This window comes from Cyrtonyx montezumae, unplaced genomic scaffold (assembly GCF_038088225.1).
Source record: "Cyrtonyx montezumae isolate F1298 unplaced genomic scaffold, pur_monq_1.0 scaffold_0, whole genome shotgun sequence".
Taxonomy (NCBI): domain Eukaryota; kingdom Metazoa; phylum Chordata; class Aves; order Galliformes; family Odontophoridae; genus Cyrtonyx; species Cyrtonyx montezumae.
The window spans coordinates 55,701,950-55,774,038 of record NW_027071824.1 but is presented as its reverse complement, the minus strand read 5'-3'; the positions used below and the strand labels follow the sequence as shown (position 1 = coordinate 55,774,038).

At 41.8% G+C, this 72,089-nt stretch overlaps 1 protein-coding gene across 1 annotated transcript; it reads right to left on the bottom strand.

Moving 5' to 3' along the window:
• Positions 1-16,013: 16,013 nt before the first annotated feature.
• On the bottom strand, positions 16,014-56,733 carry SIM1 (SIM bHLH transcription factor 1). Its single transcript, XM_065735679.1, has 11 exons — positions 56,341-56,733; positions 48,590-48,672; positions 47,818-47,907; positions 47,608-47,716; positions 47,441-47,526; positions 46,493-46,692; positions 46,285-46,391; positions 45,527-45,674; positions 26,737-26,902; positions 18,968-19,373; positions 16,014-18,144 (listed from the first exon to the last, which is right to left on the bottom strand). The coding sequence occupies exons 1-11, from the start codon at positions 56,513-56,515 to the stop codon at positions 17,414-17,416; spliced, it is 2,301 nt and encodes a 766-aa protein (XP_065591751.1). The 5' UTR covers positions 56,516-56,733; the 3' UTR covers positions 16,014-17,413.
• Positions 56,734-72,089: the final 15,356 nt, after the last annotated feature.

Here is a 72,089-nt window from a genome sequence, read left to right as displayed (position 1 = left end):
CATATCCCAGAGTCTCAACACCTTCAGAGCAAAGAACTTCTTTCTAATACCTAGTTTAAGGCTACCTTCTTCTAGTTTAAAGCCAGTTCCCCTAATCCTCTTGCTACCTGCCCTAATAAAAGTCCCTCCCCAGCTTTCCTATAGGATCTCTTCAGGTACTGAAAGACTGCTAGGAGGTTCCTCTGGATCCTTCTATTCCCCAGCCAGAAAAGCCCCAGCTCTCTCAGCTTGTCCTTGTAGAGGAGGTACATCATTCCTCTGATCATAACCTTGGCCCTTCTCTGAGCCTTCTCCAACAGCACAGTGTCTTCCTTGTGTCAGGGGGCCCAAGTAACTGGACGCCGTACTCTAGGTGGAGTCTCACAAGAGGAGAATAGAGGGACCTACTGGCTGATATAACAAGCCTTCTGGGCTGCAAGCTCACACTGCTGGCTAACACTGAGTCTTTCATCAATCAGCATTCCCAAATCCTCTTCAGGGCTGTTCTCAAGCCATTCTTTGCACAGTCTGTATTTGTACTTGGGATTGACCCAACCCAGGTGCAGGACCTTGCACTTGGTCTACTTGGTCTTGTTGAACTTCATGAACTTGGTATGAGCCCAACTATGAAGCTTGTTCAGGTCCCTCTGGATAGCATCACTTCCCTCTAGCATGTCAGCTGCAGCACCCCGCTTGATGTCATCTGTGAACTTGCTGAGGGTGCACTGAATCCTGCTGTTCTTGTTGCCTGAAAAGATGTTAACACCAGTCCTAGCACCAATCCCTGAAGAAACCTGTTTGTCACCACTCTCCACTGGTGACATTGATTGTCACCTTCTGAGTGTGGTCATCCAGCCAATTCATTATTCAGCAAGTGATTCTTCCATTAAATTCATTTTTCTCAATTTTGACAACCAGGATATCATGCAGGAGTATCAAATACATTGCACAAGTCTAGGTAGATGATGTCAGTTGTCCTTCCTTTATCCACTGACAGTGTATCTCCATTATAAAAGGCCACCAATTTTCAGGCATGATTTGCCCTTGGTGAAGCTACATTGGTTACCACCAATCATCTCATCATTATTTTCCATGTGCCTCAGTAGGGCTTCCAGGAGGACCTGCTTCATGATCTTGCCAGGCAGATAGGTGAGACTTACTAGCCTTTAGTTCCCTGAATCTTCTTTTTTTTCCTTCTTGAAAATGGGGGTGTTTTTTCCCCTTTTTCTGTCAGTGGGATCTTCACCAAACTGCCATGACCTTTCAGATATGATGGATCACATCTCAGCAATTTCATGTACCAGTTCCTTCAGAGCCTATGGATGGATTTTGTTTGATTCCATGGACTTGTGTACCTTCATGTTCTTTATATGGTCTCAACCCTGATAATCACTTACAGAGGTCATATCCTCCTCTCTGTTTTTATGTTTGCTTTCTGCTACTTGGACAGTGTGGCTGGAACCCTTGTCATTGAAGACTGAGGCAAAGAAGCCACTCAGTATCTCAGCTTTCTCTGTATCCTTCATGGTCACATCTCCAGTTTCCTTCCAGAGAGGACCCATATCTTTCCGAGCCTTTTTTTTAATCACTGATGTACCTGAAGAACTTTTTTTGTTCCCATTTACATCCCTTGCTAGATTGAATTCTATGAGTTTTAGCTTACCCAGTGTGATCCCTGGCTACTCAGACAACTTCATTGTAGTCCACCTAGGTAACCTGTTCCTGCCACTCCCTATAGAGTTTTGTTGTTGTTTTTTTTGTATCAAATTAAGTCCAGGAGCTTCTTGATGATCCACAGAGGTCACTTGGCATTCATTCCAGCCTTTCTCTTTCTTGAGATGCACTGCTTCTGGACTTGGAAGAGATGGTCCTCAAATACTGACCAAGAATACTTTCTTGGGTCCTTCTTCCCTCCAGTGCTTTATCTCTTGTTACCCTGCTAAGCAGTTCCATGAAGAGGTTGAAATCTGCTCTCCTGAAGCCTGGAGTAGCAAGCTTACTACACACCATCTTTGACACCCTAAGGACTCCACTATTTTGTGGTCACTGCAGCCAAGGCTGCTGCCCTTCAGCATCAAGCACTCACCAGTCCCTCCATACTGGTGAGGGCAAAGTCCAATGTAGCACCTTTTCTTGTGGGTTCCCATACCTCTTGAAAGATGAAGTTATCATCAGATCATTCCAGAAACCTCTTTGACCTCCAGTGCCCTGCTCTGTTGTTCTTCCAACAGATATCAGGGTGGTTGAGGTCCCCCATAAGGATCATGTTTTGTGAATGAGAAGATCCTCTCCTCTGTTTATAGAGGACCTCATCCAGTCAGTCTTACTGATTAGATCACCTGTAGCAGACCCTCAATATGATGGCTCCCTTCCCTGTCTTCCCTTTAAACCAACCCAAAAGCTTTCTGTCAGTTCCTCATTCATCTCCAAGTGGAGCTCTATGGACTTGCTGGTTGTTGGTGAAGAGGGCAGCACCCCCTCCCCTTCTCCCCTGCTTCTTTCCTAGAGTTTATAACCATCTATTCCTACATTTCAGTAGTGAGAGCCATCCCACCATGTCTCAATAATCCAGAGGCATCTATACCTCTGAATTATTTGAGGATAACCTTTTATTAATAAAGATATCAACAATATGGTTTAACATAACCTGCAGCATATGCTCTGACTGAAAGAAAAAATATTTTTTCTCTTCTCTTTATTTCATAAGTAATCAGACTTGAATGTTGCTCTTCTTTTGCTACTTCCCAGTCATAAAACAAAGATTATTTTAAAATGCTGAATCTGTTATTTCTTCCTCTCTGAAGACCTGGTGTTTCACTGGCTGCTCAGAGAAACATGATTGCTGGAGTCAGTGAAATATTCTGGGAGTGAAGTGTGAAGTGGTGGACACAGATGTTAAAATACTAAAATTATTTATCTTATACAAGAGATAACCAATCAGCCAATACAAATGAACAAAATCATACTAGGTACCAGCAAGCCTACTAAATCTTTCTTTTTAAAGTTAAAGGAAGACAGGCATCTGCCTTGCTTTCAACTTCACTTCATGATCTTGTGTCCATACTACATACATCCATCAGTCTTCAGCCAGAATTATACTTATTTTGTCATTCTTAGTGCTACACTTCTATTGCCAGCACCATTTTTTTTTTCCTCTGACTTCTCAAATTTTATGGTCTGAATTTATATACGTGGTCAGAAGCAAAATAAATTACAAATTAAAATTATGCAGTCCATGGCAGAATGATCAAGCTGCTGCTTCAGACTGGTCAATGATGTGACAAATAGAGCAGCCAAACAATCCATACACCCTTTGCAAAGGGTGGAGGTGCAAAACTGGCAGAGCAGGAAGCCCTTAAGAAAAAGGACAGGTGACTATATGTAGAACACAGTGCAGTGGGTTAAACACTGAAGATCGTAACTTGGACATTCTCCCATAATCATTGCAAAATTTCAGGTCACCTCAGGTGCTTATTATTATTTTAATATTATTGCCTCTGACTGACAGTAGAAGTGAAGACAAAACATTTGAAAAACCACATTTATAATGTACATACATTTTAATGTAGCTGAACCTGTGTGCTTGTAAAGATCTGCTCATCGCTAGTCTGGGACTGATTTCTGGACACTATTTTTTATACTCTTTCATTTAAGCTAGATACTGGTAAAGATCTCTTTTCTCTAGTGTACTCAGTGAAGTGTAATGTATAGTATCATGCAGATGTTGGATCATTTGAATCTCCATTCTGTTTCACATAATTTATATTATCTGTAGCAAATAAAATCATAAGTACAAACCATATTGGATTCATCATTGTGAATTTGCATGGTTTCTCCTTGCTCTTATTTACCTCATGGTATTTATGCTTGGTTTTGTTTGTTGTTCTTTTTCTTCATTTGAAATAATCTGCTGAACTGAAAGATTATAATAAATGTAAGGGGACTGCTAAGTAACCCACATAAAATATTTTCTCTTTTTCACAATCTTGACACAGATAATTTTTTTTAATTTGGATCAGTTTACAATTCAGTATTAGGCCTTTTTTTTTTTTCCTTATCTCTGATGCTTTTATACGAATCTTTGAAAACATTTCCACGTGAACTTTGGTACCATGGAGGACAGCTTAGCTTATGCACAGAGCCAGATTCTCATCTTTTGGGGTTCTTAGATGTCAAAAGATCCTCAAGATATTTCACCATATTGACAAATTATTCCCTGACATGAGGCTCAGACACATAAAGTGATATTCCAAGTATATTTGAATGTATAATACCAAAATAATTTTAGAAATAAAATATGCAATTCTGTAAGAAGACAACATACTGAACATGTCCATAGGAGGTGGTGTCAATGGTTGAGTTTCCATGTACTAATGGTACATGAGAGGAAAACTCATACTTCACTCTCCCCTACACAACATCATGGGAGATCTCTTTCCTCTCATAACATCTGTGAGAATCTAGACTGACACTTCTGAAAATTTAGTTGAGCTAGGCTGAAATGTGACAAAAATATTGAGGATGGACTGATTGATAGATGAACACAGAGACAGTGTATGTTCACCTCATTCTCGCAAGAAACTAAGACAACTAAAAAGAGATTTGGAGATCTTTAATTGAAGCAAATAATTTCATCTTCACTTACCTCTGAGAGTTGGAATGATCTGCTGTGAATTTTAAAATCTAAAATAGATACTAGTTAGCATGGAAACATGAGTAGAGCTCTCCTTGTAATGCAAATACAATCTAAAGTATTTTGAATTATATATATATATATATATATATATATATATAAAGTAGCATGTTTTTAAGTGAGCATCAACAACCACCTTTAAAAAAAACACTTTTAAAAGAACCCTGTAACCCAAGTATATTCCTTCTGATATGAATGAAAAGTGAATTTCTTAATCTTGATGGCTTTCTTTTATTATTAATTATTTTTATAACACTGCAATTTTGGTGCAGGTAGAAGTAATTGTTTAAAAATAGAAATGCAATGTAGATATTTATTTATTTATTTCCTGCTATTTTTTTCATTTTCTTTCTGGTCAAACAGCAGGAAATGTTTAAAGTCCTTTTTAATGTTATATGAATATATGCATTTTGCACATATGAAGCCGTTATCTAATAAAGTACAGTATAATAGAAAAAATAAGCAACTACCAGAACAAGAGTCAGTGTTACTGTTTGAAAAATGAAAATATTAATAAAGCCTTATTGGAAAGCTTATTTTGGTAGATTGCAACTTGTCAAAAAGTTATGTGAAGAAACGTGTCTAAAGAACAGAAGAAAACAGAGCCTCAAACCTTTTAATATTCTCTCCAGAGAAAAAATAAAATCATTTGATACAGTACGCTATTAAAACATTCTTGATTAATATCCAGGATCTGTGATGCACTAACGTGGGAGCCAAGAGAGCTGTTCAAGCTATACAAGTCTCTACAAAGCTTCCTTTACAGCAAGATGAGGCCAGGTGGAAGAGTTAAATGTGTGCTCAGCCACCAGCTCCAAGAAGTCTCTAAAGCAAACACCAGAACTCCTTGGTGAAGGCAATTGCAGCCTCAATACTATCAACTGACACTTGTGTGCAGTGACCCCCTCAGGTCTCAGAAATGGTATTTTCAGATTCCAGATCCTGTGGTATTGATTTCAATCAACAGCTTTTCCTAAGAGCCTCATTTCAAAACAGCCCTGTCAGAATTTCTGTCTATGCCAAGTTTTATCTCAAGGTTTTTATTCATATTTGACATCACTCAGTTATTTAACAGGAGAGGATTTTGCATCTGCACATTTTTTTTAATTGTTTGTTTTGGGAGTAAACCTCTCTGTTTACTTACACTTTCTCATACCTATTGATGGAGGAGCCTCTTTGAGTGTTCCTTTCAAAATGGTTTTACGTTTTTGTACACACTTCAGTGAGACGAAAGTATTGTCTTCATTAGAGCCAGCATTTTAGCCCTTGCCATTGAACACTGGAGGTAGCACTCAGGAGGCTCTCTCACTGTTCCAAGCCCTCTGCTCCCCTTGCATCTACCCCAGCATAGGCAACTGCAGGAGCTCATGGGGCAAAAAGACAGCAAGCAGCTGTGCAGCAGGTCACACCTCTCTGGGGCACAGCACAAAGCCTGTGCAGAGGGAGGCAACGGGCCAAGTCACCTCAGGCGTCTGCATGGCCTAATCCCCATAGCTCTTGGCATAAATGAGAGCAGTCAAAAGGGCTTTTTGATGGCTAAGAAGGGGAAAAGGGTGGTAAAATGTTTCAAAGTTTTTCTTTTTCTGTTGTGTTTTGTTGTTTCTTTTTTTAAATGAAGAAAGCTATCAGGAAATCCTCAGCAGAAACTGAGAATGGGTTCCTGATGGCTGGATGGATTTTGCCAAAATCCATTTTAAGGTTTACTTTGAGTAAGCTCAAATCAGGTTGCCATATGGAATTACTCCATGCAGCAGCCTGACCCAGAGCAAGACTGAACAAAGCTTAGATTATTTACTAGACTCCTAAACCACTGGCTGTTTTGCATCTCTCCCACACTGAATCTAATTCCATAAGTAAATAAGCATGCATTAAGTTTAAAACCCACATTAACGAATAGGCCAAATAGTCCTGTGCAAGGTGGGCTATTGATGATACACAAAGCACAGCAAAGCACAACCGTGGGTCAGCATTCATGCCTCAGACTGTCTCAAAGCTTGCTGGCACCTGCACTTTAGCATGTTTACTGCTGTAGCCAGGAAGATTGATCACAGGAAGCCAAAGCTGTTCAGTTAAAAAAATAAGAATCAGCTGTTTTCTATGAGCAGTCTGTCAGATAACCAGCCTAATGAAACCATGGGCATTTCTCTTGAGCTCAAAAAATATTCATGCTGAAGAGGATACTGGAGCCATTCTAATACTTTGCAGTTGTTCTGGAGGTTAAATAGAAAGCGGCACAGAAGAAAGGATCTGCCTTTGTGATTAAAGAAAAGGCAGAAACCTAACATCAAAATGCACAGCTTTGCCCTCGACTAAAATAGTTGTAACACTAAAGCTGTATTTTTCACCTTGCTGATGCACTCCAAATTAAAAACACAAAGGATACCTCTCACTGGTATTCATAAAAAAATAAAAAATGCCACAACTGTCCCACAGAGAACCCAGACAGACAAGACATGGTCCTGCTTTTGTAAAAATAATTCATAACCTGATGAAATGTCTTGTGTCAGAATCAAATATAGAAAGCTTCAAATGAAAAATAGATTTGATTCGTGTTATGACTACATAAGATGTTTGCAGGCTCAGCACTCCCTGCCCTTGGCACCAAATGAATGTGAAGGTAAAAGGAAAACAGCAAAAGGCTCACACACAGAAATACCAGTGTCCTTCAATAGGATATATCACCAACCAGTGAAACGCTGACCTTCATAGACAGGCTTGTGCACCCAAACATGGTGCCACCAGCCACCCCACTGCCCAAGCACATTTTGGTACAACTCACCTTGTCTAGCTGTTCACAGGCAGGACTCCACTGGACAGGCATTCACTCTGCTGTGATGAAAATAGTCCGCTGGACCTTCACTCCATTTTCCAGACAAAAAGTTTTGAAGTGCTTTTGTGGGAAACAAAGCATAGCATCACATCTTCTGCTGCTTCCTTTTTATTTCTAACCATTTGTAAAGGTAAAAGCACAGGAGAAAGGTGGCAACCTAACCTGCTGTACCCTGCTGCACCTCACAAAATCAACCATACTAACATAAATACGTGGTTTTGAATGGTGGTGAGATGCTCCCCTCTATTTCAGACCCTTTGCACTGCTCTCTGCATGGCAGGAAGATGACTGGTTCACAACCACCTCAAGCTTCAAAGGAGATAAAAGAAGTCACAGAAACATTCCAGTCTGCCCTTTGAAACTGAATTAAATGATCTCTGGTACTGCCCCTCAATGGGAAAGAGGAAGTGTAGAGCTTAAAAAAGACCCTTCAGCTTGCTTTGACATTTTGTCATGTTTCTCATTTTTAGAAATGAAACAAAGCTATACTAAACTAAAAATAAGCAAATGTAACACATTTAATAACATACAAGTTTATTTGGTATAATTTCCAGGTTTGGTATCATTTCTAAGTATGTCATTCTAGGACTATTGCTGGGAGAGAAAGATGTGTTATATAATGCCTGACACACTGGGTATCAAATAATGGGGTTACCCTGTTGAAAGCTCAGAGTAGGCTGATCCTTTTTGGTTTTATTTCCAGATCCAAGTTTCTGATATCCCTTTTATATTAATACTATTTCAATATAGATTTTTTTTTGTATAGATGAAAAAGAGTAGTAAATGTTGATAACATGATAAAAAGAACAAAGCTGATGGTGTCTCATTATAAGAAACAAATGAATAATAATGAGATAAAGAGTAAGAATGAATATTTAAGTATTTGTATCTAATTTAGTACATGTAAAAATGAGATTTTTAAGTTTTTGTTGTTATTTTTCAATTCAGACATACCTCTTCTTGTTTCAGTTTTCATCTTTATTTTCTATCTGTAACCCTAGATACATTTTGCAGTGCAGCTAAGTAACATGTACTTTATATGCTGAAGGCATCTATCATCTTTTGTCTGTTTCTTTTCTGAAAAGTTCATCACCTCTATTACCCCAACCAATAGCATTCTTGTAGCAGAACTAATGCCTGTGAGAAAGAGCTTGCAGAGTCCTTAGTGTTGTGTTTACACCAGCTGCATAAAGAAGGGAAAGGAAAGGGAGAGCACCAGTGATGGAAACTGTTGCCAAATAGCCATTTTCCTCATGAAAAGGAAACTTGATTTTCAAGATCAACAGAGGACACTCACTGGGCAAGCTAGATCACAGGATTTGAGAAGTCACACATCAACCAGGGCTTGGCAGAAAAGCGGAGAGAGAAATGGGAGGGATAATGCCTGAGGGAGACAAAATGAGTGGACAGTCAGAGAAAGACCATGACAGACTACAGGCAGAATGAAAGAGTGTGAGGGAAAGCGCTACTTGATGCAGCTGTTTTCATGTATGCATACAATTGCACCTGGCTTCTGACACAATGGCACACACTTGTCCTTAAGACCACACTTCTCTTGGGTAGCCAAGCTCACTTGCTGCAGTGGCTAGAAGCTAGGATTCAGACAGACCTGAATTTCTCATTCTGCTCTACTCCTGATTAAATGGATTTCCATCATATCTTTTTGAGACAGTGATCATGTTGATTGCTGCAATAGGGCACATGCTGTTCTGGGCACTCTCCTTTAGTTCCAGCTGAAGGTCCATGTTGCCTCAGGAAAGCAGTACTAGTCTTTCCCTGTGAAATAAGGCAAACTATTAGAAGATGGAAATGTTCTGTGCATGCCTAGTGAAATTCCTGCTAACATCCATGAAGAGAGAATGTAGTCTGGCAGGCTTCATGCTGCGGTGGATAGCCCTTTTTAATTCACATAGTCACAGACACACTGGGCTGAAGAGCAGCAGGCTATCTGTGACCTCCTGAAAGTCAAAGATGTTTCAAATGAAACTGCTGATGCTGAAGCCACTGATGGCCACCATATGGGGATAGAGGAAGTTCCTGATGGTATCACACACTTTTATTACGATGGCTATGACAGCAGATTTCCTCAATGCAGAGCAATTTGGCAATGAGTATAGGAGCTGAGACTGAATAAAGGCTAGTGGGCTATGAGCAGTTTTTGTGCCCTAGAAGAGAAACTGAAGAGCAACCATGGATGTTGATGGACTTTGAACACACAAGCATCCAACAGGAAATCCAATTTTGTGTGCTGAGCTGTGCATAGAGAAACCAGGACTACAGCCAAAGTAAGGAGGACAGTACTGACCCATGATCTCAGTGTGACTTTTTCAGCATGGGTTTCAAAGTCAGAGGAACATTAATAATGGGCATTTCTGAAAACTCTCAACCACACTAGGAAAAAAATGATGAGAGGAGAGGAGAGGAGAGGAGAGGAGAGGAGAGGAGAGGAGAGGAGAGGAGAGGAGAGGAGAGGAGAGGAGAGGAGAGGAGAGGAGAGGAGAGGAGAGGAGAGGAGAGGAGAGGAGAGGAGAGGAGAGGAGAGGAGAGGAGAGGAGAGGAGAGGAGAGGAGAGGAGAGGAGAGGAGAGGAGAGGAGAGGAGAGGAGAGGAGAGGAGAGGAGAGGAGAGGAGAGGAGAGGAGAGGAGAGGAGAGGAGAGGAGAGGAGAGGAGAGGAGAGGAGAGGAGAGGAGAGGAGAGGAGAGGAGAGGAGAGGAGAGGAGAGGAGAGGAGAGGAGAGGAGAGGAGAGGAGAGGAGAGGAGAGGAGAGGAGAGGAGAGGAGAGGAGAGGAGAGGAGAGGAGAGGAGAGGAGAGGAGAGGAGAGGAGAGGAGAGGAGAGGAGAGGAGAGGAGAGGAGAGGAGAGGAGAGGAGAGGAGAGGAGAGGAGAGGAGAGGAGAGGAGAGGAGAGGAGAGGAGAGGAGAGGAGAGGAGAGGAGAGGAGAGGAGAGGAGAGGAGAGGAGAGGAGAGGAGAGGAGAGGAGAGGAGAGGAGAGGAGAGGAGAGGAGAGGAGAGGAGAGGAGAGGAGAGGAGAGGAGAGGAAGAAGAAGAAGAAGAAGAAGAAGAAGAAGAAGAAGAAGAAGAAAAAACGCATTTTGCACAGTATTATTTGGGAAAAGATGACACCATTTCCTGCCTGCACAGAGGATCAGGGCCAATTTCAGGCCAAAGAGAGGGGAGCTGCCTGAACTATCCAATAGGAAATACCTTAAGTATGAAAGCAGCTAAACATCTAACACTACACTGCAAAATACAACCAAATTCGAGAAGCATCTTTGAGAAATGAGTGCTTGTGTACTTGGAGTAACACAACTGCATCTTCTGTTTTTGAAATTAATTTACCTTAGACTCAAAACTGATTCTTCTTTGTGTCTCATTCATATCCCCACTGCTTTTAGTTGACAACCTGAGTCTTGGGAATAGAAAATATTTGATCAAGTAATTCCACACCAGAGAAAGCTGCTTTCTTAGTTGCAGAACTGGGGTTTCACCACCTCCTGACACCATCAATCTCACATTTGTTCACCTTCAGGAATGAGCTTCAGTGAGAGAGAAAGAAGGGATAGGACATGATGGCTCAGAGACTGATCTAGAAAGTGAACAGCAGCTCACATTATTGTGACTTGTTTGCGACATATAGGTATGTGAAGACAAGTAATAGTTTTGAATGCAACTCAGGTTTAAATGCAATTTTGCATTAATTCTCACCCATTCCTTCGTCACAACACAGCAAGCTGAGGCATGGTGGTGGCACAGCACTTGAAGAAGCAAGGTGGAGTGTTCAAGGAGGAGACAGTTAATCTTGATTTAGCCCTTGTGAATCAGCTCTTCCTGGCAGAGTAATACCTTAGCAGATTCAGACATCTTTCCTAAATAGGGTAGCAGTATATTATCTGTGTCCATTCATACCTAGATAAACTACATTCAACATTCAAAGAGTACATTTGGACTGACAAGTATCAAAATAAATGACTTTTCTCACGTACCCTCCCAAGTCTGAGAAATAGCCTCATTAATTAATTCCTGATTATGTATCCTCCATGAGATAATTCTTAACTTAAAATTAGAAAAACAGACAAAAATTGCATATTTGTAGCTATATTTTAAACCAAAAAAATCTTCACATAATAAATACATCTTATGCACATTAACTTCAAATTTACTTCAGAAAGCTATTTACAATATAAATAATTATAAATGGGAACACTTTGCAAGATATTGTTGACAAAGCTAATGTTGTGTTTCCTACATTACATTTCAAAGGAAATCTTCCAATTACAGATGTTATGCTACAATGTCACTAGACCCTACACACTGCAAGGCATGTTATTTAAAATGCTGGCAATCTGTTGTTTTTTTTTTTCGAAAGTATAACTCATTGGTTTAAAGCAAACATGAAATATTTCAGTATGTCTCGAGTGTGTTGTTTTTTATTTTTATTTTTTTCTAGATTAGCAAATGTTATGCATTGAAATATTTACCTTGGGAATAAGTTTCAATTTTTTAAAAGAAACTTTCTTAATAGATTTTATTTCCTTTAAATCCAAAGGTACCTATGTTTTATATTGTGTAAGCAAGACTATTTCTTGCATTTCCAGATTTCCCATTGAATTGACATCTGGAAAAAAAAATCTCAGTTCAAATTGCAATAAATAAACATCTTTAAAAGCTGCATTTTGAATCCCAGAACAACAGGAAATCTTGATAATTCCATATGAGAAAGGAGTTAAATAGTGAATCTGATCAGAGAAGAGCTTTGTTTCTGCCTGTATTTGATCTTTCTTTTCAAATACAGTTTCATAGATGGAGCCATAAATTACCTCTTTTCAGAAAAGGATGCATTCCTAGCAACATAAAGCCAGATTTATCCACAAGACTCATACAAATATGCTAAATGCCACAGTGAAGTTTAACGTCACATAATTTTTTCATTAATAAATGCTCAAAGGAAATGTGAAATGGAGTCAAACTAATGCTCTCATTGGTCCAAACAGAAGACCATTTCAGTTTTTAGTCTTCAGAATAACAACTTGGTAAAAACACTTTGCTAAACACTCAGCTATTCCTCTAGGAGGCCATATCAACACCACACCACTGGGTTACAGAAAAAAAAAGATGTGGTTTTTTTTTTGCTTTAGGTTTGGTTTGGCTTTTTGTTGTTCTGCTTTGTTTTTGCTTCTCAGTGCACATAGGCAGTATTTAACCATCAATGTTATCTGCAAATAAAATAGGTTCTGTTTCACACTGTTAAGGTGTCTGGAGCTAATGCAGTATAGCTACGGAAAAGGTGTTCATCCACCACTGTTCCTGACAACAATGCCTGCATTGCCTTTAGACCCTTAGGTGTTTCAAGTGAATTTGCAACTCGTGGAAATACCAAAACCTGAATTCATTTGTTGACATTAACTGCAGCCGCCTTAGAACAGACATAGCTAGGTCTCATCACAAGACTACATGACATGATTTTACAGAGCATCTAAAATCCAAGCATATATCTCAGATTTGTCCCTTGACAAAAAGGCTAACTGGCCTTCACAACAGCTGGTCTGGTTTTTTGGAGTGGCTGCTCCTTCTCCAAAAATACATTTTTTTCCCCAGTTCATCCAGGATGTTCACCTAATTGAAAATATGGTAGCTAATAAATTTGGGAACAATTATGAATAAATGCTGCAAGTTCAGAAATAAAAACAAGATTCAAATAAAAGTGATTAAAAGTGTTTGAAAGAGCAGAATTTCAGTGTGTAGTCTATGGAGGTACTGTGGATACATAAGCAAAGCCTTATGAATATTAAGGGAATACATTTGAGCCTTTTCAACGCAGAGATGCACTCATTTTCTAAGCACATATGAATAAACTCTATTATAGAACCATGGCCATTACAGCTATCACGTGTCATAATTTCCATACTCATATTTTGAGATTCAAAACAAACAAACAAAAAAACCAAACCTGTTGTCACCTCACAAGAAGTCAGTGTTTTTTGGCCCTTGCACATATTAAGTCGTACCTTACTCCACTGATATTCCCATTAGAGTCAATGGGACAAGTTGCTGAGTAAGGTTCTTTTTCTAACTAAAGAATCACTGTGCAAATCTGTTCACAATCAAATTCTGGGGTGCAATTTTGTATAAAAATTAGGGAGGTTTGTTTTTCACTTTAATAGAGACATGCCAAAATCATAATGCAACATCCACTGATGTCAATGAGAAATGAGTTGAGAGAACTGTCATCACTCTATTGTTGGAGTAGCTACAAAGTATTAATTTGCTGTAAATAGCAAAGAACTATTATTTTAGAGAAATGACACAGCACATCAATTTTTATTTTTCCTGTACCAATTCACAACCTACATACCTGCTTTAAAGTGACAACCTTTAGCTAATTTGATACATTTGATATATATTTGGTACAAATGCCTTGCATTTTTCAATTTTCCAAAATACTTCATTTGATTTAGAAAAAGAAGGGGTGGGGAACAATATATCCTTGAAGGATACTGAACGAAAATTCAAATTAAATAAATATGCAATGGAAAAGGTAAGCTTTATACCGTATTTAAAAGTAAATGTTATATGAACTGCAATTATATTATATGCTATAATTAAGTTTGCAAATTTGCACATGTAGCATGTAGCATGCAGAGTCTATGTTTACAACATTCAATGCTTTCTGTCAATTCAGAAGAAATTCCTGGCTATCTAAAGCAGCAGAACAACAAATTAACTAACAAAAGGCATCTACTGAAGTGCTGAGGAGCAACAGTTGCTGAAACTCCAAGAGGAAACTGAGCATCAGCCTATGCTTGTAGCAGAACATAGCTGCAGGAACAGACCCTTCTACCTCTCTAATGATATATCAGGTATCCTATTTATTACAGTGCATTCTGTTGCATTTGTCACTGTAATGGACAGGTACTGTTGAAAATAGGATAAGTAACAATAGTTTAGAAAGTTTTATTTTGGACTTAAAGTAATAACAATGAGGATTTTTTATTGCATAGCGCACTGGCTTTTTCCTAGATGAAAATGTACAGATACAAACATCCTATATTGTGCCTGTCTGCTTTTTAAGTCTTCTCTTTCTCCAAAGTGCCTTTCAGAATGCCCATAGTGTCTTCTGACTACTTATGGCCATTAGACCACAGCCAAGGTCCTGCATCTGATTTGCAGAACCCTCTTGCCTTCTAATTTAAGGTTTGATAACAAGGGTGCATTATGACCCCAAAAAACTTTAGTGCTGACAAAATCTCACTCGTCCAAACAGTTTAGGAAACTCCTCAGTAATATAAAATAATATTGACACTTAGACCTCTTTTTATATGTACTAGTAAGGATAATACAATACCATGTACCTCTACCCTATTTCACTTTGCAAATTGGGTTTTAATACTGTACAATGAGACTCCAAATACAAATTCATCCGTATTATTCTTATGAATAAGTGAAATAAATATTTATCCAAAACTGGATTTATCAAAAATACTTTGTTGTTCCTATGCTTTAGGAAGATATACAATTGTTGGGCTGAAAGAAGTCCGTTTTGGTCCATTCCTTTTTCTGAGTTAAGGGTTGTCAATGTTTTTCTTCCCTTCAATTATTTGCTTTGTTTTTAATCTTAAAACAAACAAACAAAAAAATCTCTAGATCTTTGTTATTCATTTGGCAGTTAGTCAAATATGTTTCTTGCCAAATCATTTTGTTCTCATTTTACTTTGGCTAACATTCAATGCCCTGTCTCTCATTTCTGTCACTAGTTCAAATAGTTTTAGACCATTATTTATCTATCTTCTGTGCAGAGCTTGGTACACACCAGTGACATTCCCCCCATACTTTTTTCCATTACAAAGATGACAGACCCAGTTTATTTAAAGTTTTTATTAGATCTTTCAGTCTCTTTATCTTTTTGCTGAGCTCTGCTCCACCTTTTCTATTATGGGCTTTAGATAATAAAGAACAGACTGTGTTGCTCTTCCTTGTGTTCAATGCACATTTCGCCAGGAGTGATCACACTGCAGTCAACAGAGATTGCTTATGGAGTAAGGTACCACTCATTTCAAGATTCACAATCTGCCTTGGAGTGATCAGAACTATACACAATAGTCCACATTCAGAGAGTTAATTTCCTCTACTTTCAAGTACATCTATACTTACATGGCTTACAATGTTGTTATTTACCTTTTGCTTCTCATTAGTTTTATTTGAAAATAGATATTTTTAACCGATCCATAGCATGGTGGTTTATATTTAGTCATCAGAGGACTGATGACTCAATCCCATATGCTGAAATTCTTAATGTTACAAATGAAGCTTGGCTTAGTACTAATATCATTTTAGCAACCACCTCAAGAACTCTTACCTTAATTTTGGTATAACTGGGAGTGGTGTTTCTGTTGCAGTCAACATTAAGACATTATATAAATGCAATAAAAAGAAGGACAGGTCTAATAATCCTGCCTACAAATACCATATTTTACTTTTTTAGCATATACTTTTAATTAACTCTTTTCTAATCAATTAGTGACTCTTTGTTTATGAGATTATTAAAAAATTACAGAAAATTTTTCTGCCTCTTTTGATATCTTCTATAACTCCAGAAGAGGCCATGAAAATGTCAACATTTGTAATGCAGTTGAATTTTTTGGAACCCTAATTTCCCTCAGTAATTTCTTCTGTATATGTGTCTGATTTTGATATTCCTAATATGTTCTGACATTTTTAATTTTCTGCTGTAACAAGAAAAGAATGTACATCCCTTTTTCAAAGTCATACTAATTATTTTTCTTGATGTCAGAGTACTTTCAACCTTCTCTACTTTCTTAATTTGCTACAAAGCTTCATCAAGTTTAGGACAAACTTCCATACTGCTTTTATATATCCCTGCCATATCCTTATAGTTATGCAGTAACTTTTCTATTTTACAGAAAATTTTCTGGTTCAATTGAGTTTCTTTTGTGTTTCAATTTAGTTCTTTGTTATTTGGCTATTTATAACTACTGTTTCCTATTCTGTAATTATTACTGAATACATAGCCATAGTGTTAAATGTGTATATTTTTGACCACTCCTAGCTTCAGTCTATTCTCTCTGTTTCTTCCAAGGATTTTCTTCTACTTCACTCTGCTTCCCCCTTTTTGCAACCTTTCAAAAATAAGGGCATCTCCCATCTCTGCATCAACACAAATGAGACCTATGCATTTCTCAAAACCACACTGAGAAAGACCCTCTTTTATTCTTTTAAGTACAGGCGGGGTATTAGATTATTCTAATTATGAGGATGCTGCTCATTTGACTCCTTTCAGATCAAGTGTATGTAAATAACTATGCATGTGAGTACACAAGAAAATGAGAAATCTGAGGAGTTCTTTCTCCCCTTTTTGATTTTGTATTGATTGGCCATGGATGCTTTATACCATGGAGCAGCATAACACACTTTGCCTTTAGAGAATAAAAAAGCACCAGAAATACACATTTTAATGTGTATTTTGGAGGAAAACATTCCAACTTTCTGTGATAGTGCATAGCAGTTTTGTTATCTGGGATGTGTGGGACACACACAGTTCAAAAGGTCTGCCCTGGACACCATTCCCAAATAAACACCTCTTACACAAATGTGCATAAATGGCTCTGCTAGCCTGCCCAGGTGCTCCCTACCTAGACGTCTTCCATCTTTTGCACCTCAAATGGCACCAACTTTGAGTTTAGCTCCATTCCCTCTAACCCTGCATGCCAGTGCATTTTTATGTTTTGAAAGTAACATTTGTTAACTAGCTCATCTTCCCGAACATTAGCTTAGACTCTCTAGTGCACTGTGGTATATCAAATGCTGGTAATGACAAGGGCATGAAAACATATTATATCTTCCAATTAGATCTCTAAGGTTACTTTTTAAAGCACAAAAGTTTTTAGAAAAAAGTGTCAGCTTCCATTGGTTATTATAACAGATGTCCCTTTGTGTCCTTGTGCTGGATCTTGCTGCATCCTTAAGTGAGAAGTCACATCAAAGTGTGATCCATTGCAGCCTAGTGAATAGTTTCTAATGGTTTCAGTGTCATATAGATGTTCCAGGGCATACCCAGTTAATGTGTAAGCGTGCTTATCGAAGTACTGCCTGTGAGAGTTGTAATAATTTGGAGAAGCTGCTGGGTGATCACCTGGAGTTTGATGAGGGGACATGTCTGTATTCAGATAGTCTTTAGCTAGTACCAAGCTAGATTTTGATATTCGGTCAGAACTGGGACTGCTTATCCTAGACAGTGTTGTGGGGCTGTTGTCATAGTCATTTTCATGCGGGCTCATAATCTTTCCATCCCGTTGCTGGATGTGTTCACAGGGAGAAGTGTTGGCAACTGTTGGGACACGGCAGATATCCCCTGCCAACTGCTGCTGAGGATAGTTTGCAAAACAGATAGTGTGTTTCTTCCCTGTGCCGTTAATAGAGATCAGTGGATCAGGGGTTGTTTTCCGTAGCTGTAGCCTGTTTTCTTCCTCTTTGATCATTTGCTGGGTGGCTCTTATTAGAGTTTCAATTTTGCTGGGCTCATGTGGGCTGCTCTGATACTGTTCAGCACGATATCGATCACCAGATTCACTGGCAGAGCCAGGATCAGGTGAGCTAACAACACTGTCCTCATCCCAGTGTCCTCTCCCTAGGAAAGAGAGAAAGGCAACAAAACATTGAGATTGAAGGAAGCAAGTGATCTTAAAGAACGTGCACTCTGAACATTATTTTGCAGACAGAAAATCATACAGAAGCAAGTGAATAGTGACAAAGTCACCAGAAATGTCCATGGTAGACTCTTTGCTTATCTGGATAACTTTCCTCAGATTACAGTAAAATAAAATCTCCAGCAAGTCAATGGAACTGTGCTAATTAATTCTTACAAATTCTTTACATACATTCTGTGTTTGACAGATTATTTTAATAGAAAAGCAGCACTCTATGTTATATCTGCCCTTACAACCTTAAGCTCTGATTTTGGTGTCAGCAGCAGTCTTTCATCTCTCAGACTACCTTTTAAACCTAAGGGCTTTTGGAGTTATCTGAACACAAGATTAGCCTTTTCCTGTGAAGTTTTGGTCAGTTTCAGCTTCTGAAGCTGTGCTAATGCAGTAACTGTGCAACATGCCAGATTCCTAATGGTGATGACTATGTTGAAAAATAGTGTTCTGTAGCTGAGAATTTACTCTATCAAATATGGTTATTGTGATACTTCTATATGCTGCAGATTGAATGGAAATAAATAGGAGGCATTACTTTTGGAGCAACCTATGCAGATTTTGCAGCACTTAAAGCAGGCTGTTTAACAACTTGAATTATAAGGATTTCTCATGTCTATACTCGTGACCTCTGAGTTAGGAACATGCATTATTTCCTCTTGTCTCACGGAGAGCTGCATGCTTATATCGTGAGTTTGAAACTGCTGCTTCATTTGAGACAGTGCCACTTCTGAAAATCCCATTATCTCTTACCATGAATCCTGTGCACTGAAGTTATGTGGGGCATACTGTTTTCATACGCTTCTCTGCTTTCGGGGGACGACTTAGTCAGGGGCAAGGCTGACCGGGAGCCCCACCAGCCTTCCCTCCCTGGCTGCGGTGTGCCAAGGAAATATCTGCCAGCTTCACATCTGCCTCCCTCACAGGACTGAGTATGGAAATGTCTGTCATCGCCCAGCCTGGAGTGGTCGAGTGCAAAACCATAGCAGAGAGCACTGCGATCTGAGTACTGTCTGTAGGCACAGGAGACATCGTGATGCTGGGAGCTTGGCCTGTCCGCAGGCTCCAGCAGCTGGGGAGAGGCTGTGTCGGTGAGGGGGCTCCCACCCCACTGGCTCTCATGGTCAGATTCAGATCTCTCGGTGTGAAATCCAGAATACTGGAAAACAAGAGAAACAGCAGGGAATTTGCTGAGTCTGGATGAAATCTGCAAGTATCGACACTGAAAATGTAGAGAGTATGAACAGCGTTTTCCATGAGCATGCCCACATGTCTGCACCTTCTGATGGGACTCCTCATCCTTTTGTTTAAAACACTCTGTAATGATCTCATAGATGACAAGACAGACCTCATGAACAGCTAAAACATCCCATGCTGGCCCCTAATAGTCATCTCTTTTATGATGTGTGATATTAGGATCACCAACATCAGTGTGGCAAGTCAATATTTTTTTAATACGTCCAGGTTTTTCTCATTGCTTTGAAAGCTGCTTATGTGCAGCAATGGTGCTCCAAGGCTCTTCTGCAAAAATACTTTTAAAATAACATCACTCTTCCAGCATGCTCTCCTGTCAAATAGAAACTGAATGTGTTTCTGTGTTCCTTTTCCCAAAGTCCCTTCTCTTTTCCACATTTTTTTTCCTTATCTGGGATATTCTGAAACTTATTTCCTGCTATTATCTGGGACAAGAAAGTTTCCGGCAGGTACTGGGACTCCCTCAACTACTAAGGGGTAAAGCTCAAAAGTAATGGCAGGTTAGTAGGAAACTAGAAATCACAGATCTGCTGCAATGTGGAAATAAGGAAAATCTAGCAATTATTTGCAGAAAAGCAAAAACAACCCCCCACCTAAAAAAAAAGCATAAAAAAAAACCTGATAGCTAAAGCAGACAGGGAGAGCATTTTGTCACCCCATTTTAGAAGAGTCATCCCAAGACAGAAAAAAAAAACAACTAGCAGGCAGTTGGAAAAGAAGGCAGTATAGGAGCATGAATATTGTTATGACAGAAATAAGGGTTAAGTAAAATTTCATAAATTTTTAGATATTCTTAGGAAGTGTTTGAAACTTTTGGATACTTTCTAGGGAGAAAAAAAAAAAGAGTTTGTATTTAACCTCCTAGGATTTAGCTATCTCATTTTTTAATCTTTTTATTTATTGGAAATGTCAAACTGCATGGAACATCTTTAAATCAATTTCACCCATGATTAAGGTCTGGGATGAGACCAAAGCCATACATGCTCACCTCTTCAGTACTGCATAGTCGTGTCACAAATCAATGTATTACAGCATGAAACCTTGGAATTCTCCCATTCCATCATTCACCTTCCAGATGCCCACTCTGCTTTTTCTTTTAATAGGCATTAGGCCTCTCTCCTGAAAACATAAACTTACCTTCCTTTTCATTAGATTGAGTTGCTATGAAACTCCTCATTATCAGCCAGGATCAAGGTTTTATGCACTTACCAATTGAAAGTATTGACCAGATGTTTGACTTATAGAAACTTAAACCATCTGTACAACATCAGTAGTGGAACTACTTCAGTTTTGGCATTTAATTGGGTATTGCTTCAGTATTCCAGTTCATTCATGAGAATACTGTTTGTCAACAAGATAGGCTATTTAAAGGCAAGAAAGAAAGGGTCATGGCTTTGAAGAGGTAAACTGTGTTTTGATATTATTTGATAGAATATCTGCAGGCAGAAAGCTTACTGGTAGACAAGGAGGAGGCCAACCAGCTAGTATCACCATATTAATTGCTAGGTTTTAGTAATGAAAAAATACATCAAGCTTTAAACAAAAGTAATATAGTTAGATAGCCACAAAAGGACTCTTAAATTTCAGCAACTCAAGATAACTAGTTCTACTCAGCCATAAGTGATCAACTGGAACACTGAACTTTTCTACTATCCTTTCAAATCTAACATTTTCAAACTGCTTAGTCACAAATATAACGTTATAAATACTGACTGACTGAACTTCTGTAAATATTTTAACAAAATATATGGACAAAATGAAATTTACAATAAAAAAAATTGATGAAATTTTAACTATACAGTTTTAGCTAGAATAGACATTCAAAAATCAAAAAACTGCTTTTGTATCTGTTCTTAATTTTGTTATTATGTATAGGATTATTTTTATTTGGAGTTGTTTTTTAAACTAGATTTTTTTAATTAAAAAGTTTCCAACAGAAATTTAAGACATTATAAATATAAATCTAACTGTAAAAATGTTGCAAGTTGATTTATTTTCTTATTAATATAGAATCTAGTAGTATGAACTCCTTTCTTGAGAAGGAAAAGAAAAAATGTTTTCCAGTAACTTTTTTCATGAATTTTCATATTTTTTGACCATTTATGACTGTAATTAATGAGTACTAAATGCCAAAGATTCTTTCAAATTGAAAATTTTGATTTTCATTTGGCTCTACTGTATATTCTTCTACCAGTTCTCTATTTCTGAGGACAGATCAGGGCTAAGATTAGCTTCTTATGAGGGGAATTTTCTCATTTAACTGAAAAGATAACACTTCTTTTAATTTTTTTTTATCTTGGTCCTAACTGAAAAAGATTCAGTTGCACAGGCTTTTCCAAGAATGTGAAACCTTATCAAAGGGTATATGTTCAGCTTGTCAGAAATGCACCATGTAATGTCATATAACCATATCGTCAAGACCAACAATGCTTCATGCATTTTCTTTTGTACTTGATGTAAATGATGATTATTTGAGATCTGACCCTTGGCAGCTGCTAGGCCATGGACAGAATTATTAACACTGTGAACTGCTCTCAGCCAGTGTTTACCAATGTTTTGTACGCCTGCTTGTATTCTTAAGGTAGAACATAGGTACTCAAAGGCCAAAAATATGTCTAATTACTTTCAAAGTTAATTGCATCTCAATTTGGCATCATCTGACTGCTGCAGTCCTACGACTGCCTCTTCTAGGAATCTGATGTTGATAGACAGAGATTCCAAATAAAGGCATGCATGACAAGTTGATGGGGGGGAGAAATGAAATAATGATCAAAGATACTGCTTTACTGAGATGGTAGTGGAAACACTATCTCTCATATCAGAATTAGGCTCCCATATGCTAAGTGATGAAAGAACATAGAAAACAGAATTAGATTTAATGAAAATTCTGGCCAAATAAAAGTAGTGAAAATACTTTCTTTTCTTAAGCCCAGTCCTGCCTCACCAAAAATGTTTTCCTTTCTGCCATTTCTGTCCTTTGTCTTCTCTCAGCTGAATTTTTGGCTTCATTCTTTGGCAAAGTTTAACCAGCATTTTAACCATCAGACAGAACTTAAACATGGTGAGGAACTTCTTCAGGCAACATCTGAAATAACTTCAGATATTTTCCAAATTGTCTTCTAGCATAAAGAACAACAATAAATAAATCAAATGCTGCAGCTGCTGCAGATACTAGAAATCACAGAATAATAAATCTCCTAAGGTTGGAAAAGACCTCCAAGATCATCCAGTTCAAACCTGTAACTATCACCAATATTTCCCCACTAAACCATGACTCTTAGCACAACATTTATACATTTCTTGAACAGCTCCAGGACAGTGTACAACCACCTCCCTGGGCAACCTGTTCTAGCACCTAACCTCTCTTTTGGAGAAGAAATTTTTCCTAACATCCAATCTGAATCTCCCCTGGTGAAACCTGAGGCCATTCCCTCTACTCCTGTCACTAGTTATATTGGAGAGGAGGCCAACTTTCCCCTCTCCACTACCAACAGTGAGAGCATACCAGCAGGATTAGCACTGACACAGAAATGAGCTTTTGGCTCTCACAAATTCTCCTTTTACTCCAAGAAAACCTTCAGAAGGGCTGAAGGGGCAAGGAAATAGAAAAATACCAATTTCATGTCCAAGACAAGCTTACTTTAAGGGAAGCCATGGAAGTGAATTAGATCAGTATATGATTTTATTATTTCTTGAGTGATATTCTTTTGCCTGACCTCTCATTCTTATAGGTGTTTGACTGGGTTAAGCACTTATCCTGTCATATGCAGCAACATCAGCCTTGTCCACACACCCTGTCAAATGTTCAAACAATAGATGTTATATTTGTCTAATTTTCTGTCAGCCTGCTCAGATTTTTATTGTTATGAACACTAAATATACAGACTCTCTCAGAGTCTGTTCTTCCATGAAAAACTTTCACTATATTAGCAGCTTTCCTCTTGATTTGTGTCTTAACCATAAGAAAAAAATCACAGATGCGGGCAGCAATGTACTAAGAACATATGCATGCTTTTAAATCACTTTTATCTTACTTTTTACTAATGTAATCCTGAAATGTTAAGTATGTTCTTTTTGCATTCACTATTATAGGCAGAACAGATGGTGAAAGGCTTAGATTAAAGTAATACAGCATGTCCATTAAAATAACCCCCACTGCTGGTGACTCTTCACCAGATCAGGAGTAATGTTTACTATAAAAAGACGGTTTTGCTTTGCTTTTGAATATGCTAGAAGTTACCACAGCCTTAGACTACAGAAAGAAATGATAAACAAAAGGCTGACTAGAATTCAACCTGATTCTGATGTCTTTACCTGGTTCTTCAAAAGACAAGCAGATATCTCTGGGTAGTCATGGATTGCAAAATTAATCTAGATTATTTGTTTAGAGTAGCCATAAAATCAACCTGCTTCCACAGTCAGTTGTGGGGTATGTTAGCAATAATTAATATACACTATTGGAGAAAACCATTACTTCCAAAAATTTGTGAATGCTGTAACACAGATGAAAGTCCCCATTCAACAGTGAACGGGAACACCTCCATGCGTGCATTTTCATTATGTTTATACTAAATATATATATATATGATCTTCATCCAAGAACTGAGATAAGAGATGAAGCAATAAAAGTTTATCCAGATTGACCATAAAACGTTTTCATTAGAGGCAGACAGTAGACAATTTTAAATATTTTCTTCAAATAATCATTATTAATGGGAGACTAAACTCTAAAGCAGCTGTTCAGATGATCACAATTAAAATGTTTTTCCTCTCTTGTTGCTACTTCCTGTTTACAGAATAAATGAGGTCCAGGACTAGCTTTTAATAACACAAAATAAATGAGGTCCAGGACCTGATTTTGGGAGCCCCTAGCTATTATTGTTACTATGGTGAAGACTGTAGATATCTTTTAACCAACTCACAATTTCCTTTTCCTGCATACCTCTTTCAAGCCTTCATCTCTCCAGTTTTTCCACCTTCTCTCAGCTCCCTTACATTCAAGTTAGACAGAACTGTTCATAGTCTGTTGGCAAATCCTTTAGCTGTGCCATGAATTTTTAGTTAGTTTCTTCTCTGCTCACCCTTTCCCTGCCTGGGACAGGTTTCACAGTGTCTGCAAGACCACTAAGTTAGTATCAAGCAGTATTAACCAGATGATGACCAGTGCCTTCAATTTAAAGAACTCAGTGAAAAGTCTACAAACACCATATTACATTATGCCTGTTTTTGCATTAGGTTTGGGGGGATAAAAAAATCACACATTAAAATTTTGTTAGGTGACCAAAACAATCCCTTTTTTTTCAGCTGAAACTTATTAACATGGTTTTCTTATGGTTCATATCTCATGTAACTGTCCTAGGGGCATACAGCTGGCAAGGGAGTGGATTCTTAGTCATCACCCAATAAAGCATGTGATTCCCTTTCCTCATCAGGAGTGAAGTGGCAAACTAAATGCTATGAAGAAAGGAAAAAATACCCAGCAACATATACTTAAAATCTCTTTATATGACCTTAACTTTGGGAGATTACTTTCCTCACTGTTGTAATTTTACTAATAAATTGATTGCTTCCTTCCTCCACACACACAAAAAAAAAAGGCAGGCTCCTTTGTACAACAAAACCCATGCTCTCATTTTCCAGCCATGGCTTTTGAATCACATTTTAATTCTCCACAACTGACTGGTAAATTATGTGGGCTGGAGATCTAGGGACACAGACGATACCACCTGCTGCATGTTCTTTGCAACAGCTTTTCTTAATCTTTCAACAGTTTATTCAGTGGTTGAGAAGGACAAGAGGGATGCAAAACCAAGCTTCCAGTGTTGCTTGTGGTAATGTGCTGCAGTGAATGCTATGACCACTTTTCGAGATACTGGAAACTATTGCTGCTGCTTACTTATGAATAACCAAATCTGTGACTTTACTACTGGTCAGCTGGTAATAAGGATGCAAAATGAAACTAGAGACAAAATACCCTCAACTTTCAGACAGCAGTCCCTGATAAGTCAACAGTCTCAATATTGCACTGCTAGTTCAATAATTTTTCTGGAGGAAGAGAGAATGAAGTGGCGATGAAAGTCACACTGCAAAAAGCAAACTTTGCTGGGAGGATGATAGTTCTTCAGTTGCGACTGTCCTGCTAGAAAAGGAGGAGTCTTAAAAATTATATCTTAAAAAATATAATTTAGGATTAATCATAGGTATTTTACTTCTATTACAACTGTTTGCTGTAGAGCACTCAAGTAAGAACGTTACTCTTAAATAACTCATAGAAACGTGTGAAAAAATGTTTGAATAACAGTCACAACAGCCTCTGGCAAATTTAGACTCTTAAAATTAAGCTTCCAATTTCCTATAATTCCTCTGAAACTCTTACCCTTGGTACTTCTGAGGAGAAAAGGAAAGAAAGCAAGAAAATTATCTAGACACATGGGCTGACATTGTACACTGATCGAAGTAAGTTTAGAACAGAGTAACTACAGTCCTCAGTGTCCTTATTGAACAAATATTGACCTGAACATTTTGCAAATATATTGCTCCCCAGTGTTATATCATGAATGTATACATTCTATCAATTGTGTAGTGGAATTAGAGCTGAAGTTGTGCAGCATTTTTTAGGAAATATAATGGTTAGTTCAACAAACCAGATTTATTTGAGATAAATGACAGGCAATGTAATAGTGCAAATGCTGTTGCATTGTCTGCAGAATAGTTGCATAGATCTGTTAGACAATCAGTTAGTCTGTTGATAGCAACGGCCACCTACCAGTGCTTTCTCCCTTCCAAAGATGTCTTGTTCCAATTCAACTAGCTAGCTTGTTTCTTTCCCTCCTCAAAACTCAAACCTTTTGACTAATATTTCAGGGCTAAACTGTTGCTAAACATCTGGCAACTTTCTAGATATGCTGGAATTATCAAAAAGTAAGGCAAAGCAACTTTTCTCAAACTGCAATACTCCCAGTCCTCTCAAACCAAGTGTTTCGAAAGCAACGTTTTCACTCATCATTCTGTCCAGTCCTTATTATCTCAGAGCCCTGTGCTGTTATTGTTGTTGATTATGATTTACTATGCATGCTGAAACATAACTGCTTCCAGCTTTTTAGAAACGGTTTGAAGAACTGTATTCCTGCCTCAACATCTTATAACTTTTTGTCTTTTATTCCCTTTGAGTAACACGCTCTTTGGCCCATACTAATCGTGTGGGTTAAAAAAGCAGTCAAAATCAAGATATTCAAAAAGGTTTAATTTTTTTTCCCAAAGACAACTACCTGTGGGTACGGTGATGTCCTTGATTTTGACTTTGTGCTCGAGAGGCGAGATTTGCTTCCCTTTCTATTATCCGTTATGGTCGGAGTTGAATTTGCGTATGAGAATGCCGGCTTGGTAGCTGTGACCTGATCCAGGGAGAGCTGAAGTCCTTTATATTCAGTATCCCTATATAAAAGGCAAAAGTGAAAAACAAATTCACTTCATATCAATGGGAAACATACCTTCCTTCTTAGCGGGAGTGGAAAAGAAAGATATTTTTAAGGAAAAAGAATAAAACCACACAGTATACCACCCTAATGTATTTATGTACTATAGCTTACTAAACAATAGCACTATTTTCACACTGAAAATATGATTGCATTTTGCATCCAACTGTTATCAACCTGATCTACTTTTTCAGTAACAAAAAATTGAATGGGATGGGAATTTCTGAGATTTTGACTTCAGTTCTGCATTGGTCACAGAGCTGAGTACTAAGACACATTTTACTCAAACTTTTAACTATACAGCTACAAACTTACCACATGTGTATATATGTGGACACTAGTGCATGCAGGGGTACAAGTAACAGCCTTCATACACAGATGGTTAAATAATTTTTTTTTTCTAATGGAAAACAGTTATAAATTAAGTTTATGCTTTTCATTATTTACAAGGTTTCAGGCAATTTACAAGGTTTCAGGCAATCGTTGCAAATTTGTGAATCTTCATTCTGTGCATCCTGTGAGCTTTTATTCCTCTATTTGAGGAGTCTTTTTACACTGGACATGCTTTTTAGGAAGATGAAATGGCTAGTTAAACAAAAATCCTGTAATTTAAATGGTATGCCACACACTCACAAAGTACCAGAGGTTTTCTATGAGGAGCTAGGTATAATGGCAACTCCTGACATTCAGTATTGGTTTATTCAAATTTTCTAATGAACACATAAAATAAAAGAAAATGGGCACTATTCATGTTGTCTTCCTAACCATAATGAGGGCATATGCTTTAAACTGTACCCCTCAGCAAACATCTGTGCTTCTACTGATACCCAGGGGAGTAAGAAACAAGCTCTCCAGCTTTCATGTAGTCATACGGAATCTATTCTGACAATGATTCATTTAAACAGAGCAGAGAAAGAGTTTCTCCCTCACCTACCTACCTGGTGGAAAACAGGAAGGATTCATGGCTTTTCTCTTCCTTTGTGTTAATCAGCAGAGAAGGAGGAGAGCAAGGAAAGAGTAATGCTTCACTTATGCAACTAAAGAGGCAACATACTCATTCAGGCATTACCCCATGCTCCGTCTGAGCCTAAAGGTTCATTTTCATAATAGCAAATTGCTCACCCAGCTTTTGCAACAATATCTTGTTCTAGAAACACACGTATACTGATGCAAGCCATGACTTTTTTGTTTGTTTGTTTAGAAAGGAATTTCACCACAACCTGAGCACATCACAGCTTAATACACTGAAACCCTTTCAAATAAAAAACAGTTGCAGAAGGATAAACTTGGTGAGACATTGAAATAAATGAAATAGGATGAGTATTTGGACAGCCAAGGATTAACCTGCAGAATAGATGATTTATTCATCCCAATTCTACACTAAAATTTGTTTGCATCTGATAACCAACAAACTTGGTAGAACAGGCTGTTTTTTGACAATGCAAAGTATGTGTATGTATCCACATATATATGTAAAACACAGAAGTGAACCACTGCCATTAGAACTGTGCTGACTACACTGTCCCCAGTCCATAATGTGCAGAGATTTGCTAAGCATGATTACTGATGTAGTGAAAAATTACTTCTCAGTGTATGTGATCGTTGCTTCAAATTTTACCTTTAAAACTCTGCTATTGTACTTTCTTTTCAAACACCATGCCTATAGCTAAAATTTCTGAATATAGAGAGCTTGTCCACATATTTTGAACACTTTTATCTTTCTCATGCCTACCTCCAGGATTTTGATACAGACACTCTGACTCAACATGCAAATCATCTGTCTCCATATTACAAGTCTTATCAAATTACCTTCATATTATACAAAATATCAGAAATAAAGGTTGTCCATTAATCTTCACATTTTACAACTACAGTAGCATGTGATATTATCAACTGTTATAAAACCTATCAATCTCATCATGAGATACCTAATCTCCCTGGCAATTTGCTTATAAAGAATAATGGAGGAAGGGTTCTGTGGTCTCAAAGTCAAATGCAAAAGATGTTACATCCACAAATCAGAATGGATCAAAACCAGACTGTTTTGCTTTTTATAACCTACTAAATCTTTTGCTTCCCATTCTACTGAAGAAGCTCTGCTTTTATATACCCTTCTCTGGTGCATGCCAATATCTGTTGCCTTCTCTCATCAGAGTCTTAAAACAATTTGAAGAAACACCACCTCAGTATTCAGATCACAGATTGTCACTTCAACACTACTTTCCCACTCTTAAATTCTGTATAAAGGCCAAGCATTGAAATCTAAGAGACTACACTGTATAATTAATGCTTCCAGGCAAGAGATTCTGAAAAACAACTATGTCAGATATGTCCAAAAATCTTATGTGCTGTCATATATTACCTTCCTAAATCCCTACTATGTCCAGGGTGAGGAATCACCTTTCTGAAGCACCACACATTGGAATAAATACCAAAAGCTAGTATTTGCAGTCAATTGCTTAGAACAAGTAAAAAACAATCTGAAATTCTTGTTGCTGAATGTAAAGTTTCTGGGTAGAAAAAGAACATGCCTGAGCTTTCCTTTCAGATGAAACACCTGGAATTTTTTGTATCATCAAGACAAGAATCAATGCCATCCCTATCCTAGCATAGCTACCCTTCAGAAGGCCCAAGATAGATACCAGAACACCACTTAAAACAGGCCAAGATAAATACCAGAAGTTTAAAAGAAAAAAATAAAAATAAAAGGAAAATATGGAAGATGGGTACTCAGTGTCAGATGGAGGAGATGTTCCATCAAGAAATGAAAATGTTTGAGTGCATCCATATGTACTGTGAAGCAAAGGACTAGAGGAACCGGAGCTCCCAGTGGTGTACAAACTGCAGATGGAATTTCTGACAACTTCCTGGAGGCACTTATAAAACTTCCGCCAACCAGTGTACTGCAGACTCCAGATTCCTATTCTCAGACACCTGAATCTACTACTAGAAAAGTACATTAACACAGTAGTCCTACATCTCATGTTTTACAAGTAATTAAAAAAAAAAAAAAAAAGTGGTGGGTAAGAACACCTTCTTCCAAGGACCTCATCTTCAGGATCCACATAATCTACATCTATCTATATGAGACTGCTGGGAGAGAGAGTGATATGGCGTGTGTTCAATTGCTAACAGTATGTTGCTGACAATCTACTATTTATCTCATTTTCTGATGCAACTATCATCACTATAAAACATCAGAATATCTACAGGAAATTAGCTCTTAAATGAAGAACATATGGATCAAACTGAATCCAGACAAGACCAAAGTGATGCTTCTTTGCAAAGGAAAACACATTGAAGACCTCCACCTTTTCATGATAGGAAACAGACACTCTTTCCACAGTTGGTTGGAAATTCTAGGTTCTCTTGACTCCACAGCATACGCTTCCAAAAATGTATTATTTCTCCTCTATTTTGTCCCTTCTCCCCCCACAGAGAACTGGGCCAGAATGCTCAATGTATCAGGCACCTACAGACTGAATTACTGTGTCCCTCTGTAAGTGAAAAAAATCAAGACGAAGCACAGAATCTTCTTGATATAATATGTTGTTTCCCATTGTCTGCTCAGATGCATTTCTACTTTGCCTTGTCACTGGCTCTTCCAATGCCCATTATAAACTTTGATCTTAATTGTCATTGTATTAGAGCTAACATCATTAAGAAAATAGGACCAAAGTCTACATCAATTGTACTTCTCTGCATTAAAGTACCTGGGTGTTGAGCACAAAGCATTCTTTACTAAATGGATCTAGCTATAGCAAGCTGCAAGGACTGAGAAGGGCAAAAGCTGAAGGAATAAAGTGTTTGATGGAAGAAACCAATCAGTTTGCCCATGAGTTGTGTGCCAGCTGAATCTGCAACACTTGTGTGAAAAGTTCTCACAAATCAGCCACAGAAGATGCTTTCTACCTACTGTCACTGCCAAAACGTACAACGTGAAGCGATATGAAAAGTCTGGTTAATGACATTTTGAAAAAGAGATAATGGCTGATTAACATGTAAACAAAAAGTAACAGATAATGAACATCAGAATAAATTACTCCTGAAAAAGAGGCTTACACAAGCATGGCAACTGGGCCTGTGATAGAACTCACCATGAAAGTGAAGAAAATCAGAGTTTTCTATATAGCCTTGTCAGAGGAAAAAAAAAAAAGATGAGAGCATTGCTTGAAATAGTGTTGGGTAGTCTGGAATTAGTAATGGAGGCCCAAGACAAAACTGTAAAGAAAAATTGAGGTTTTCTATGGCTGTGTTTCTTTAAGAAATAGAAGGCTCTTTCAGATTATCTTAATAAAAAAATCAAAAACAAAAGTGAAAACAGACATTAACATCAGAAAGCTAACAGCATATTAATTTTGAAAACATTAAGATTCCCTAATTCAAGAGAAATTAAACTCAGAAAAAATGTTTTTATATAGAAAGAACAGCTGAACTGAATGTATCCAGAGGAAAGAATAAAATAACAACACCCATTAGTGAAAAATAAATATCCAGTCTGAATTAAAAAAAAAAAGGAAGGAGAACAAACACACTCAAGAATAAAGATTTCATGTATGTACTCTCATAGGTTCATAAGGTTGGAAAGGACCTACAAGATCATCTAGTCCAACCATCCTCCTATCACTATCCCTACCCAACTACTGAATCAAATCCCTTAGCACCTCATCTAAACGCTTCTTGAACAGCGCTAGGGATGGTGCCTCAACCACCTCCCTAGGCAGGCCATTCCAGTGCCTGACCACTCTTTCAGATAAAAAAATGTTTCCTCAGGTCTAATCTACACAGCATAACCTTCAAAACAAGAAGAAAGAGTTCTCTTCCCACTGAAAAAATCTGCAAAAGTCATAAAGTGCCTATTTATATTGATGTCTCAACAGAGAGACAGGAATAGTAAGCTATACATGCAGTAACTGAGAATACACCAATAACCAAGGAAGAGACAACTATTTACAATGGTTTTTTTTTTTCATTAAAAGACGTTATTAGGTGACCTAAAGAAAATTTACAGTAGTTCAGTTTTTATACATGAAGTTAGAAACAGCTTTCAGTTCATAATGTCCAGCAGCAATCAAAACACCAATATATAACTGGAAACAGATCTTACTTACTCTCAGTTATCTCTCTATTGATAGTCTGGAGACTATGTAATGATCATGCTGTCAAATGGAAATTGTAGCAAGGCATCAAGTGACCATACAGTCCTTACAAACATGGGATAACCTATGTCTATATCATTCCTAAAACTTATTAATGTAATAAACAAAGTACAAGCTTGAAGAAAAAGCATTAGACGACCTCAGTGGAGCAAATCACTACATTGTGAGTACAATCATTCATACCACTGAAGTAAAGTGGAAAACATCGTTTATGCAATATAATCAAGGTATGATTTTAATTGGTTACACTGTTATTTCTTGTGAGCACAGTATACATATTTATAATTTATCCTACTGCACAAATATATTTACTAAAAGAGAATATATGAAAGCTCTCTGAGTTTTCTTTAAGAAATTGAAAGTATGACTTTAAAGGTGTTAGTGTTGTTAATGTTCAGTCTATTTTGTGATGCTGCTGCAGTCCAGTGAATGAAAGTGGTAAAAGCCCAGCACTTTCTCATTCAAGTCTGACAACACTGTAATATACTATTCTTCTTCTGCTCTTCAACAAAGCTTGCAACTTTTAACATTTCTGCACTCCAGCTCATGCAATGCTAACAGCACCATTCAGCAGATGAGTGAAAAGAGAACAGATTCTGGCTGTTTGTCATGTTCATGGCTTTCTAAATCAGCAGATGGTACAACAAAACAGACAATTTCCTCATCTGCCGCGTTTTCTGTTCATGTACAATGTGTCTCAGAAATGTTTACAAAGGCTTCGGTCTGCTCACGAGACATGTCTGGAGAGCTGTATGCAATCCCCTTATCATATTCCAGAATCAATCACAATAGTAATGTGTCTCTTCATTCGTATAAGACATCAAACTTCATGGTACTAGTCTGAAGTGGGAAAAAAATGTCTTGAACTTCACTGCTATGAAGCTATGAAACTACACCATTGTCCAGTTATGTGACCCCAGGGATACTCTGTTCCTCGGTTTTTCCATCATTAATTTGTGATCCTCCTAAAACATACTGACTGAAAATCCCCATAAAGCTCACCAAGTTATTTGGAAGGACCCTCTAGAAATTTCTTAAGTGGTTGTTTATCACTAGGACACTTAATGGTTAATCACTCCATCTAGTTGAAGAAGCATCTGTATATTGGATCCCTGCACTGGGTGCCAGGCACCTATTTATCCCCATAAATAGCATAAGCAACAGTAGCTGTTTACATCTTGTTGACTTAAAGTTTACAGCTTCTTCAGCCATGAGATTCACGCACATGATATCATGTTTCTGTATTTGCTCTTAAAGACAGAGCAATCCAAACCAGGAAGTTCAATTAAAGGATTTGATACATTCAGGAAAATTGAACCATGAAGTTTCCTACTCAGACCATGTAACTTAAATGCCAGAGAATATCTTCTAGAGAACTACTGTCAGAGAAATTTTATATTTTCCCTGATTGGTTTTTCGTCTCAGAGTGCAGTCATTTAACTGTCAGTTGCAGTTAAATAAAATGTCCTGGCCTCTAGATAATCATGGTGTAGCAGAGTTTTCAGCAGTCTGAAGGTACAGTTTGTCATTCCCAACCACATGTCTAGCCATCTCTGGCTCCAAAAGGAGCTCCTTTTACATTGGTCTTTATTTACTAGATTTTCTAGATAAAAATACGCACCAGGGATTTATTATTGTTTGTGAATAAAATGCCTAAGATATCCTAGGGTAATTACATAGAAAGATAATGATCATCTTTAGTTACATATAGCACTGACAAAAATGTTTTATATAAAATACATAAAATATGAAGAACTAGGTTTAATTCTGTAACATTCATTTATACCGGGAGTGCTTTCTCTCAAATATGCCCAGGAACACAATCATCTAGAAGCCATGTTTGGTGTATATTTAGTAAATGTCATGCTAAATCGAGAAGTGTATTTGACAGGAGCTTATAAGGATTTGTATATGTTATAATCTGCCTGATAATGAGCAATTGGAATTAAAGGAAATAGCTTGAACTGTTTTCTTTTCTGGGTGGCCGCAAAATAGTTAAGAACAGAGCCCAGTGCAGCATTTTATCTGAAGGCACGTTTAACCTTGCAGAACTCTGTGACTCATCTCCGTAAGTGTCAGACTTGATTAAAACACTGCAGTGAACTCCTTGTAAACATTTGGAGTTTTCCATTACTTTAAGTTCACCTGAACACTCAGGTAATATTTCTGGATAAACCAAAGTCTTGTTAAATAAAACTTTAAATAGTCTTCTTTTTCCTTCCAGATACTCCTTTTCAACCATTCCATATAAAACAATGTCGGTCCCGTGCATCTGCACATACAGGTACAGAGGATCCCCTCAGGAATTCATACTAAATAAACATAAATTCTCATATATTCATGTAAAAGTGTTTCTATTTCAGAGGAAACCAGACTGACAACAGTACAGCAGACTGCTGTTACATGGAGTAGACTTTCTCAACTCAAATTTAACATTTCTATGTATTAAAAAAAAAAAAAAGATACCTTGAATACCACTGACACCTTTAAGACACTGATCCAGCAGCCAGTCGATCTGAATTGAACTCTCAACTCTCCCATCGACTGCTGGTGTCACACTGTGCAAATCATGTATCACAGGGTTTTTGAAAGCACTTGGCACTTGCCCGAGCTTACCCTCAAGGCAGCCAATGGGACTCCTAATTCGGGTAGGGTCAAATTTAGCCCAGATCTTATCACTTCTGAGAACCCCCACCTTAATATTTTTGAATTCCAACTGTAAAAATTAGGTTAAAAACATTTTCCTGTGGGAATCACCTCTTTTGTGAAGCATTTTCATCTATCTCACTTATTAAACCAGTTTTTTGTTTGTAGGAATAATCTCTCATTACCAATGTATATGGTAGCTAATATTACTAAGCTAAAACTCAGCTGCTACCCCTGGCTGCATATCTACCACAGACAAAAGAATGAAAAAAAAAGAAAAATAGGAAAGAAAAAAAATGTCTGAGAGCAATACTCATGTCACTTTTGATGCAAAGCATGTTTTTATTTCAAAATCTCCATGTGATCATCACAAATGTTTTTACTATGTCTTATACAATTAATCCTTGATTGAACCTCTTCCAGATAGTTAATAATTAAAGATTTCTTTACAGCTGGTATGCAAACAGTTCATTCATGCCTATTACACACCAAGTTTCACAGACGTGTTCTTTAATTGGAGTCATTTATTTCTAATCTGCTTAAGCCCTCACTAGTGTAATGCTTGACTAAATATACATAAAACTCACTTGTTTAAGCTGCTAAAATAAATTTGAGATGTATTCTATGAATAAAAATACTTGACTGAAATACATGTAATACTATTGTTATCGTGTACCCAAGTGAGAAGGAATTATTAGAAATAGTACTAAATAGCTGTATGATAGGCTTGGACAAAAGGATTTGAGAAAGATTGCTGATGATTTTTTGGCAGAAATTGTAAAATAACAAGTTTCTAAATCTTGAAATTTTCTACAGTACAGTAATGTAAACAATGTGAGCACCAAAAGGAAGTCTTCACAATATTAATGGAGGGTGTTAGGTTTTTTCACTTTAAAATCTGGGTACTGCTCTAGAGATAAGAGCCTCAGACCAGCTCTAGACTAGGAAAATAGTTGAAACTTAAAAGAAATTATAAAGAAGAATTGACTATTCTATATTTTGAAACAGTGACTGAAGTCATGGCACAATACTGGATAAAAATATTGTATACTCTGATCACAACATTTGAAAACCTCAGAGTGAAGCAGAAAGGATGATGGCCCTGGAACAGCTTCTGTATGAAGAACAGGTAAGGAGGGAGAGAAAAAAGAGATAACAGAAGCACAAGGAGAGAGGTGTAAACTATGTATGATACAGAGAAAATATGCAGGAAACAGCTGTTCACTTTTCCTTCTAATACAAGAAGTATGGGATGTCAACACAAATAATAATAAAAATAGATATTGACAGTAAACACAAAGATATTACCTCTGTCTAGGAAGTTCTATTAACTTCTTGAAGACTGAAAGGAAGTGCTGGGGAAGCATTATTGCAGGCTTTTCCTATTTTAAAACCCTTTCCAAAGTATTTGCTAGTCACTATCAGTATATACCTGATACTGTTTACCTGTTATGTTACACTGTGCACCATAGCTGGTCAGTAATTTCGTACTTCAGTTGCTTTAAAACTGTGCAGTGAAGAGTGGTCCTGACGACTTGTTTTTACTTTGAACAGTTTGCTGTAAAAGTTAATCTACTGATATTTCTTGTTTGATCAGCTTCTCTGTGTTCCCCATAATTAAAGCTTTTGTTGCAAAAACCTTCTACAATCCTGAACACATCAAAAAATTAATTAGCTTTACTGTGATAAATTTATCCTCTTTGAGAAGATGGATTATGTCTCATTTGACAAATTTTCTGATAAGCTTTTGTGATCAGAGAATGGTTTATCTAAGAAAATAAAAAGTGCTTGAAAAATTGGTTCACTACTCATTCTGTTTGTTCCCCCTTGGCAAATTTCCTATCTGCATGCCTCATAACATACTTATCCATCATTCTAGTCTGCTTTCAGATCAGTTTTGTCCCATGAAGCATGTTGAGTCCAAGACGGTTCATGATCCATATTAGTCCTTTCTTGTCATAAGACTTTCACTTTCTTCAGAGGCAGCAAGATTTTTGTACAACAAATGTGTTTCCAATTCACTTGTCTAGAGGCCCTCAGCTTTAGACAAGGGACAGTACTTTGCCCCTCCATGCCATTCTCTGCCTACAAAGCAAGTAACCACGACACATTAGGAAGTGCTTTTCAACTGAATCTTGAAGGTAACAGAAGAAAGGAGGGCAATGAATTATATGTATTTCTTAGCATTTGAAAAGAATGGGGTTTTGTTTTTATTATTATTATTACTTACAAATTAATCTACCTGTTTTTTCGTTTCCAAACCTCTCCTGCAGCCTAAGCTCATCCACATTATTTGTTTATTTGTGTTTAGGGCTCTGTTCATATCACTCTGTCTTGGTGATTCAGCTTTGATAGACATATCGTGTATAATGTGTTGAAGCTTTTAATCAGCCAGAAAAGCTGATATCACAAGGCTGTAAGGTAACTCACAGTATTCTATTTCATTTATTTTCCTGCTAATTACTGATTCAATCTCCTCAAAATACGTCATATTTTTATGTGCTATTATATAAGTCATTGTTAGAGAGCATTCAATGGAGGGCTACAAAGAACCTTATGAACCTATGAACCTATGAACCTAAGGCCTGGAGGGCAGGATGTTTGAGGAGCAGCTGAGATCCCTTACTCCTCTAGGGATTAGGAAAAGGCTCCTTGACTGTGGGTTATCAGGTACTGAAACAGCCTCCCCTGGGCAGTACCTTCCTATTCAGAATGTTCTACAATTCTATGAAATGAGTCTATTAAATGTTAAAGTTTATACAAAGATAACCTTTGTTAGGTTGACTACCTAGACCCTCTGGACCACAGAGTAAGTTAAACCACCATATATTGTACAATTAATGCTAAATTCACAACAATCAAATTCAGAAAATAGGATTTTTAATTCGCCTTTATCTACAACCTTAAGAAAACAGTCTGGCTAGCACCTTTGTTCTCCTGGTCCTTGCTTTGTCACAGTCAGAGGGACCATGGCTGGTTTTAGCCACTCTGTTTTCACTTCTTTACATGTACATCTATCATAGGTTTCTATGTGCCTGGAAGAGTCTCTGACAAGGCTACTCAATGCTTCTGTGAAAACATCCAACCATACATACAGATTAGCTCCACTACCAACCTACAATGGTCTTTGGACCAACACTCAAGTAAGTTGTCATTGAACTAACCATACTTTTGATTTATATATGTGCAACAAATTCAGCTTGATATAATATATGATATTTATTGTGCTTTTTGTGACAATTTCTGTAGCACATTTGCAGCAAATCATCCAGCATATCATAACCATGCCAATGGTGGCGTACATCTTCTCTCCTACTGCTCCTTTGAACTTGTTAGATAATATAATGGAAGCCCTAATTGCATACTCCCATGATAAATTACACACCTGTAGGTATTCAATCTACTTTGAACCAAAGCTACACCTCCACTCCCATTGCTGTTTTTCACAGAAAGCACTAAGGACATTGATTGTCTTTCAAAAGATGATGCTTTTTCTTTAACGCTCCTACTGACAACTTAGAATCAACAGAATTATTTGGAAGAACAATATTCATCAGTTTGGATGTAAATGCTAGCAAAATAAAAAACAATAAAAAAGATAGCAGGTTATTTATCCCCATATGCAGCCTTTATTTGAGCAAATATTCTAGTTGGTTGTGCCTTGTGAAACAGTTATTAAACATTGTTTATTTGTTCTGTGTACAAAACAGTCTTTGGAAACAGCAAGAGAAAAACTGTGTAATGCCTTTGGGTGGGTTTCCATTAACCATGTCCCGAGTCAGAGTTTTCTGTACTAACAATCTGAGCTACAAGCTGCCAAACACTGTATGGAGAGAACTGAAAGCCACAGGCTACTTGTAACAAAGCTGCCTTCAGGGCACGCTCTCTAGATTGGCTTTCTCACCAAAAGCACAGATATGAGAAGGGGATGACTTTAAAGATGTTCACTGTAGGTGATGCCAAAGTAGCTGCACAATGCTAGGGGATATCGCCAGACTTGAATTAACCAGGCATTTGAGTTTCCATAGTTGCACTGAAACTTCAGCAGATAATAGCTGTTATTTTCAACATTGCTGCCCTCGAGATTTATACAGTGGTTTGTAGCTGAAAAACTCCAGCTGTTCTTCATTAAGTCCCAATTCAACGCAGTAACGAACACAGCCTTCCAGCCATCTCTAGTTGGTAAAGACAAGAAATATTCTTGTTTCTAAGTGTGCGCCTAACGTTTGTTGTTTTTTGTGTTTTTATTTAGTTATTTATTTCAAAACAGGGTACTCAACCATACAATCATGCACTAAAAGTTATGCCTAAGCACTTTTAAAGCCAGCCATGTTGTTTCAGTTTTATCTGGGGTAGAGTTAATTTTCTTCCTAGCAGCTGGCAGTGCTGTATTTTGGATTTAGGATGAGAATAATACTGATAACTCACTGATGTTTTAATTGTTGCTGAGGAGCGCTTAAACAGCTTCAGGATCTTTTCTAATTCTCATAGTGTCCATCCACCAAGGAGCTAGGGGACACAGCTGATACAACTGACACAGACTGACCAAAGGGATATTCTGTACAATATGGTGTTTGTTCAGAAATAAAATCAGACGGAAAGAAGAACGAAAAGGGACCTTCAGAGCACTGGTGTTTGCCTTCCTGAGAAACCACCAGTTGCAATGAGCCCCACTTCCCTGGAAGTGGCTGCACATCTGCCTGCTGATTGAAGACAGTGAATGGATTCCTTGTTTTGCCTTGCTGGTGTGTGCAGCTTTTACTTCACCTTTATCTCTACTGTCTTTGTCTCAACCCCTGAGTTCTCATACTTTTGCCTTTCTGATTCTCTCCCCACCAGGGGAGGGTGAGCAAGGCAGCTGTGAGGTGCTGAGCTGCCTGCCAGTGTTAAACCACAACACATGTATTCACGTTATTCAGTAAATTGGGAATCCTGTTATTTAATTGCACTAAGTGGACAACAACAACAAAAAAAAACAAAAAACACAAGAGTGATAAATTGTGTAAGTGTGTTTAAAATCATGGGACTGACTCCAGACTGCAGTCGTCACAAGCCTCCAGAGGGGTAAGCCTCTGTACCCTTGTTCACGCAGAGCAATGCCTGCCTCCATAAATAGTGTCATCAAAGTAAGGGGGCTGCCTCTGAAGTAACCTACTGAGTATGAACATGTGTGCTGGAGCCTGGCCCATGCTGTAAAGTACAAAAGAGAGGTGAGGGAAGGAGAATTAGATTTTAAACAGATACTTGCCACTGTTGAACGGACAAAGGAGATTTATTTGTTAACAATTTATGACATTTCTAAATGCCATGTTTGTGTGTGTGTGAGTAAGAACTAGGCAGGAGTGCCTTAAGGTAGAGAGAAGAGCCTACTACAGAAGCAGCTAAGTAACCTATCACACCTGTTGCATCACATGGTAATTACAGTGAAACAACATGAGAATCAGCAGCACAGAGATGCTGCACAGAGCAAACATGCAACAGATTAAGGAAACAGAAACAGAGCTAGTAAAATTGTAAACCTGATGAAGAAACATGCTGCTGCTGTTAGGAGAGTGGGAGCCAGTTTGCATTCAGTTGTGTACAGAGCACTGTCAGGAAAACAGAATCATAGAATCATCCAGTTTGGAAAAGACTTAAAGATTATCAAGCCCAGTCATTATCTTGATCTACAAAGACCCATCACTAAACCAAGACTGCGCCTGTGTTCCATGATAACGTGGAAGAGAATCATTTGGAATCAACTCAACTGTGTGGCCTGCTTCTTCTGCACAGCCACTGATGCAATTTATAGACTAGATATAAATGTAACATGGCAAAACCAGCAGTCATTCTCCCAATGGCCTTGCTTGCATTCAGCCTGTCACAACGTAATGGACTTTAACCAAGTTCCACAGTCTGTGCTCTCCAGCTCTGTGCCTTGTATAAATAAGGACCACTGGCACTGACCCCAAAAGGAATATGGGTACTCTGGGCTGCTTGTGCCATTCAAGGTGCTGAGGGGCAGAGCAAGGATAACATGCAAACATTCTCTCTAGCAGAAACACCTGTGCTCCAGTACAGTCCTGTGCTTCTGTGCAAAGTGAAATCTGTGGCTGTTTACCTTGAGCCATTAACTGCGGCATTTTAAGAGTAAGAATCTCCATAGTAGGCCCTGGGACATTCATCAGTGGAGTAAAGGCAGGCAGCTGGAGATAGTAAATGCTCTAGCTATTGCTGCTAAACCTGCTGCTCAACATGTCTCACCCCCAGACAATCATTTTACAAGATCTGTAATTCAGCATTTGGAAGCAGCAAGTTTCCAAAGTCTGTAGCAGCCAGCACACTGAATGAAGAAGGATGAAGTGGAAAGCATTTCAAGTCACATTTCTTTCTTGGAATACAGATTGTTCCTTGCAGTCCTGAATTTCACGCTGCCTGAGACCATCAGTAGGCATGAATTTGAACTAATGACTGTTTTGTTCTCTCCTGTGGATCTGAGCTGCAGTCCTTTAATCCTCACTCTAGCAAATAAAACTTGGTTCAAAAAAGCAGCGGCTGCAGACTCAGGCACATAGTTTTAGTGCCTTGGCCATTACCGTCAGCTGGTTTAAATACAAGCATAGAAATTTGGAGCGAATTAAATAAATGGTAGCTAAGAAAGCCCCTACACGAACAAAGAACTGCAGAAGCGTATTGTGGACACCTGGAAAAGCCTGTCTCCTATTTGCAAGAAATATATAAACAGTGTTCCAGGGAGACAAGTCTGTAATAAAAACTATGGTGAACAAACAGAATATTGCGTCGAATAGTTCAAGCGGAATCCTTTCATGCTTTTTTTTCTTTGAGGCATATGCTCCTTGAGAATTTTGACTGACTAAAACAATTCTATTATATATTTACTTTGCTAATCAAATCATGTCAGTGATGGAAGGCTTTCTAGGCCTAGGAAAAAATGCTTTGCAGGCAGAACAGATGAGGTGGGATTCAGTTCTCTGCACAGTTAAGGAAGTGACAAAATTTCCATTAACTTCCATTAATTTCCATTAAATGCGAGGGAAAAGTAGCTGGTCAGATTTGTTTCTGCTATTTACAACTACTTAAGGAAAAAAGTAAAAATAAAAAAATACCTAGTGAAAGTCAGCATACCTTATCTCAAGTGCTAAAGGTAGATAGCTATGCTTACTTGTATGAGTCATTCCTCTAAAGAAGTGAGTGCAGGTGTGCAGAATTACCTCTGTAAGTAGTAACTTCCCCAGATTATTCACTATTCTAAACATTCCATCACACACCTGAGAGAGATAAGTCATGTACCTTGGGCTGAGGAGAGGATTCTGCCGCATGTCCAATCAAGTCTGTTTGAGAGAAATGCTTAAAAAAGTGGGACTGGAGGTAGGGGAATACAATATATGGATGCTCCTATTGACAAAATAGGAAACAAAAGAGGTGAGACCTGATGTCCCAGAGATAGATAAAAAAGAGGATGCTTATAAAAAAGTAATGGCAATATTTCATTGTGGTTGTTCCAGAATACTGGAAGAGCTACAATTCCATCTGAAACATTACTTCCCCAAGCCTGTTTAATATGCCAGGGAGGAGAGTTTTCAAAGTCCAGCTCAGCACACAGAATGCTATCACAGCGCTGATGCAAATATTTTAAATCCGGTAGTACACAAAGCTATAAATAGTAATAATTTAAAGATGAAGACTGCAGATACAATTAACTGTTAATTTATTCTAAATTGCATTTACCACATCATTATGTAAAACATTCATCAATATGGCATTTATTTGTGAAATAATCTTTCAAACAAATTGCATACTTCAATTTGTGCTTCTAATCAGCCAGATGCACGGTGTAATGTGAAGAAGGCAACTGGAACTTGTACGTACTATATCATCAACATAGATTAGTCATAATTAAATACCTAATCCATTTTATTGCTACATGGTTTTATCACTACATGGTACCACTATTGTTATTCTTTCAAAAGCTAAGGAACAAGGAAATGTATATAGGAAAGCTTCCTTAGATTTCTCTAGGGACAAATTATTATAATATTTGTTCTCGCTCAAAAAGTCAAAGGATTTGCACTTTGCTTTACCCATTTGTTTAAAGGAAGGTTGTTTGCCATCTAAATATAAACTTAACTTCAGCGGTTACATTCTCTATTAATTGACTCATACTCCAGTCCCTTTATGTGATAAACATGCGCAGCTAATAATCAATAATATGGCAAGAGTGTGTACAGAACAAATAAAAGAAACAGATATTCTGTGTCTGTGCTCAAATATGCCAAGCAGAATACAAAGAAGAGCAAATGCTGGAATCCTTAAAGGTCATTTACATTAATTTTTTTACACACTCTGACTACACACACAAAAAAAGACCTTCCCTCTTGTTGCTCACATGCCCTTGCCACTGTACCTATCCAGTTCAGTATGTATACTTACTAAAAACATTCGCTCTCAATTCTAGAATTCACTTTCACAAAACTTAGGATTTATGGAAGATAGAAATGGTCCCTTTTATATTTTCTTAATTGAATGTCTGTTTGGGAATGGAGTCCTTCTACATAAACCCTTTCTCATTTTTCCTGTTTTCCTCCCACACATTGCTCAGGGAAGCTCCAAGGCAAGGCACTGCCTCTCAGCTTACACTGGCACAGGTCCCCCAGACCAGGCAGGCTCCTGTACCATCCAGCATCTATTCACTTCTGCCTGAAACATCACATCCCTCCCAGAATGAGAGAAAGCTCCTTCTGCCATGAGCAGATGAACCTCTTGCAGAACATTGCCCGAGTGAAGGACACCATGCCAGGGGACAGACAGCTGCCTCTTCAGTGCTCTCAAGAACGTGTCCAGTGCCACCCAAAGCTAATGGCCCTTTTGGTATGTTCACTCAAGTTTGCTGAACATCAGCATTTCCTATTTTCAAAGGAACCCATGGCGAGAGGCATCCCACCTTTCACCTTTCCTGCAATCCCATGCACAACTCTCTGCCATTTCCAAACTCTCCCTCTCCAGTTCCCATAAACAGAGGACAAAGTGCAGAGGTTCATCTTTCTTTTCTGCCTGTCCAGCTGACCGTGAGGGGCTGTGCCAAAAGCTGCACCCACGCACCTCTCACACCTGGGCTGCCAGGATGAGCCACTATCGTCCTTAAGGAGACAGAAAATTTACGTTGTTAAGTGCCTTAACCACATGCAGACTTTGAACACTACAGGACCTGTGCTCAGCCTTGCTGCAGGACAGCCCCAGTGAAGAGATGATCATAGTGGGTAAGACCTCGACCCACCTGCACTACAGAAGTTGGGGTTCCGTGCAGACGGGGTGCCCCTGCAGCCCCTAATGGCTGCAGCCACGCATCTTGATGGGCTCAAGCTCTGCCCTCTCCCCGCATTCAAGTCAATAAGAAGCAGCCTCGCTCCGAAGCTGCTCGGAGGGGAAGGTCGGCAGAGCACACCACAGCCCTCCCACAAGTCACCCTGGCTGAAAACATCTCTAAATATAACCTTGCTTCTAAAACCCGCGTACACGCACAAAAATAAAAAGACCAGCCAAAGGACGGGAAGTCGGTCGGGGCAGAGGAGACGCTCTATTTCGGTGCATCCATCTGCCCCGCAGCTCGCCCCGAGCCCAGCCCTGTGTCCACAGCCTCCCCAGGAAGGCGGAGGAGAGAGGAGTTCTGCCCCTCGGAGCGCTGCAGCTGTGCCCCCCCAGCTGCCCCGAGCCGCTCAGCGTGAGGAGAAAGGAGTTTACGTTCGCTCTGCCGCTAATAAAGGAAAGGGAAATGACCGCTGATCTCAGGTGCTCATGGAAAAGCACGTCGAATTGCTGGTGGAGAGCCAACCCAGCACGTCAGCCGCTTTTAGGTTTTCGGCTCTTGCCCTGCAGCTCCTCGTGCAGGTGCTCAGACTTAATGTAAGGAGCCGCTGCATTTCGGGGAGCGCGTCTTAAGCTGGGTCACCTAACCGATCGCCACCTGTGCGTGCGTGGACCCGAGAGAGGAAGCATCACTGCGATGCCTCTGCCGCAGCTCTGGGAAAGCCCACCCGCTCGCCCCTGCATCCCGATGCGGTTGAGACCAGAAGAGATGCTGCGGAGCGCACGGTTAAATGCTTCAGAGATAAACGATCCCCCACCCCGGGCCTGAGTGCCTCGATGCAAGCAGCACAGCCGGAGCCCCGCCTGGGGAACCCCAGACACTCGGGGATACGTTGAGTTAGGCGAAATCTAAGCAATCACACTGATTTTATTTTTTTCCCCCTCTTAATTCTATTCTATCTTGATTTTTTAAGTTTTGCTGACCCTTCTGGTCACCAACTTTCTTTGTGGTTCTCTGAAAGGATCGCTCTCCAAGAACAAAAAAGAAACCTCGGAGCTTTGATAGAGACTCTGGATGAAATTAAGAACTTCAAACCCCAGATTTTTGAAAAGAAAAACAGATGTCCTGTTTGTTGAGTATAAATAACTCCGTACGTGAAAAGCTTTTTTGGGGGTTATTATTTTTTTTTTACGCTGCGTTAAATTTTATTTAATGCTGGCTGGTTTTAAACTATAAAAATAAAAAAAATAAAAAAGGGAGCAAGAAAATATGCGGGTACCAAACCTCTAAATCTCTGTTCCGGAAAGGGAAGAGTCCGGGAAAGCCTTCATCTAGATGTAAGCGCCTTGCTCAGTGTGTGCAATGCAACCTCCCCAGAGCCGTCAGGGATCGGGGCCGAAGGCCGCGACAGGTGCCCCCTTCCCCCCCCCATCCCCCCCTGCCTCTCCGGGCGCATCCCGAGGAGGGCACTTACGTAAGGACGTAGTTGACGCTGACGATGCAGTGCGGGCGCGACGAGCGGCTGTTGTGCACGATGGTGGCATAGCTCTGCACCCACACCCAGCCGCCGTGCTTGGCCAGGAAGCGGTAGTACTTGGTGGTCACCTGGCCCTTCACCAGCACTGAGGGACAGAGAGGGGAGAGAAGGGCTCAGGAGGGCTGCGGAGCGCCGAGGGTGGCAAAGGGATGAGGGAAGGGTGGCCCCGGGCATCCCCTCCTCCATCTCAAAGGCTTTTCGAGGAGAAAGAGGGCAAACGCAGCGGGTGTGGGGAGGGGGAACCCCCCCACCCAACCATACCGTAGTGGAGATTGAATTCTCTCAATGTGGCTTTGGGTTTTTATCTCTCCTCTTGACGTTCCCCTTAAGGAAACTTACCGGAAATTAATATCCTTTTTATACATCTATGTATTAATGTCATCTTGATATCAAAATAGAATAAAGAGCCGCTCTCTGAAGCAGGCTCACCGCTGCAGCAAATTTAGCCACGCAGATAAGATTTGTGAGACTTGACAGAAGAACAGAAGTGTTTCAATTGCATTGCCAGTGGTGCAAGAAAAAAGGCTTTTTCCTAAGCTGGATTCAAAGCGAACTGAACGCCCAGGTTTTGTGCCTCTGCCCCCTTTTCTCCCCAGCCCAGAGGTGGACCCTTATACAGCCAAAAGCCTTATACAGCCAACCTCCTATAGAGGAGGGAGAAGGCAACGTGAGGTTCTCTGAGCGCAGATCCTTACATAAGTGATGAGCGCATCGCAGGTGGAAGGTGTCACAGCCGTGCACGTGGTGGTAAAGGGTCTTTTCGATCAAGTCCTGGGGCTCGTACCCGGTAAGTTCTGCCACCCTGCAAGGACACAGCAGCCAACATCAGTTAGGGGGAGGATAGGAGGAGTGGGGGATGGGGAAAGGGGCGAGGAATCGATTTGGCGGCAGCCTCGGCGCTACCTGGAGTCTAGGAAGATGAGCTTCATGTCCAGGCTAGCCCGAAACATGAACATGTTGCTGTGCAGCTTGATCTCTGTCACGGCGCTGGGCGGCAGCGAGTGGCCCACGGCAACCAAACCGACGTTTTGGTAGCAGCCGTCGAAAGGGGACATGTCTAAACTGTACTGGCGGATCTTCAGGTACCCGCTGCAGTGGATGACCTGCAGAGACACACAGCGGCTGGGCAAGGGGCGTGAGGGCTGTGAACTTCGCCGCCCGCGGCCCCACCCCCCTCTCTCTGCTTTCCCTTGGGTTGGGATGTGGTTTTTTTTCATACGGAACTTCAACTCTCAACTAAGGCCCGTTAAAGTCAACAAGATTTTCTTTTCTTTTTTTTTTTTTTTTTTTTTCTCCACTGACTTAAGTGGTTTTTGGACCACCTCCTAACTACGCTTTTATGATTCTTCTCCAAAGGGAAGACGAGGAAGTGCCAAGGCTGTTACAGCTCTGTAATGAAGAGTGGATGCGTGTGAGAGATTTTACATGTGTGCGTGTGTCACATGGATAAGATGTATCTATTACACAAACAGAGGCAGACATGATTCAGAATGCATCCTCAGGCATAGATTCAGGTACGTTTCCTCCACGTACTATGTCTGCTGTGCACTTCCAACTTCATTTGTCTATTTTAAGCGTCTCTTCCTGGAACTATTCCAACAGATTTCCTTACTCTGCTCTACACCGTGTCTCAGCGTCTCCAGCGTCAAGGTCGGAGAGCAGCGGAGGCTGTGCCCGGCCCGGAGCCCCTCGCGGAGCAATGGGAAACAGCCGAGCCCTCGTTGGAGAGCTGCCCCTGGAGCAAGAGCTAATCAGTGCCACATGAAAGAGTGCCAAGCCGGGCCAGCCCCGGGAGCTCAATCCCCGTCCACCACCGGGAGGTCGTGGCGGGGCCGTGCCCCCCGCACCCACCTTATAGCCCCCGCAGGTCAGCCCCGCGTTCCTCTTGGCCAGTACGCATTTCATCCGGAGGAAAAAGGACCGCTCGATCTCGTACTCTGAGGAGAGGGGAGGCAGAGAGGCGGTGAGAGGGTCCACATCCACGGGGGACGGTGGGATGTATGGGGGACACGATTTACCCTGCACAAAGTGGGAGTGGTAGGGCTGGTGGGCCGTAAGAACTGCCGTCATCTCGTCGTGGTCGGCGGGGTGGATGTACTCGTAAATGCTGTTGCCGGTCAACTCTACCTGTGAGAGAGGAGGAGGAGGAAGAGGGGGGAGAAAAGGAAGGGGAGCGCTCGTCGCCGATGCCCCCCCGCACGCCCCTCCCGCTCCAGCCCCCTGCCTACCTGCGACAGGCCCAGGTGCACCGAGGCGGTCTCCGAGATGTACATGATCTTCCCATCCGGAGCCACCACGAATATGAAACCGTCCAGGGTCTGGGGAAGGGGTCGGCAGAGGGAGCAACAGACAGAGAGATGGACACAGACAGACCGACACATAAAGTACCGTCCTCCAGGGGGTTATTCTAGATAAGACGTATTCCCTTTCAGGCTGTGACTACTCAGAAAGCTGAAAGGAAACGGAGCCCTAGGCATCCTCTATAGCTGTGACCCCACAGCCCGCAGAATTCCCACTGCGACTATACCCACCCGAGATTTTCCGAGCGCTGCCACCCCATTTCTAACTCCCCGGGAAGTTAGCCGCTCTTAAGCAAGCGAGGGGAACGTAAGCCTCCTCGCGGTGTGAATAACGTCTGTGTGGGACGGGACGATTTGTGTGGCGCGTTTCAGAAGACAGAAATAGGGCTGCTGGGAGCAGAGGGAGCAGAAGAGACCCTTATCTATTAAGGAAGTGTCGCAGCCCGCACAATCCCAACCCCCCCACACACAAACCACGGATACAGTAACTTTGATATTCCCTCCTCTACCTGAACTGCGTTTGTGCAAAGGAGTCCGTCCGTCCCGTCCCACCCCTTCCACTTTTTTTTTTACTTTTTTTTTTTTTTTAATTAAACACATGGACGATTAAAAATTAGTCACGGTGGCAAGTAAAGGCTCAGAAGAGGGACTGATTTATTGAATCGTTAATGCTGCGTGGCTGTCGTTTCCAGAGCGATACCTGCAAAAGGTGAGATCCCAGCTCCCGTCCGACGTTATCCAGCGGGCTGGTGCGGCTGGAGTGGCCCCAGGCTTCTCCCAGTCCTGTTCAGTTAGGACACACACAGAAAGGAAAATGAAGAGTTGCCAAACTCCTGTCGGCCTGCTGGAGTGAACTTTTTTTTCCTATTTATTTATTTGTTTATTTTTCTTATATTTTTGTTTGGGCTCGTTCTCAAACAGGTATAGTCACAACAGCTGAAAAACGACGACGTGATTTCCTTGCACAGAATAGCCCCTTTGGTGGATTTATTTGTTTTTATTTTTATTTTTAAATCTAACTCACGTGGGAGATAAACACCTATTTTTAGTTAACGAGTTCGTTAAGTTCGTTCCCAAAACCTGGGCGAAGCGGCGTGCCCGAGAAAGTGGGCCCTCGGGGCGGCCCTTGGCTGCATGGAGCGTTTAAGGGAGCGCCCAGGGGCGTGTGCTGCCTCCCAACCCCCCTCACCCCCCCCTGAACGGACCTCCCTGGACATGCCCCGTGCTTCAGACTCCGTCCGTTTTATGCAAAGTGAGGAGGAATAGGAGCCACAGGAAAATTACTCGGCCGGAGTAGATCTATTTATGGTCAATGCTTTTTAACAATGCTGTTGCCGAAATCGTTATAAACGGGGCATTTAAAACGTTTTAAGCTTACGCCATTAAATACGGATCAAGCAAGAAGGAAACAAACAAACAGAAACGCTGATTGACGGACGGAGAAGGAAAGGTCTGCCTCTATAGCTCGGGCTCGGGAAGGGGAAACCCCTCTCTCCGGGGATTTCCACACGAAGGGGCAGCGGGCAGAGCGGGCATCCCTTTGGTATCGAGCACCTTCACCTCCGCTCTACACCCGAGAGAGGCACACGGAGAGGGCACCACGAGCGGCCCCTTCCTCACCCACCTTCTCACCGCTTCCCCCTTCGTCTTAACCCACGGCCCTCAAAAGCCAGCAGCATCCCTGCGTCCTGGTCCCTGCCCACGTGCACCCCGAGCCGAGAGCCAGCGGGAGATCGAGTCCTTCCCAATAATTCCTCCGCGCCAATTAACGGGGACCCGGTGATCTTGTACCCAGCTCCCGGCCTCTCCTCCCTCCCCCGAAGTGCCCTCGCTTTGCCGCCATCCCCAACGGGGCTGCCCCGGGCACATCTATCCCCCACCAGGGACCCCACCCCACCCCCCCGTTCCGAAGCCAGTCAGGAGCTGACACATCTCGCACGGCTTCCAGGGAAAGGGAGAAGAGAAACCGCAGTATCTTTGCTTCCCCCACGCTCCGGGACGCCCTGTCGAGGCCACTCATTGTGGGCTTCCCCCACTCGAAGAGAAATCTGAATAGCAGTTTCCCCGTTCTGGGCTAAAGCTACGCTCCTCGCCTAGGATTTAAGTTGTTTATTAATCTAGGTTTACGGCTTCTAATTACTCTCCTTCTGAAAGGGAAAACAACCCGACCTCTGCGGGTTAATGAACAGCTCATCGACATTACAGGTTAACTTCTTTCGGGAACGCCGTTCTTCACGGAGCACTGAGCTCTTCTTTATGCTTCGGGTGGAAATCTCACGCTGTTTGGCCGCGGCAGTTAATGTTTCATAATGAAACGGTTTTTACTCGTCTACCTGAGCTAGCTTCTGGCAACCCTAACACTCGAGACGCTTCGCATTTCCCAGATGTTTCAGACTACTTCTCTTCCCTGACAAGACCATATCGGCGGGCTCTCCCGACGCCCCTTAAATACTGTCTTTAGAGATTATATGAGAAAACTCCGCCGTTACTATTCCCTTTTTATTATTTTTGCCCCGTCCGTTCGCCTTAACATCCAATTTCCTTTTATCGGGGGAGCAAACTGAGCTATCTTGCACTTGACCTACCGCAGAAAATTCCTCAAATCCTTTGACTGTGTATTTAAAACAAAACGAGGAAATCAGCTCTCCCTTTTGCTTCAGGATTACGCTGGAAACAAGATCTAAAGATTCTCTTGTAATTTGGAGAGCCAACGGAATAAAGGCTTTGGAATAGAAACAAGCAGCTTTGTGCGGGAAAGGATAACTAAACCGTTTTTAGGCAAAGGATTTTCCCAGCTAAAGTGGCCGAAGATAAAGCAAAACATAATCTATTTTGGAAGATTTCCAAGATATGCCACATTAACCTTTGTAGATAAAAATTGCTTTCTTCCCTCCCCCGCCGGGGTCCGGTTTATCATATTTACATAAGTAGCCTTAGAAGCGACGTATCTATTATGGATCTAAGGAGCTCGCGAGCTCGCATTTCATGTGGCAACGGAGGCGAAGTTTTACTTGATGCATTGTCGAACCATTTCCATTTAAATACTCCCGACCCATGGATTACCTCAATGGACTGGCTGCATGGGCTTTGTAATTTCCTGAAAATGAGATTTCGATTTATAAAACAAGAAACCAATTAGTAACCAAATGAGGCGAAGTAGATCCACTAAAATTGACCTAATCCCACAGGCACCATTTAGGCCGGTTCTTGGCGAATGAATGATGAGCAATCGTGCAGCGCAAGCTCAAGGCATCATCCAGCTGTGTTATTGCGAGCAGCAAAAATAAATGGATCGAGCTTTTCTTTCAGAATGAGTTTTATACTCTCAACAAGATATAGATTATAGGCTCCTATCTAACAACATCCTCCACTCGAGGATTTCTTTTTTCCTGAGAAAGTAAACAATTCGACCTAGAAGATGTCCACCGTTAGAGCGCGGGGGGAGAGAGGGAGGGAGAGAGAGAGAGAAAATGAAAGAGAAATAAAGAAATAAATGACAAAACAAAATAGCCACGGTAATAAGAGCCATGCTTGGCTCAGTTTGCAAACAACTCTGAGACTGCGCTCAAACTGCGCTGAACTACGCTGCCGGTGCCGTTCGGCTCCCGAGTGCTGAGTCATCGCTTTTTCAGCACTTGTCCGGGGAAATCTCCGCATTCCCACGTTGAAAACTGAGAAAAGTGGCAAAAATCTCCTCGTTCTCTTCGGTGGGAGGACGGCACGGAGCAGCCCGGTGGAAGCGTTTCCCCTCCCCCCACCCAACCCCCCCTCCAACGTGAGCATCCCGCCCAGCCCTGGGCACGCCGCCTCCCACGGACGGACCCACGGCCAACGCCGCAGCTCCGTGCCGCTGGGGCACTGCTTCCCCGCCCCGCTGGGTCGCTCCGAGCCCTCATGGCAGCAGCCAATGGAGGCACCGGTTGGCATCGCGATATCGTTGCCGAATGCCCCTACGTCCCAAGCAAGCGGGACAGAGCTCTGTCACTGCTTATTGGGCCGGGACGCAGCGTCGAAGGGCTCCGAGAGGTGCGGGCAGTCCCGCGGATCTGCGGGTCCCCAGTCCCTCCGTGAGCATCCACAACGCAACCCCGACCCCAACCTCGACAGCCTCCTTTGTCTGTTAATTGAGCGGGGGGAGGATGGGGGGAGAAGGAGGGGTGGGGGAGAGAACAGGAGACGCGAGCTCTTATCTTCTTGGCGCTGATTTGCCAGCGTTTCCAAGCGGCTACCACCATTACCCGAACCTCAGCACGATCCGAATTCGCTGTGGAGGAAACAGCGGCAGAACCATCGGCCGCTTCACTTCGAAAAACACTCAGCGCAGAGCCCAGCCCAAACCTCACGCATGGGGGATTCAAGCTTCGGGGTCCCCCGGGGAGGCCGCCTCCGGCACCGGGGAGACCTCGGGGCGTCCCGGCTCGGTGTCCCCCCGCAAAGGCGGAGGGGCATCTCGCAGCCAGGCTGCCTCTAGGAACGGTATCATTCAGCAGCCCGCGTTATCCCACCGCCCAGCAGGGCCGATTTCTCACTTAATTTAACAGGCGGTGGTTAATGATAACTCCAAATCTCTGCCAAATGAGGCTTCCGTGAGGGAGCGAGGCGCCGTCGGAAGGTTCAGATGGAACAGAAGCAGCGGCGTTTAAAAAAAGGAAAAAAAAAAAAAAGGCTGCTCATGCCTGTGGATGCCATTAGCGAGGTTTCGTCAAGATTTATTATCTCGGTAAATCAGATGCGTTCGTTTGAAGCGGATAGAAGCGAGCGTCCCGCTTCCTTTAGAAAAATAACAGTGAGAGGGAGGCAGGGTTCTGCCGCCTGAACAAACGGCCCTGGTGGGGGAGCGGCCGTGCGAGTGGCAGCGATTCGCAGCACCGGAGAGGAGAGAGAAATCGCGGAGTTTCGGCACACACACACACACACACACACACACACAGGGTAATGGAGGTGCTCTCCGATATGCAAACAAACGGAGCCGTGCCCACAGCGGAGGGGGAGAAAAAAAAAAAAGTTATTTTCCAGTGCTACGTACTTCTGGGTTTTAGGAAAGACGCAAGCTCAAAAACAGCGAAGGAAAGCGTTTGCGCTATTTACACACAAGTTGAAAACGTCCTTCAGCACGAACGCAGCCCTACGAAGGGAAAGAAAACCTGATTGTACCCACCCGTAAAAGTGCCTTTGTCAGCTCTCATGCTAAGAGTTCAGTTCTGCACTTTTAAGTTCACATCAAAACTCGACTTAAGCACAGAGAGATACCGGGCAAAGTAAACTGCGGCTTAAATGAGAAAAACTTCTGCACGAAAATCACCGCTGAAACCCAATGCTCAATCGTTTCCCTTAGCAGCAAGAAAAACAGCATTAAATCACCTATCCACGTGGGAAACGGATTTTCTTTTCCTGCTCGTCTCCCCTCCCCTCCCCCCTTAAAATAAAACAAGATAAAGAGATTCAATATAGAAATGTTGGGCGAAAGTTTACGTAAACGCGGCCGCTGCTTTTGTCTGGGAAGGAGAACGCTCTGCGTGGGAGCGATCCGTCTTCATAAGACAGAAAAGCAAACAGTCCTTCCCTGTTTGTTCGGGTGAGGAAAACAAGACCCTGGAAATATACCTTAATTAAATATATATGTATACATAGCATCACCTTTTTTTTTTTCCTTTTTTTTCCCTCCTTGACTTTTGGACACTGTCAAGGGCCAGCTAGGTATTACCCCTCTGCCTATAGGAATCTCATCTTAAGATAAAGAAAATTATTTTCGCCCCTGGATTTATTTCCATCAGATTTTGAGGCTACGTTCGTTGCCGTCGCTGTTGCATTGAAATTTCAGGGATTTTTTTTTCCTCCCATGAACATACAGGGCTGAATTTATTAGGAAGGTATTTATCTTTTTCCTCATTCTCTCTCTCTCTTTTCTTTTTTTTCCTCCACCCTTCAATAAAGCAAGCTCTTTCCACTGTTCTCATCTAACAGTTCTTCTCAACATCATTTTTCCCCAAAGCCTACCCCAAACAAACGGGCTCTCTCCTCCCTAGCCAGAGGAGATTCAGCAGCCGGCCCGTGCCAGGCAGCAGCCACCGGGCTCATTTCTTCTTTGCCAGTTTCCTCGGGAGGTTTGGGGCTGGGGAACGGCGTGCCGGGTCCGAGCCAGGTGTTTCGCTCCATGGAGAGAAACGCGGAGACGCAGCAGAAACTCTGCAGTGCTCTCCCTCAGACCCACACTCTCAGCCGGTGCCACCGCTTTGCATCCAAACCGTGAAACGGAAACCAAACGGTGCTGAGCGGCTGCGTGGCTCTGCGGGCATTTCCCTGGCAGAAATCTCCAGATCTCCAGTTTTCGCAGCGACCCTGGCGTCCACACCCTCCTCCTTTCTGCATAGGAGCCCCTCAGATGTGCAGACGCACAGACGGACGCCTACTGATTCTTCCTCCGGCGACGAGTTTACGTCGTTCTATATATTTATCCCCACCGTTTCCAAATCAGGCCCCGTGCAGGGAAGCTCCGGCCGAGCCGTCGGGGAGCCGCACTGCTCGGCCGAACCTACGCTCCTCCGCTCTCGGTGAGCTCCGGGCTGCACCCCAGAGCTCGCATCTCTGCCCTCCTCGGGTTAAAACCACAGAACGTCCCCTATCACCACATCTACCGCCTTCCGCAGGCTCTGGCCGCCTCTACGTGCCCCCGACGGGCCTCCCAGATACTGGCAAGTGCCTGCGGAATCACTCCGACCCCCCCAGCACGGATAGCATCGCGGGGCCACCCCCTCGGCCCCCACTTCTTTCCATTCGCAGCTCCCCCGTAGCGAGGCCGCGGAGGTCCCGCCGCCGCTCTCCACCTCCCGGCTCGAAGCCGCAGCTGCCGGCCCCGGCCCCGCTCCCCCCACCGCACGGCTCCCCGGGGCATTGAGGCATCCCGCGCTGCCGCCCGGGACGGGGCCCGGCCATTCTTCTCCTCCCGTGATTACTCGCAGCCTACAAGCAACACCATATGCTTCGTCTGATCAAACGGCCCCCGCTGCATCGGCGGCGGTAATTGCCGAGAGCCGCTCGGAATCACGCAGGACGGCGGCCCGCTGAGACGGCGGGAGCTGACAGATCGCCGCTAATAATCCTTTTAGGAACATCGCGGGTAGCAGAGTTGGCCGTAGCTTTCTTTTTACAGAGTGTGCGCTGACAGTATTAAAGGACAGCTCAGTTTCCTCGCGGACAGATCTCACAGAACGGCAACGTGGTTTCAAGAGTTTTAACTTTTTTTTTTTTTAAGGCTTCAGGTGTTAACATCTTCCACTTATCCCACTCTTTAGTTCTCAGTTAATCAGAGACACCGACCGCAGCTTAAAGAAGCGATTGCAGGATACACTAGGTTGGAAATGACTGCTATGGCTTTGGCTCTGTGTACTCACACAGAGCTGAGGGGGGGAGGGGGCCGCCTCCAGGCCCGACTGAATATTTACCTTTAAAAAGTCGAGTTAAGACCGCTCCTTCCCGGTCTGAAAGAGGTTTAAAGCAAAACAAACAAACAGAACAAACCAGGACAGGCCCCGCTCTGGGTTCGCAAAACACTACTGATGGAATCGAAGCAAACGCAAAATCCGTATTATCGGGATTCTTAAATATCCGTACATTTCAACGAAAGATTAACTTTGCTTATAGATAAATCATAAAAAAAAAAAAAAAGCCAGACCTCCCTCAATCTTCTTTCTCACTACTACTTTTTTCCAGGCAGAGAACATCTCGATTTAAATAAAAGCTACGCGAGTCGTTTTAAACCATTTTTTTCCCCTACATCTCACAGAAGCGACAGACTGAAAGCGGAGCAGAACTTCACCCTGGCCCTTTAACACGCTCTCTGCTCTCTCTGGAGCCCTTCCAGGGGCTCCATGAGGCGGCTCAGTGCCCCGTCCCACCGAGAGCAGCTGGGACTGAGGTCGCGAAGCCCGGCTCTGCCCAGCGAGAGTCAAAGTGAAGTTCGCTGCAGGCACTCTGCTCGCATCGTTATGGGGCTCAGATGCGTCCGAGTATGATAATTTTGTGAAAAATTCCCGAGGTCGATTGACACCCTTAGACAGCCCCAGAAATCCCCAGGTCGGGACATACCGGGTTTATAATGCGATACGTTGTGCTTGGCTCATGTGCTGTGGGAGCACGCCCTATATACCTGTACGCAGCACCTAAGGCTTTAGGACTTTGCATAGACTTATGTAAATATTTGCCCATATATTAGCTCCCCCGCGTACAGCTATAAATGGGGGGATCGCCCCCCTTTTGCCTTGCGGTGATGCCCATCATATGGACGAGAACGGAGCACGTCCTGTTGGCTCTGTGTTGACAGAACCCTCGTACGAACGGAGCGACAACGTTCACGGGAGGGAGAAGTGGCAGCAGAGCGCACCCGATCCCCAGAGCCCGGCCCAAGCGGCACCTGGATGAGAAGCGGGGCGCAGGGGAGAGCATCCCACCTACCTTCTGGGAAAACCACCCGCATCTTGAGGTAGCTGGTGGTGAGCCTGATTATGGATGCTTTGTCCAGCTGGGAGGTGATGGCCGAGGGCAGGGGCAATAATTTAGCCAGTTCATAAAATTCGCTGTTTTCTTTCTCCCGTCTAGTCCGGGCAGCATTTTTGGACTTCTCTTTCATCGTGTTTTTTTCCCCCTTCCTTCCTACAATTTAACCTCCAGAGCTTCATCCAAAGGTGGGAAGGGAGCGCTCAGTTGCCGTTCATGTCCCGGAGCATCGGGCGGGAGCACGGCCGCCGCCCAGAGAAACCTTCCGGTGAAACCGAACAAAGCGGCGAAGGGCTGAGTGGTGTCCTTCGAAAGAACGAATATTCTCTGCAAAGTCACTTGGGATGGAAAGGCTTTTATCCAGTGCAGCTCAGGGGCTCCAAGCAACTGCAGGAGAAACACACACACAAAAAACGAAAAAATAAAAAAAATAAAAAAAAACAACCTACAAGCCCGTGGCACGAAGACACAGCCAAACGAGATGTTTCGGGCCTTTGCTCATCGCGGACAGTGCCTCTTCTCGAAATGGATCATGGTAATCCCGGTCCTCCCGTGATCCGCGGCCGGAACGGGGCCTCCGAGGGCGGCTTCGTAGGAGCGGCTGCGGGAAGAAGAGCAGCGCTGGGTGAGCACACCGCTTCTCAGAGCCTCCACAAATTATGAATAACACATTCTTTTAAAACTTAGCCCAGGTGCGCTTCACTACTTTTGTTGCTTGTTTATTTAGCAGATTTTCCGTTTGTTGCATTAATCCCCGGTGCCCCCGTCGCTCCCCTCCCGGAGCCGGGACGCACTGCCGACCGCAGCCCTGCCACAGCAGTTTCCTCTCGCGTTTTTCCAGCCACTTTCGGGGTTTGGCCGCTATTTCCTCCCACTCGCGGAGGGAGCAGCCCAGCCTCGCTCCTCGCTTCTCACCTCTTTGTGCTTACACCCCCTATTCCACCCCCCCCACCGAGGCCGGGCCCCCTGCACCTACCTGGTGTTCCCGCGCAGGGCAGCCCGCAGCGAGCCGTGCCGGGGTGCGGACCCCTCTTTAATTGGCTCATTAATAGCGGGGGCGCGGTCGGTGCCCGTCGCGGCTCCCCACGCCGGCGGGCAGCCGGGAGCTGCCGCCTCCCGCCCCTTTATCGGCTGCCCGGCTCTCCCTCTCACATACTGGGTGGGGGTGGGCTTAATGAAGAAGCCCTAATTGCGACTGAGAAATGCCCTAATAACTTCTTTTCCGGCTAAAAGCCTTTTAGCACAACTTCATTTCTCCCCCAGCCCCGGCCGAGCCCGCCCTTAATGCCACTCACGGACCCGCCCCGCCTCCCATTGGCTGTCGGCTCCCCGCTCCCGAACGACCATTGGTTAAGCGGGTGGTGACGTCACCGCGACGCGGACACACCCCCCCTGCTCCCCGTGCGCGCCCGCCCTCTGACCCCTCGGGGGCGCGCCCGGGGGAGGCGTGCGGGGACGCGCCCCCCACCCTCAACCCCAACCAAGTGTCCCTGGAGATAAAAAAAAAGGTGCTTTAGGAGATTCTCTATGCTGTTATTATGTCTTTTTTTCGTGGGGTTATGAGATTTTCCTGCTAGACAGGGAAAAAAACAACACTCCGTTGTAGAAATAAAGAAAAAAACCCCATCTATCAGCACCAAACGCACCTCTCCTGCCGCAGGAAACAACCGCACCGTGCGGTAATAGCACAGCGCGGGGAAGCGCCCTGCAGATGTTCCGGGTGTCTGCACGGCCCCGACGCCCCGCTCGTCCCTCTGCCGGACCACCCCGCTCTGTAACAAACACAACGCAAGGCGGTTAGAGGAGGTACGGACTCGAGATACATTTTAAAAAGTAATGAAAAGAAAAATTAAAAAAAAGGGGGGGGGGGGGAATGCGGCCCTCCTCCTCTTAGGGTGCACGCTGTTGTGGGGAAGGTGGCCCCGTGCTTTTTTCCGAAGGCTTTCTGCGTGCTGCATCAGCAGGCGCAAAGCGGGCGTGGGGAGAGACACAGCACCTTTCTCCCGGCTTCCATCGGAGGTGGCTGTCCTGCAAACGGCGCTGATATCCCCGAGAGGTGTTCAGACATCTGGGAAGCAAACGGACTCACGCCATCAGGTAGCTCACGGCTCGTTCGTCAACAGGCGCCGCAAAAAAAATTTCTCCTTTAGAGAGCCCTTGGGTTAGGAAAAAATAAATACATCAGAGGAACACGGTCCTGCCAGTTGATAGCAGGGAAGCGCAGGCGACCATTCCCGACCCCACGTTCCGCAGCCACGGGTTCGTAGCGGGGAAGGGGAGAGCGGCGGTGCCGCGGCCGTGCCAGCCCCGCAGCGGAGCGGTGGAGAGAGGTGGGATCGGGGATAAAGTACGTGGGAATCCCGGCCCGGCTCGGGATGCTACACCGCTCGGGAACGGGAGCCCGCAGCCTGAGGCACACAAGTGTGCTCGGTCCGGGTGAGTTTATTCCCGGGTGAGCGTACGCCGGGAAATTGATGATATCGGAGAACTGAAGAAACAGCTGTTGAAGCTCGATGTGCCCTGAAAACGATCGTTATAGCCGGGCTACCTGGAGAAGGGCTCGGTGAAAAGAGGCATTTCGCAGCCAGGCTTGCAACTCCGTGCCGTGAAAAACTAGCACTGCCAGACCCAGCACACAGCGTGCATTGCACCGTGTGTGTGTGCGAGTGGGGAACGACACAGCTCTGCAAATCAAAGCGGGGAAAAAAAAAAAGAAAAAAAATAGAAATAAAAAGAAAGAAAACTCATTGGGTCATTTCCCTATAAGACAAATCTGATCTAGTGGGTTTTTTCTTTTTTCTTTTCTATTTTTTTCTTTCTTTTTCTTTTTTTTTTTTCTTTCTTTTTTTTTTTTTTTTTTTTCCTGTATGCATCTTGGCGTGGTTTGATGCATTTGTTTCTGACTTTTGGCATAAAGTGGCCACCAGTCCTTACGCGGGGAGATGGTTACAACGCCGAGGCACTGTTTAGGACCTAGCGCCTTAAAAAGGTAAATTCCAGCAATTTAACCAGTCAGGGCGACCACACGGCTGCTTAAAAATTACCGGCCTGCTGGGGAGGACGGGGGGGGCAGGCGGGTTTTGAGACGTCAAACCTCCTCATGTGCTTCGTATGGGCGAGAAAGCGGGATCCGACCTCATACGGACCCGCACGGTGAGACAGAGTGCATTAAACTTCGCTGTCCGTACAGGAGCTGTTTGCCCACGCGCAGCCGCGGAGATGCCGGTCCTTAGGGCAGGGAGCATCCCGAAGTCTGCTAACTCCGGCTGCGTGCCTCGAGGACCTGCTGAGCTGGGCTGGGAATTTCCATCCGTGCCCTCATCCAGGCTGCGCCGACACACGCGCAGCCCGTGAGCGCACTCTGAGACCATTCAGAGGCGATTAACAGGTTTTAACTGATGTAGATCTTAACCTCCGAGCTTCGAGCCGTGCTCCAGGTACTTTATTCGCTAATGGTGTTAGGGTGCTCAGGGAAGGAGGACAACGAGAAAGTGGATTCTGTAACAAAACGCAGGAAATGCGTAACAGTCGCTCGAATGAGCGATTTCGAATGCATCTCTCAAAAGATAGTAGGAATACGGCAGAATTAGGGCAAACGAGCACCAGCGCGACCGACAGTTATTTTCGGTAACATATAAACAGTTGTAGGCTCTATACCCCTGGGTGTTTTTAAGCTATGCTTTCTGGAGGCACTCTCCTGGACGGCGCAGTGCCGTCAGTGTAGTTGCTTTTGGCACAAACGCCACGAGATGACTTACACTCTTTTTTTTTTTTTTTTTTTCCAGCGGTGTCAAAGGTCAGTACCTTCAGCCCTCTCCTTATTGAGTACACTCGTGACGGTGGTTGGAAGCCGAGCTGCCTTACTGCTACGTGCAGCAGTGAAGCAAAACGTAAACTAAAGAAAAGTGGGAAAAAAATAAAATAATCCACGTTGTGGTTAGTAACAACTATCTATGGGCACTTCGTGCTTTGCCTTCTCTGTTCTCAAAGAACTGTGGTACAGCGAGCAGCAGCACCAGCTGCAGTGCCCTCGCAGAGGCTGGGAAAAGAACTTTGAAGGCATCCCAAACTTCGCAGCATCGCAGAATATCTTGAGTTGAAGGGCACCCACAAAGACCATCGAGTCCAACTCCGTCCTTCGCACAGGACCACCCAAAAACCAGACCATAACCAGCCTGTACACAACGTTCTCTGCCATCTCCAGTCTCTTTAGAGTCACTCTGCTTGGCTCCCACTTCTCACTCTCCAGTACCATAGAGGATTTTTCCCTCCCTACCCGGATAGCAGCAGCCTGGGCGATGCCCTCACCTGTGCCGGGCTCCCGGGGCTGCCCCGCTCCCTCCCGCAGCCTCCCCCACCAGCGCTGGGCTCTCCTTCCCGGCTTCCCATCGTTAAAGGGGCCGCCCCACTTCTGCCGAGTTCCCCGGCGCCTCAGCAGTGGAGCTTAGCCCGTCCCGAGAAAGCCTTAGTGCACAGTACACATAGCATTTCACTTGCAACCCGCCTGAAGGTGAGCCAGCCCCTCTGCTGCGCTGATGCTCTGTCTCCGGCCTCCCCAGACTTCTGAGAATAGACGTGGATGGGCCTCAAAGGAGGGATGGGGTTCGGGGAGCCCTGAACTGGTACCCCTGTGCCTCGCAGCCACCGGGACGCCAACAGCTTTGCTGTGAGGGAAGTACTCTCCACGTGGATTTAAGTAGGAGCTTTGCTTGTTCTGGTCTCCTATGTGTTTGTGGTTATAGTTCCAGTTAAGTTTGTATCTGTGAGTATCACATGCTAAGCCCTATTGCTTAATGTTTGCTGGGTTATCTGGGTAAGCCTCCTTCTCCCTTGCCCACACGGTGCTGAGGCGCCTGATGGCAACCGCGGTGCAGACTGAGCCTGCGCCTGTTTTCCTGAGGAGTGGTGAAGTGATGCCTCTCAGGAAGACACCGTGGGATAAGTCATTTATATGGGAAGGCAGCACAGGAAAGCAGCACCAGGCTTGAAAACTCGAATCCAGCTTTATCCTATCGCAGACAGTGCTCGGTCTGTTGCTGAGGGGTGAGGGTGTTTAGCAAGGCTTGGCTCGTGGTAGTTTTTATCCATTTAAGTTTTGTCTTGTTGAAATGTTTCATCTGAACCCTGAATTCTGGCTATGCTTCTCTGATGGTAAGATGCTTCTTCACATAATGTGAGAACTGGGTTTAACCAGTTGAAGCTAGAGTCTATCAAAAAAACAGCTGCCCTGAGAAGCTGCTGCAAGACCACCACTTCCAGCTGGAGGGAGGAAGCTTCAAGGCTTGCTTGCCTTGTATAATTCCTCTTAGATTTAGCTGGTAGATGAGCAGAGAATCACCTTTCCTCAGTCTGGCAATATCTCAGTGATGCTAACACCCCATTTTTGAAACATGAAAAGAGTCTGGTTTCAATTTTGGCTTCTGCACAAAATGCTCTTGGTGCATGACTGAATTCAGCCCCTTGTCAGAGTAGCCATACTGGAAAGAGAGGGAAAGACTGCGTGTCAGATCTCAGCATGTGCTGATAAGCTTTAATTGCCCTGGAAACTCCATTCATGCACTCTGCCCTCAGTGCCCATCCAGGCAAGGCTGCAGGTGCTCCTGGCTCCAGATGCTTTGCAGCTGTGTTGATGTGGACCTGGCTTGACTGTAGACCTGCCTTACCTCTGTGAATGCTCCTGATGACTTCACTGCCATGCCTGCTGCAGTCACAGCTCCTCTCACATGGGTGATGTGGGGTGGCTCCCGTTCATTACAGGGATGCAATGACCCTTCTTTCAGTGCAAAGGGTTCTCTGTCTCCAGCCTACTCCTATGTGCTCTTTTGCATTTCCAAAATTGGTGCCTGTCACAGAAGTTGAAGCATCCTGGGTGGTGCCACGTACTTCCGAGTGAGTGTGGAGTCTACATACACTTACAGGATCTTAGAAAATACTAGGGTGGAGAGGAAAAGGAGTCAAACTGCACAGTGCTTCCTCTGATTTCCTGTCCAGAGCAGAATTTCTGCTTTGAAGAAATGTAAATAACAGCCTGAAGCTTGATTCTTGTTCTGCTGTTAATGGATGTTTATGATGTCACACACTAGGAGGAGTGACTAAGATTAAAATACAATTTGACAAGATGGTAGACTTGCTGAAAATCCCCTTGGGCATAGTTCAAATGTAAGAGGGTGGGAGAGGAGCAGAATGGAAAGGGTGAGGCTCCCCCACTTCTCCACATACATGAGGGCTCTGTAGGATGCTTGAACCACGTTGGAAGGCTGGAGGACTCCACGGGGGCTCAAGAATATCTCTACGAAGATCATTTTACAAGACCAGGGCCATAGAATACAGCTCTTGGAGGCAAGAGCTGTGTTTATCTCCATACAGCGTTGATCACAATAGGATCCTGTTTCTGTTTAGGGGTTCCAGATGCAATGCTAGTCAATGTCTATAATAAACAATAATATTAATAATAAGCATTAACATGCCAAGCTGCAAATTACTGACATAGTTTTCTAATATTGCTGGTTACTTTCCAGTATTGTCCTTCAGTCACACCACAGTACATTGTATGCAAAAGAATTGAAATCCAATTATTGGCATGTCAAGTGTTTGAAGGCATGATCACATTTTTCTTTTTTTCCTTGTAAAATCCATCCATTGAAACTGACATTGCAACAAGTGAGTTCATTGGTTTAACAAACCTGGTGTCCAGCATACACACACTGTGCTGTATACAAGGACATTATTAATTAGGATGGAAACGAGGCTGCTCTTGCATCGAGTAACTGGTATGAAAATGTTAAAAGTTATCACAATAGGAAAACGTGAACAGTAGATTTCAGATGTGAATTTATATTTCACGGGAAGAGAGCTGAAAGAAAGACTTCAGCTATAATTTCTCTGCTTCACTGAATCTCTAAAAACAGCCTACAATTTCATTCTTCTGACCGCAATAATGTAGCTTTACATTTCCACAGAAATGTAACTTTTTAAATTTAGATTTTAATTGCATGTCTGATTTCAGACGCAGTAGAAACTTTACCTTAAAATAACATTTCCTCTATAGCCAGCTCCTTTTGTGCTACAGAAAGAAATAATAATGAGAAAGTATTCCAGCAGGAGGAGCTGGTTTAGAAGCAAATGGATTCCATGGCAACTCCTGACTCTACATGACACCTAATAACTAGCATTTATGTTGGAAATTGTCTGTGCTATCTTGCACCCCAGTTCTGGTCTTCTTATAGGGTTTTCCCCTCATTTTAAAGGGGAAAAAAAAAACCCCAAAAAACTCTCTTTTTCATTCTTTTATTTTTCTCTTTAGAACCAGGAATTAGCATGAAGTGAGATGATAGCTTGTCTGCCTCAAATGCATTCTTAAGCAAGCTGTTTTCAACTGAATATAATTCAGTTTTTTGAATTATTTCAGAGAAGAAATATTTGCTGAGAAATGTATTGATCAGTCAAGAGATGTGTAGGATCAGAATACTGAAACAACGTATTTTTTAAAATCATGCGATGTCCATATTCAGCAGTTTGAAATACTGATAACCCAGGAAGATCTTACCAAATCAGAGCAGTGTCTTGGTTCTTATGGTGCTGGGTGCACCAGGGGAATCTTGTAATGATCAGCTGGAGGATACCCAGTCCTTCAGACATCCTGTCTGCAGTCAGCCATTTGGCCTATTTATCACCAGAAGAACGTGGATTTATATCCTCCTGCGCCATGTTTCAGTATAATGCATATGTGGGGCTTGACAGCTGTTGCTGTTTGAGTGTGGCACATCAGGACTCGTTATTTTATACCTAAATTAAATTAACACTCTTAAACTATCATGTGGTAAAATAACTTCAGCTATGACAGTTTTAGTGGCCCTGGTTGAAAAACATAGCTGAAATTGTGACTTGTTTGTTTGGTTCTCTCTAGACATCTCCTGGCCAGGGTGGTTTCCCAGTCAGACCTTGCTGGCTGCCTGAGGCCCCATCATTGTAGAAGAGAATAGTTACGGCCTGGAAAAAACTGTGTATTTCCTGTGGTCAAATGAAAGCTCTCTTCTATGTGAGTGAATGAATGGATGAAGAAAGCAGGGCTGAAGAACACTTACCTCAGGTTTGTGGTTGTGAAGGTGGAAGATGAGAGCAAATGAAGACAGTGAACCAATCTGCAAGTGAAGGATGGCCAAAAAGAGAAATATGGAAGATTTTAGGCTAGTTTAAACTTAATGCCAGGTATTACTGGTAGCAAGGCATGTACTGATACTTCTTGAAGATGGCTAACAACATTGAACTTTTCACTCAAGAGAAGGAGTATTTTTCTATCTGCCTATGCAAAGATAACCTTCTTTATTATCTGTCACTTAAAATATAAAGTAATCTTAGCCTAGTACACTTAACTGATAGGGTAAAAAATTTGAAAACAAGACTTGGTTTGGCTCATCTCTTCCTGTAAATCATGGTAAGATGCTGGCATAAATTTCCTTCAATAGACAACCCAAACTGCCACAAACTTAAATTAGTGGCTAGTGCTTGGGATCAAAAAACCTTTGGTAAGATGAGTTGTAACTGATCACATAAAAATGCTGATGAAAAAGAGAGGCAAGGCTATAATCAAACTTTGGAACACAGTAAAGAAATAGAAACAGAAAAGGGAATGGAACATATGGAAAGCTATGGTTAGAAGTGGCAGTAAGAAAACAACTTTTTAACTTGTTTAGGTGTATGTATTTATTTTTGTCTAAATAAGAAAAGACGGTGCATGGCAGAAAAGAAAGAAAAGGGTATAAATAAAATAAAAGCAAGGCTAGACAGATTGGGAACTCAAGATGGCAATGGGGTGAAGGCTGAAATGAGTGATCATAATTATGGGACTGGAAGACGAATTAGGAAAACCAGAATTTTTGAACAGGGAATTGATTTGTCATTATTACATTACTGTTTTCCATAGCTTGAAGTTTTGTGGTCTGGGGAAGAGATGGCTGAACAATGTTGCATTGATGGAAAGGAGCTGGATAAGGTTTCTTAAACGAAAAGATAAATAGCAGATAAAAGAATGAAATAATGGTTGTGAACAAAAGTTTATTTTATTGTATTTTATTTTACTAATTGCAAGATGCTAAAGGAGTAGTGGAACCTGATTTTCAAGGAGACCATTTTCTCCAGTTACTCGTAAAATTAACATGTATGCAGGGATCGGATTACAATCAGTAATCTCTTTGGTCTTCCAAAAGATCAAAGTGATGTTTCTCTTCTAAATTTTGGTGGGTTCTTGCCTTCCTCCAGTAGGGATGGTGACAGTAACTATGAATGGTGTGTGCTATGTTCAAATAACATGTACATTTTCCTATAATACTTATGTATTTTTGTATATACTAGGACACTCTACCATGAATGTGATTATTCTTCCTTCCTTGAAAACTATTGACATAACTGACTATATTTTACTAATTTTAAATGTTAGAATTCCAGTTGTAAGGATAAGGAAGACTTTTTCATGTTGACTACTTATTCTTAACTTCAAGTTGACATGATATAACACGAGAACTACAAGCAGAGATGAATATATTAAAAACAGAGCTATTTATAATTTATAAAATGAAGACTACACATTTATTCCGGCAGATAACTGGAAGGGGATTTTTGAATAGCAAGAATCTCAGCTCTACATGCACCCAGAGTAGAATTCAAGGTGTGATGAGCTGAAATTTCCTTGCGTAGTGGATGTGGAAAATTAAGTATCTTGAAATGAGATTGGATAACTTCACATGAAAAGGAAAACCTAGTGCAAAGTTGGAACATAGAAGCATGGTTTACAGTTGGAACCTTGCCTGAGACTACAGGAGAGGTGCTCGTCTGTTTAGTATTTATTACTTGGAACCCTCAACTGAAGAGAGGCTTGCTCCCTTTTAGAGCAAGAGGAAAGACTTGATCTCTCTCTTTTAAATATGACCTGCAGTCCACTACCCCATCCGCTCCCATACAATAGTCCCTCATTCAGATATTTTTTCTACTTTCTGACTATGTTTTCCCCTAATGTGTTCTAATAACTATGTAGATGATTGTGGCATGCTTCTGTTAAAGCTATGCTATCGTACAAAAATAATTTGATGTAATGAAAGCAGATGAGATTGTTTAATAAAAACAAGGAGGACTTTTGCCTCACAGCAGCCATGTCTGCATGACTCAAAGCTCTGCATGTCCTTTGAAAAGGGATCATTATTCTGTTTTTCTCATTAGGGATTTTTTTTTCTTCTAATTTCATCCAATTAGCCATTTTTCATGGTCATGAGTTTTTTGTCTTTTTTTTTTTTTTTAATGCAAAGCCAGTTGTTCCTAAGAATTAAATAACTTTGAGACATTACCTACCCATCCAATTCAGGATAATATGATTTATCTCTGAAATTGGAAGTGTTATAAACTCTGCAACTGTTAATCTTTGAGTCCTAGAAGAAGACATATATGATACTAAATGCTACTATTCACTAAATCCTTTGAAAGTAAAAGTAGAAACTGAATTTGTTCTGCTAATGATGTATATTGGAAATGCGTTTCAGCCTCTAATCTTTGAAGAAAAAGGTAATGCATCAACAGAAAAGAAATTTCAGCTTATTTTTCAGTCAGCTTCTGTTGGGATTTTGTTCCAAGTCCTGTTTGTTTTCTTAGCAGCATCCACATTTCCCAAATTTTCATGGATTCAAATAAATTAATCCAGCTGTTTCCTAAGACTTTCAGACAGATAGGTAGGTAGTGAATGTTATAAAATGAAACAAACAAACAAACCTATTATGCATTCTTGTCAGTGTCCTCCTAGTGAAATTTTTAATTTCTTTAAATTTCATGTTTACAAAGAACAGAACATTCTAGTAATCCACCTGGACTGTTTATTTCTAAAACCCACTATTTCTTAAAAGTTTTGGTCTTTTAAGGTTCCTTGAGGGCCACAGTCTTGAGAAGGTTGTTGAGGAGAGCTCAAATTTTGCAGTAGAAATTTAGGCCCCTATAGCCAACACAGTGCATTAGAGCACCTTTCTGGGTACCTGTTCATGCTGGGGAGGAAAGCTGAAGGACTACCCAGAAGATTGACATGCTTGTTCCCTACAGTAGGAGATGTAAAACAGAGGAATGTTCACTCCTCTGTAGTGTGGAGTGTGGAGGCTTCTGTCAGCTCTGGAATAACAGTTGAGGACCTTGTACAATACCCGACAGAAAGTGAACCAAGTCTATCTTCCTCACTCTACCCCAAAAAGGCCCCTGAGGAAAACTTGTTGCCAGAGCACAGGCTCAGTTCTTCAACAGATGCAGTTTCAAACTTCATGGTTCTATAATTCTACGAAACTCTAGAGAGACCAGTGCTTTCACACTGCACTGTTTAAAGGTGATGTGTAGCTGACATGGACATCTGAATCTGAGCTATCAGAGAAGGGGCTGGGATTTACTTACCTACAAGAGTGTCTTGAATGTTTGTTTCATTGGTTTTATTGGAACTTCTCAGAAAAGCAGTGGTATGTGTAACCTTAGATGCTCAGCAAATATGGATCTTCAATCAGAAGACTTCTATATTTCAATAGCAAATTTCAATACACTGGGGAAGGATGGATATTCAGGTGGCATACTTTTAGTGAACAAGCTAACTTTTAATGGTAACCACTGTTCTTTCCTTTCATATGAGAAAAAAATCTCTAAAAAGTTATAAGATCCACTTTGAGAAAACAATCTCTAAAAAGCTGTAAGATCCACTTTGATGAGCAGCAACAATCACTGTCTTTTAAAGTGTCTTTGAAAATTGTAGCCCTGTGAACACTGATGAATGATATTGCCATAGTGAGGTAAAGATTTCAGTAGCAGAAAATCTGGGCCCCTGTGTTCTAAAGAAAACATTTAATATTCTAAGTCACTTAATTAAAAAATACACTGCCTACATACAAAGTTACAAGAATTTTGTCCCATTTTTCCAACGTTCAGAAGAAGCATACATTTTACATGTAACATTTATGTTTGCTGTTGCTATTTTAAACAATTCAGATAAAATAACTGGAGGTTTAAGATCCAATGGCCTGAAGTCTATGAAGTCAGCATTTCAGGCCTGAACAAGACTTCATATGCTCAGAGAACATTTTTTTGTCTCAAAGTATAGCATAATCTTGATGCAGATATTTTGGTTTCAGCAACAGGAGGGAAAAGCTATCATTGCATTATGTGACAGTTTTTCATGGAAGTCTAGATCATATCTATGCATCAAAGATGCTTCAAAAAGGTCTTTTCTATCTCCCCAAGAGGTAAAGAGAAAAAATAAATCATGTCACTCATCAACAAAATAAAAATAATTAATTCCTTATGTTGTGACAGTATGATCATACTTCATTCAGCTTGTATAACCGAGACATCGTTTTTTCTTCACTGAAATAGCTCTTTAGTTTGAATGTAATTGTTGTGTATCTTGTTGCTGTATAAATGGACATATTTAATTCCAGGAGACCAGTAATATTTATTGTCTCTGAGGGGCTGGGTAAAGTGAGTTCATGTTCTTGCTCAGACTCCTTTTCCATTGCAACTGCTTTCCTTTGGTAGTTGTTTTTTATCCTTTTTCTTTAATGATTCAGCTCACTCTCAGACTCAAATATATATTTTTAAAAAGCCATCAGATTCACATATTCACTAACAGGATCTGGATGGCTTAGAACTTAGGTTAATTAGCTCTACTTAGAATAGACAAAAAACAAAGAATTTCTTCCAGACAGGTGGATGATTTTACTCTGAGCTGCCTTCTGAGAAGGTGTGTAATCCTTACTCTGCAATACAAGGATTTTGTCAGCATTTGCACTTAGGGTTCAGGTAAAAATGCATGAGATGCACAACTTGTACTCAACTAGATGTGCATCATACACGTGGATATGTTCTGTAAGTAGTTCACTTCGGTCAGCTCTGAGAATTTCATTAGCAAGGAAAATGGAAAAATCTCCAGATTTCCCAGATTAGCTAATTTCCTTTTTGAATCAAGTCACTTAGAATTAAAATCTACAATTAAATCAGTATTTATCTCAATCATAAGTGTAACTGTCCTTGGGGCTTCAATTTTGTTTTTTTTTTAATATATTCTTTGAGCAACATGGTCTCATGTTTTTATCTTAGCACAGCATGGCCTTTTGCAGTTATTTGGAGATTCTCAGTATGCAGAAGTCTAATCATGGATGAGGATTTTCTCCATGTCCAACAAACAGAATGAAATTCCTCTAGAAGTCCAAATCCAGAAAACATAAGTCCCAGAGTAACATGAGAGTCCACGTTGCTGCATCAGCTGGGTAGGGGCATGGGAGGTGCAGACCACATGGAAGAAGCAGCCAGGACACTGTGACTGGACTAAACTGTTCATCATGCAATCTCTCTTGAGAAAGTTGGTCACTATTTAATGTTGTATTTTAGGTAGGGCAAAACGGCAAAAAAACTTTAGGGACAAATGCTTTGGCATGGGTAAATGAAAGGGCCTTCTAATGGAGATGGCAGGATGCTCTCTGTCTTTTTTCTCAGCTCTCCGTTTAGTTGTTGCAATAGTTTGAGAAAATAAAATAAGGCTTTACTGAAGAATCTTTAGATTCAAAAATGACGTTTTATCAGAACCTGATATGACAATGAGTAATTAGTCTCTAATTAGTTGGATTGGCATGATGAGAACTCACCATGTGTTACTGGCATCTGAAATAATTTCATCCTGTTAGCTGGAAGAAAGTATCACTGTCAAATTCGTACGATTAATTTTCCCACATTAGTTATTACGTGTAGAAACTGAGTTATTTCTGTCCCAAGGTTCAAACTCGATGTGTGTGAAGAATGCTGTTTCTCACATTTCTGTAGTGTAGTTAGAGAAAGATAGTGACATTCCTAGACTCCCTTTTCTACTATTGCTCTTGGCAGCAATTAGTATTTTCCAGCCATACAGTTAGCCATACATATATCACCTTATTAAGTGTGATTTTTTCAAAAATGTGTGATTTCACCTTTTCTGTCCTGACAATTAGGAGGAGTCTTCTTCTTGGGGCTGATGATGTTCAGCACAGATATTTTTTCATTCCTCATTCCATTGTTTCTCTAACACAAGAACAAATGTCTAGCCGCCATCTATCTTTACTTTCATTTGCTGCTCTTGTTCCTATTTCTATTCTAAAATCTGAATTAAGGCTCTCCCCCAAGCCACTCCTGTGACATTTTTTGAGATTTCCGTGTTTTTCTCTCACCACTCCTGTGACATTTTTTGAGATTTCCGTGTTTTTCTCTCACGTATGTGGCCACTGCCACTGCAGGGGGATCTCACCAGTTCTCTCTGTATGGATCTGCAAGGATCTGTAAGTCATCTGTTTTGGGGTCTTGCTTTTTCTGAGACTTTAGGAAGGACTACTCTGAGCTAATGGGAAAAAGCAGTAGTGAAGCCTAATGCACAGTCTGCATTTTATATTCTTCTGAGGAAAGATTTGCAATGAATTAATTAGCATTATGTAATTAGATGGGTGGGATGGGTGATCTTTTTAGACTTGATATAAATAAATTTTGTTTAGGCAAAGTAAAGGAACTTGGCTTTGAGTTGGCAGAGCAGAGGGTGGTCGTGATCTTCTAGGAATAGAGATGTAGAAAAGAGGCTCACTGGCTTAATAGACTGCCATATTCAAATCGCAGTGATGCAGTATGGAGCTCATTAGAAGATCTGAGTACAAGACATTTTGTAAACATATTTAATTGCAGTACGCCATAATCATTGTGGAGAATCCTTTTCTATAGAACTTGTTTCTTCTGTCTGCATTGAATCCTCTGGAGGAATTTTTTACCAAGAGATTTATTTGGTACAAACAGTACAATTTGTTTCCAAAGATGTTCCTTTAATACAAAAGTTCCCTTCAAACACTTCATGCAAGCAGCTTAACCTCTCACTGCTACCAGTTGGTGACATTAGTAATAAATTTGGTTAGCTCAGTCCCCAGCAAATAGCTTCAGAAAAATGTGCATCAAAATTTCTGCTGATGTCAGTTCTGGCGCAGCATGCTGATACGCAGTCTGTGCTGAAAACACATGTCATTTAACAAGATGTGTTTTTAAACAGACAGGTGGGAATCAGATATAGCTCACTGACAGAACAGGCATAGTGTGTAAGTGGAAATGGAGTGATCACTCTCAGTGGCAGCCCTGCTCACCTTTTTTGCAGCTCATGTGTCTGCCTGGGCATTGTGTCACATCCAACTCTTTTTCAGACTATATTCCTATGAAACAGGAGAATTCTCCTTTCTTATCAAATAGCTTGCACAGGTTACCATGGAAGAGAGGATTTGAGGCAGAATTTTGAAGACAGTGTTGTTTTGACTTACAGAAGCAAGGGTTTGATTAACCGACTAACCTTGAGTATGCAGGTATCCACCCCCACCATAGTCCTCATGAGACAGAAGAGGTGACACTGCAGAAGACCTTTTGTCTTCTGGAGTGGCAGCTGGCTCAGTGCTGTTGAATTGCTTACCTATCATTAAACCAGTAATGAAGGCTCAAATTGGTTACCTAAATGTAGATACTCAGTGCTATTTCAGATGCCTCAGGTTACTTAAGGCCTTCCATTAGCTCTCTTGAGATGGCTTGCATTCTTCTGAAGCTGAATGCAGCAGCCAGCTGAGATGTTGCATTTTAAATGGTACTGGTTGTCTACATGTAAGCAACCAAATCAAGCCCAAAGGTGTGCAATTTCACTGGAAAAAAGGATA

Coding starts and splice junctions, on each gene's coding strand:
- SIM1 (XM_065735679.1), bottom strand. CDS start 56,515: ATGAAAGAGAAGTCCAAAAATGCTGCCCGGACTAGACGGGAGAAAGAA. Junction 46,392..46,492: donor CTCATCTTCCTAGACTCCAG/GTAGCGCCGAGG, acceptor GTGTCCTTGCAG/GGTGGCAGAACTTACCGGGT. Junction 45,675..46,284: donor GCGATGCGCTCATCACTTAT/GTAAGGATCTGC, acceptor TCTGTCCCTCAG/TGCTGGTGAAGGGCCAGGTG.